Genomic DNA, 72,089 nt, shown 5'->3' with positions numbered 1-72,089 from the left:
CAGGATCTAAGGCCGGGTTATCCCCCTCTTCATGGGGTGTCCTGCTGGGAAGTAGGAATCTCACTCTCGGTTTCGGCACGTGGCTTACGACCACGACCACGACCACGAACACTAGAACCACCTCTCTTAGCTGCTCGAGTATTAACCATGACTTATCCCTACAAAGACAGAATTTTAACACGGTCAAGTACAAGTGGTAATTAGAACATGTAAGGTAAGGGTAAACTGATAATGACGTTAATCAAGTGTAATTAGTCGTTTACTTTACCCGCCCGTCCTAACCACCCCCTGCCCCTAACCTCGTCAGCCTTCCATCTAACACTTAAACAGTTAATCACATACCGGGAACTTTTAAATCTAAAGGAATGACTAATTAATTAAAAGTTACCTCTTGGCGTGCAGCTACTCGCGGTGGGCATACTGGTATCTTTTCTTACAGTTCGAGTCCAAGCATTCGGGGATGCTCGGATCCCTCGAACCAAGGCTCTGATACCAACTTGTAAGGCCCCGAACCCCGGGAACCCCACAGTTGGTAATCATACAAAACACTTAACAAAATAATTAAACGTGAAAACGGTTTCTTCCATTAAAACAAACATCTCAGAGTATAATTCAGTGGAAAACATAAATAATAAAATAAGTTCCCAAAACCTGGGAATTTTGCCCAAAATCAACATAGTTATCTTTAAATAAAAAATTTTAATAATAAATGTTTAATAGCAAAACTTCAGTTCCCGTATGCCCTTCACCGTCCAAGTTGCTTCGTGCACGTCCAAGCGATAAGACATCCTCTTCCTAACCTGAAACTCACACTAACATGCACACAAAGTCAGCTTGAGCTGAGTGAGTTCAAGTTTTAAGTAAATAACATCAGTAGTAATAGTTAAGATAGTCAAACCAAAAGTTTTAAAAAGTAAAAGGGTACATCCATCAAATCCTCATTACCGAGAACTAAACATCCTCATACATACATATACAAAATGTATATGTAAACATCTTTTCAATTACATCTCTATATATATCACAGTATATATATATAACATCCACATATAACATCAGGGTCGAGAAAACGTACAACCCAAACACGTAACATCAGTGCATGCAAACACAAAGTAGGCATACACAACATCAGTAGTCGAAACGACTACAACATCGCCAGATATAGGCCAAGCAATAATGTGTATATATATATATATATTTAACATCCCAAGGTCTACTATATACTAGCAGGCCTATATAAACTCGTTTAAAACCTTTCATCATGTAAGAAAACACTTAGGTGTGCATGCTAGCCCAAAAGTAAAAAGAGTAAAAAGGGCATCATGAACTCACCTGAAATTAATCGAACACCTTCAACGAGTTAGGAGAATCCTAAGTACACGATCACAAGCAAGGGCCTGTAAATTATACATAACACATTACTAGACTGGACCGTAAGGACACTCTTTCCTAATGGGCCGTTCAAGCCCAACACTCTGGCCCAAGGCCCAACAACTTGGCCCAAGGCCCAACACTTGGCCCGAGGCCTAACAACTTGGCCCAAGGCCCAACTCTTGGCCCAAGGCCCAACCACTTAGCCCAAGGCCCAACAACTTAGCCCAAGGCCTAACACTTGGCCCAAGGCCCAACCACTTTGCCCAAGGCCCAACAACTTGGCCCAAGGCCCAACACTTGGCCCAATGCTCAACCACTTGGTCCAAGGCCCAACAACTTGGCCCAAGGCCCAAGGACAATCAAACCTTAAAACCATTTATTAACGAATCAGCCCCGAATGGACCAAATTCCATTTTAAATCTTTTCATTCATCAAGATTATATCACCCGAGTTGATAGGGTTGACGGTTCCTTTTTACAACTCTTACTTTAACGTTTAAACGAAAATTCGCGCACCGCCGACTCGATTGACGAAACACTAACCACAACAGTCCCGAGCATCAAAAAAATAATTTTTCCACCGCCCTTAAACCTCCCTATGGCTGTACAAACTGATTCAGTCGGTCACCTGATCAATTAACGCATCAAAATCAACAATTTGCAATTCTACACCCGATAAACCCTAGTTTTCGAACTAAAATCGATTGACCGACCTAAACATCTCCATTGGCCATGAAATTATAATATGATGTACATGTCATACCTAGTGGGATTTTGATGCAAAAACCTCACTCAAAACAGCCCTGGAAACGCTCAATTGGGCAGCCACCCGGTAAGCCTACAACAAGACGTTTTTCTATCAATACACGCAATATGAGGATCAATTAACGTGAAAAAGACTTGGGGAATCGTAGTACATACCTTGAATTGAAGTTCTAAGGTTTAGAATTGGCTGCAAAAAAGAAAAATCGCGGGTCTTGGCCTTGTTTTTTCTGCCGATTGCAAACAGCACTAGGGGGCTAGGGTTTGTGTGTTATAACATAAGATATTACACTCTAGTCCCTCCAGATTGAGGTGTAAGGCAAAACGGAAGGAATAGTTAGGTTCTTTAGTGTACCGGGATGACGTAAAGGCTTCCGAGAAACGTCGGTTAAGTCCCGAGAGTTATACATACCCAAAAAGCTTTTGTTCTTGAAACCGGAATTAACGGGCGTTACATATGGGATGCAAATCAGATCTGAATTTTAGTTTAGGTTTATGTTTAAATTATTAATATTTTCTAATAATAACTTTTTACTTAATAAAAGGACTTAAAATTACATTTATACCTTTATGTGACCGGCACATGCCATAACTTAACGAGGATTTTGGATGACAGTTAGTCAAAAGGACGGAAATCAAATAAACATGTCATGTAAAGGACAGCGCCTGAAAGTAAACCTTTTAAAGGATCTGATCTGTAAATCAGCTACGTTTAAAGGATATAATTTGTATTTCTGTCTTTGTTTTATTTTAGTAACATAATAAATTAATTTAATAATTAATTAGTTTAAAGGATTTTCATGATTTATTTTAAAGAAATTATACATATTATTTTATATGTTGAAAAATAATAATTAATTTTCTCAATTAACTATTTAGAGATGTCAAGTATATTAGTTATATTATAAGAAATATTTAAACAAAAATAATTTTGTATAAATCATCTTATTTAAAAGAAAGCGTGTAAAAGATTATGATCATCGATGGATCATAAAATTTAGATATATATATATATATATATATATTCATGCTTGTTATTGCAATATAAGGTTTGATCCAGGATTTCGAAAAATCAAAGTGTTTATCTTGGATATCCATGATCATAATGATTCTTAAAACCAAAATATAAGATTTTTATGATAAAAGTACCATGATCATGAAGAACTTATGAACAAGTATGAACATTCAAGGTAAAATCAAAACAAAAGTTATAAAATGCATGAAATCATAAAACTTACTTGTTAGTGCTCTCAAGATTAAGAAAAAAAAATGTATTTGAGGTGTGAAAACGGTGAAGGATTAGTCGTGTTTTTATACTGAAATTGTAGAGTTGTTATGTTTATAGAATTTATGGAATTTAATCATGTTTAATATAATTAAAAATAAAAATTATAATGGTTTAAAAAGTTTCAAAGTGTTCTCTTTCAATAAATTTATCTAATTAAAACATTCATTGGTTTATTTTTAATAACATATGAAAAGATGGTAATAATAATAACCCAAGAATAATTCTAGCGATTAGCATGGGAAAAGTTCATGAATAAGTTATCTTGATTATAAATTTTTTAAATGAGCATGCAATACTACAAGGGTGGTGAAAAATATAATTGCATAGAAATGATCAAATAAAATACATGAAACGAAAATTGAGATTAATTAATAACATTATAAAAAAATATATAAATAAAAACAAAACCATAAATTTTAATGGGTCGGATTTCGGGTTTGAAAATTAATAAATGTTAGAAATTCCCTCCCACATTGATAAATTACAAAACAAGTAAGCTCCTTATAAGGAAATGAGTTCACATGATAATATTCTTATGTGGCAAGACACACTCAGTGGTCTTAGTGAGGGTGCGAAGCACCCGACGTGCATGCGCACGGTCTCAGGCACGGGCGATGGGCGCAATGTGGCGCTTTGATGGCGCACTTTGCACTTCGCACGCTTGAAAGCCACCTTAGTATTTTTAGAAATCAGAAGGATCAAAACTGAAAATTTTTTAGTGTTAAAACCCATCTCGCTACGCGACGGGGAATAGACAAGCCCATCGCGATACGCGATTGATCTTCACGAAACCCAAGATTTAGGCGGTGTCGCGCTACGCGATGACCAAACCCTTCGGGCCATCGCAATATGCGATGACCGGGTGAAGTAACCGGAGACAAGTGGCAGGCTGGCCAGGCATCGCCTGAGAGCACTGAGTCATCACGATACGCGATGGATTGCAGTTTTAGCCTATAAAAGGGGGTGATCGACATTTCATTTATCACAATCCCATACACACTTTCTCACACACACTTAGTCTCGTTTTGCGTGCCGAGTATCGTATTGCGTGCGTAGCTCCTAGGTTCCGACGGTTTAAGCCCAATACGTGATATAGAGTAGAAGTTTTGCTCATTCAAGCTTAGGTATGTAAACTCTAAGTACCCATGTAAGGTACGGGTTCCACTTATGTTGTTATTTTATTATTATAATTAAATGGTTTAGACTAAACTCGGGGGTATAGCCTGAAGTTTGATCATAATTATGTATACATAAGCTTTATGCATACAAATGTTATAGCTAAAATATTGTTTCTTCATGATTAAGAAACGTAAGATTTTACATACAAGAGTTGTAGTTAATTGACGTTTCTTCTTGAAGAAGAAACCTATCATAAATGTTTCTCCATGAAGAAGAAACTCAACACATGATTGATAAATAAACAGAAATACCACAGGTCTAAATATTTTATTCAAACAATGATCAATCAAGGTTTAAAGTTATCAAAAGCAGACTAAAGGTCTGTAGTTGGATCAAGAGATGATCTGGGTATTTATATAAACCTATTTTATTATAGGTTAATCATCATTCACAAAGGTTTTAATACGAGATCACCACATCATTCAGAACAGACAATCATAGGTGAATATGTTAAAAGTTTTACAGTCAGTCATTAAGATAAACGTGTTGTTTATCTTAACAAGTTAGTCAAGTGTTTATATGAGATTACGTGATCTCTAACATATAAAGATTTAAGGGATTACGTGATCCCTAAATTACAAGATAGAAAATAAAAGCAACTTAGACCAGTACACATGTGTCTAGATCCAAACATATCTGTCTAGCCTATCATACAAGGCTACGTGGCCGCAGGCTTGCAGTCGTAACCAAAGTTCTCTAATGGGCATCAGTTCTCGGAGAACCTTAATTGTGTGTGGGGGGCAAGTGGTATAAATCCCAAAAATAAGAGATGTTTCCGCTGAGTGTGTTCAAGAAAACTACCTTGCTAGATAAAGATTTATTAAATATTTTAGAGTTAACGATTCACTAGCATATCGCTGATGTATTTTTCCCCACATTACAGGAAAGCAAGTACTATACAGACTGCAAGGAATTAAAGTCACTCATGGAGTAGATGCTCGCTTATGAAGATGACTTAGTTTTTAATCATTAAAATATTATAACCAAATTCATCACGTATTGTACAATGCTCAAATATTTATTATTCTAGAAGTTTTCAAAATAAATAATATTATTAATTATAATCAAAGTCTTCCGCTAAAAGTAACCCACAACTCTAGTATATTTACAAAACATGTACCAACTATTAGTCATAATTCTAGGCCCTAAGTCGGGGTGTGACAAAGCCTAACAATAAAGATGCAATCAACGTTATGAAGGAAATATTACCTGATGCGGTGGAAGCATTCTTGAAAAAAAATCTAAAGTGCTTTTCAAGATGTTTTCTTAATAATCTCACAAAATGTGGTGTAGTTTTAAACAACATGGCAGAGACCTCTAATGGTTACATCATTCAGTCTAGGTCTAAACACATTATCAACATATTACAGGACATTAGGAAAGCAATCATGACTAGGCTCACTAAGATGCAGACACAAATGTTTAGTCAAGTTGTGACTGTGTGCCCTAGGATACAGCTGAAGCTAAATAAGAAGAAAAATATGGCTTATAAATGTGAAGTTTTTCCATCATCTCATAATGTGTTTGAAGTTAGTGATTATCATGATGTCTATGTGGATTTGATCAAGAAAACATGCACCTGTAAAAAATGGGATTTAACAGGTATTCCTTGTAAGCATGTTTGTGCAGTTGTTGTTTTTAAAAAAATTGCAGAGAAGTTTTTTAATAAGTGTTACCACAAGGAACAATACATGAAGTCCTATGAGTTCATCATTCTTCCTTTGGCTGGTGAAAGATATTGGCCATCTGTTGATTACCTTCTTGACCCACCTCCAATCGAGAAAGCTCCTGGTAGACCAAAGAAGAACAGAAAGAGGGATCCACATGAAGATCCTAAAAGACCTGGCAAACTGACTAGGCATGAGGTTCAAATGGGTTGTAGTCGATGTGGGGAAAAGGGCCATGTTGATAGTGTGACCAGAGAAGAAGGTCTATATCAGCAAATCACTAGCGGAGCTAACATTCGTTAGTCGCGGTCCGTTAAAAACAAATATCTCTTTAGTTGGAACCGCTGAACCAAGTTTAAAGTTGAGATTGTTATTTGTCAATATGACATAATTTGGATTATTTAAAATCAATATTCTTTTGTATATAATATTCAAGATTATTTTGGTCGTTTTACTGTTACTTATAAAAAAGATAGCGGTAGTTAGTGTTAATACCAACACTCTTTGCCAACTAAAAAACATAAACCCAAAATATGCTACTATTTTGGCTTTGTATCAAAACATGTTGCATTTCCCAAATCACATGGATTATTTGTGTAATTTACTCTATCTTTTTTTCGTTCAATAAAATTATTGTTTTTTAATTATGCCCCCTACTCGTCTGTTGCTTGTCTGGTTTCACGGACATAGCGAGCTGAACTACCCATGGCAGTCATGCGATCCACCACGTCCATCTCATTCAGGCTTGAAACACATCAACATAGTGTGAGTTGACCTTTAATTAATAAGAGGTTGGAATTCCTAGGAAGAAATGACAATTTATTTTAATAAATGACGGGCCAATTTGTATGTTTTTTTTTTATTTATTTTTTCTTTTTCAAGTTTTAGTCGTGAGTCGTGACCACATATACCGTTCTTCACATTTTGTGTCTTGTTTATTGTGTCCGACCCTACAGTGTTTTATTTAAAATCTATAAAAACTAATAAATAAATTACGAGCCTCAGTTCAAAGATTATGACATCACCAGCATTCGGCATTTTGGGCTCAATCTCGCGTTCATACACCCAAAACTTCAATGATCCTTGTTCAATTGTTTACATTATTATTTTTTTTAAAATAAAGGATAACATTTGTGCCACAAACATCACCTAATATAATTAATATGAAAAACAAAAAGAATAAACTAGTTTATATTGTTTTAAATTTGGATAACATAGGTGTCCCAAACATCATATAAGAATATAGAAAAAGAATAAAAATGATTTCATACATAAACATAATCATTCTTCATGACCTAGTCTTTGTACCATGTTGCACTTAAGCTTGGTGAACAACTCGATTTATTTTTTTACTTTCTTTTTAAGAAACATAAATGTTGTCATAAACTTGGGGCCTGTTTGGTTTGCATATTTATAATGAAATTGCACTATTAGAGAATATATGTATATTATTAGAAGATATGATGTATATTGTATTATGGCATGATTATCACAAAATATCATTGCCTAACTTAGATTGATTGTATCTTGTATTTATACGACGTTGAATGAATGAAAGAGTCAAGCATTGATTTACCAATTATCATATTCTATCATGGTATCATTCCTTCCAAAACCCTAGCGTCGGTCTTCTCTTTTCTCCGGCTCTTCTCTTTCGATCCTGCTACCTACAATTTTTTGCACACCACCAACACACCAGCAATGGCCAACATACACTCAGCCCTCACGGTAAACAACATCCGAAACTTTGTCCCCCTCACACTAGATCTTGAAAACAGCCAATATACTTCATGGGTCAAATTGTTTACAATTCATTGTACCATCTTTGAGGTACTCGATCATATCATCCCACCTACGCGCTCCTCCTCCTCGTCGTCCGCTGCTGATAGACACAAAGACAAAGCGCAGGTCGTTCTTGCTTCTTAGGATCGACTAGACGCGATTGTTAAACAATGGATCTACGGTTCCATATCTCAAAACCTACTCATGAATGTTATAAAACCAAAAGCTACTGCAAAAGAGACCTGGGATGCCATTGCTAATCTTTTTCAAGACAATCAAGCTTCTCGTGCCATAGCCTTGAAAACCCGCTTAAACAACCCTAAACTGGAATCCTTTCCGAATATTTCCTTTTATTGCCAAGAAATAAAGGTCATTGCCGATCAATTGGCTAACGTTGGAGCGCTAATGTCCGACCCGAAACTTGTACTACAGTTGGTCACCGGTATGTTTATTAGCCAAACTATAATACAATATTTTGATGGGTTTGGCCATGAGTGTTGTTTTGTCCAGAATAACCTCTCCCGCGAGATCGACCCCGACCCCGACCCCGACCACGAGTTCCACAACCACGACCGTGTTGTGAAGAATCATAAGTGCCTCGATTTTCATAGTTCGAACCTGCAGAACCCCGACCAGAACTTTCACGCGGTGGGTTTTGCATGGTGGAGAGTAAAGCTGTTCCCGTACCCGTAAAGGTGTTCGAGGCAGATCCGACCCTCCTGGTTTCTTCTTGGGTGAGTCTAGATCTAGCTTGAGAGAAAGTCGGTAAAGGGATAGTTTGGCTAATAAACATACCGATAGCATCATACTCGGTATTTGTTAGAGGGATAGTTTGGCTAATAAACATATCTTCTAAGTTTACAAGTCCAACCACCTTTGCTGCTCTCTCTCAGGACCTCTGGCACAAAAGACTAGGGTATCATGGCATTTCTCTTTTACAACATTTGAATAAACAAAAATTTATTTCCGTTTCTAAACCTTATGTTAATCATATTTGTCAATCTTGTGTGTTTGGTAAACATGTTAAATTGTCGTTTTATGATTCTTTGTCTATTACTCATCTGCCATTTGATATATTGCATAGTGATGTGTGGACGTCCCCTGTGCTTAGCACCGGCGGTCACCGTTATTACATTCTATATCTAGATGATTTCACAAACTATCTTTGGACCTTTCCCCTCACAAATAAATCACAAGTATTCTCTATATTTCTTAATTTTCATAAATTCATACTTACCCAATTTAATATCCACAACAAAACCTTTCAATGTGACAATGGCACCGAATATAATAATAAATTGTTTCATGAATTTTGCACCATAAACGGCATGTTTTTTCGCTTCTCTTGTCCTCACACTTCTTCCCAAAACGGTAAAGCCGAAAGAAAAATTCGTTCCGTCAACAACATTATTCGTACACTTCTTACACATGCATCCGTACCCCCAAATTTTTGGCCTCATGCTCTTCAACTTGCCACCAATCTCATCAATATCCTACCTAGCAAAACCAAACAAAACCTTACCCCCTCTTCACTCATATATCATACACAACCCATCTACTCCCATCTTCGCACCTTTGGATGTCTTTGCTACCCTCTTCTCCCATCTACCTTCATTAATAAACTCCAAAACCGCTCCTCACCCTGTGTCTTTCTTGGTTACCCATCTAATCATCGAGGATACAAATGTTATGAACTCTCTACAGGTAAAATCATCTTGTCTCGACATGTTGTCTTTGACGAAACCGTCTTTCCCTTTGCTAATCTACAAAACCTTCCCCCCTCTTATGACTTCCTACACTCCACTCTTTCGTCCAACACATCCCCGGTGTTTTGGACATCTCCACACCCCCTCCTTCTACACACTCGGATACTCAACCCGATCCTATACCTCAAGCTTCACCCTCTATCTAGACTACTCAATCGGCCCAACCCACTACTCCCTCACCCACGGCCCACTCTGACCAAACCACTAACTCACCCACGGCTCGCCCACCCCTCTCACCCATGGCCCAATATATTCCCTCAAGCCACACCGAACCCTCACCACCCCCTACTCCAACTCACTCTACTACTACCACCACCCCTACTTTCTCATTGGTCCTTAACTCATCTCCCGCATCCATACCTTCCTCCCTCCACCTCCACCAAGCCGAACCATGACCACCCGCGGCATGGAAGGCATCACCAAACCCAAGCCCATATTTAACCTACACACTCATACCACTTTTGAGCCTCTTCCCCGCAGCCCAGCCGACTCCTTAGCGAGCCATATTTGGACCCGTGCTATGACAGATGAATTCAATGCTCTTATTGAAAATGAGACATGGGAGTTGGTACCACATCAACCGAACATGAATGTTATTCGGTGTATGTGGATTTTTAAACATAAAACTAAATCTGATGGTGCTCTTGAGCGGTATAAGGCTCGTCTTGTGTGTGATGGCAGGTCTCAATAGGTTGGAGTTGATTGTGATGAGACTTTTAGTCCGGTTGTTAAGCCAGCAACCATTCGGACTGTTTTATCTATAGCACTATTTCATGGGTGGGACATTAGTCAGTTGGACGTAAAAAATGCTTTTCTTCATGGAAACTTATCTGAGACAGTCTTTATGCATCAACCCATGGGTTTCAGAAATCCCCATCTGCCTCATCATGTGTGTCGTTTAAAGGAATCTCTATATGGTTTAAAACAGCCCCCCCTCCCCCGCGAGCGTGGTATTAACGGTTTACAGATTATGTGACCACCTTAGGGTTTCGTCACAGTTCTTGTGATCATTCTTTATTTATCTATACTCATGGTCGTGACGCTGCTTACCTTCTACTTTATGTAGATGACATTATCATCACTACCTCATCAGTGTCATTAAAGGAACGTATTTTGTCGCATCTTTCTAGCGAGTTTGCGATGAAGGACCTTGGACCATTGAGTTATTTTTTGGGGTTATCGGTTTCTCGGGATCAAAATGGTATGTTTCTCTCTCAGTCTACTTATGCATTGGATATCCTTCAGTGTGCCAACATGGCACAATGTAATCCGGCACACACACCGGTTGATACTACGGGTAAACTTAGTGCCGATTCTGGCTCTCTTCTTGAGGATCCCACCATGTACCGGCGACTTGCAGGGGCTCTTCAGTACTTGACATTTACGAGACCCGATATATCTTACACGGTACAACAAATTTGCATGCATATGCACGCACTACGTACGGCTCATCTGCATGCTCTTCGTCGGATCCTACGTTACGTTAAGGGTACTATTTCCAATTCTATATATGCGTCATGGTCAAATTTCTTCTTTAGTATCATACACCGATGCTGATTGGGCAGGGTGTCCGGACACCCGCAGATCTACTTCTGGCTATTGTGTTTACCTTGGTGATAATTTGATCTCTTGGTCCTCGAAAAGACAATCCACAATCTCTCGGTCTAGTGCGGAGGCGGAATATCGTGGGGTTGCTAACGTTGTGGCTGAAATTTGTTGGATCCGTAACCTACTTCTCGAACTTCGACGCCCCCCTTCTCGGGCATCGTTGGTATATTGTGATAATGTGAGTGCAATTTATCTTTCGGGAAACCCGGTACAACACCAACGCACAAAACATATTGAAGTTGACATCCATTTTGTACGAGAAAAGGTTCAACGAAGCCAGATTAAAGTTCTACACGTGCCGTCACGGTTTCAGTTTGCTGATATCTTCACCAAAGGATTACCACGTGCTTTATTCGAAGATTTTCGGGCCAGTCTAAGCGTTCGGGATCCTCCCGCTTAGATTGCGGGGGTATATTAGAGAATACATGTATATTATTAGAAGATATGATGTATATTGTATTATGGCATGATTACCACAAAATATCATTGCCTAACTTATATTGATTGTATCTTGTATTTATACGATGTTGAATGAATGAAAGAGTCAAGCATTGATTTACCAATTATCACATTCTAATGCACTTTGAATTTAAATTATAACATGTTTAGTTAGATAATGAATAAATAAAGTTGCAATTTTTTTTTTCCAAAAACTCGTTCTAAGTTGTGAAAGAAATAACTCAAAAGGAATTTGAACCTCACACTCCCTCACCACCTATGCCACTGCTCTTTCAAAATTGTTAAAGAACAACCAAGGTAGAACAAGCGCCCCTAAGTTTATAACTTTTTAAGCTACAGAGGAGACTTAACTTATAGAAATATCAAATCTAAGTGGCCACTGGTCGTGAATGAAACATGATCCATATCATTTTCAAACTATATTTATGAAAACAAGAAATTATTGCATGTAGTTAATTGAGCATATATCACATGTTAAATGATTTATGCTTTTGTTAATCTAGAACGCCTTTGTGTGGAAGAAATCTAATGCATGATTTTATAAAACGTCTAAAATGGATGAAAATGTTATAAATAAAGTCTTACATGTTCACAAACCCACCATTGATAATTTAACAAAAAATCTAATTACAATAGAGAGACATATAAGCAGATAATAAGCTGCGCCTCAACGATATTAACATAATTAAAATTTAACATCCTTACACAAAAAAATTAATATAACCTTTAGTAGTTTTCTTATATCACTACAAATATATTTGTTCATCAGTCATTATCTCAACTTATCTTGTAAGTTCTGACAATAGAAGTTTCCCCACCATCACAAGCAAAGAAAGTATTGTGTGGAGCTCTAGGTTAGATTAGTTGACCATCCACAAATTTGGGGGTTTGTCGAATTGGTCCCTAAAGTGTTTCAAAATTTGAATGGGTCCAAAAGAGACTTTACATGGTCACCTTTAATTTAAAAACAATGTCTTTTGGTCTTTTGCTTTTTTCTTGCTTGCTTGCAAGGCTGTATGAGTGTATGTTATGGTCCATCATGATCATGCCATATTCCCCGAGTACTAAAATTTTATACAATTCTAACTCACATTTTGATTTAATATTCCTTTTAACTATGTAATTAATAGTAGTGGATCCATGAATTTATTTTTACTGGTTTGGTGTTATTTTAGTGCCAGATACTTATATAACATATAAATAAGTAAATAACAAGCATTAGATAATATATAACAAAAAATACCTCACCATCACGAATTTTTTTAAAAGTAGGGTTTGTTTCAAGCATTTGATCGCAATTGGTGTTGGGTATTAGTTTTAATCACAAGAGCGGTTTTTGGGGTTAGTATTGGCGAATAAGTAAGCAATAAGAGAATAAAAAGCTTTATGTCAGAGCAAGGGTTAATTGCCACTGCTAGTGGCGAATAAGAATTAAATTGTCATTGCTAGTGGCGAATAAGAGTTAAACTGTAATTTCTAATGATGAACAAGTGGGTTACAATTCTGATATCTCCTACATCCCTATTGTTCCCTTATTCGTCAATACTAACCACGAAAACCCTTCTTGTGATTAAAAATAATACCTAGCACCCCTGGTGATCAAATATTTGAAATAAGCACCACTTTATAAAAAATTCCATTGTCACGTGACATCAATAGCTCAATAGCATATCCGGTCCTTATGTTACCGTTTTAACTGTAATAAACATAATTGTTTTTTTTAATAGCAAACCATAAACCTAAACATAATTAAACAATTAGGCTTAGCCTTTCTGAATTAGGCTTTAAACAAAATAACAACTAGAGTTTTTATGTAATATTTTATCGACACAATTTTATAGGCTTTAAACAGAATAACAATTAGAGTTTTCATGCAACATTTTATCGACACGACTTTATAGTAGGCTCAACCAATTAGAGTTTTTGTGTAACATTTTATTGACACAACTTCATAGTAGGCTCAACCAATTAGAGTTTTTAAGCAATCCCTAAAATAGTCAATCTATAAAATGAGATAGAGTTTTTAAGCAATCCCTAAAATAGTCAATCTATAAAATGAGATTCTAACTTTGTCCCCTAAACTTTATATTTTCAAAAATGACCCTCTCTAACTCATCTTTGAAATCTAACGCGCCTTTGACGACATGTTAGCATAACACGTCGTCAAAGACGCGTTGGATTTCCTAACACATGGTTAAAGATGCCAACACGTCGTCAAAGACGCGCTAAATTTCCTAACATATGGTTAAAGATGAGTTAGACCTCCAAACACGTAGTCAAAGATATGTTAGTATCAAACGCGTAGTCGAAGATATGTTAGCTTTTTTGTTTGTTTTTTTAATATTATATTTTTATAATTAGTTTTACTTATATTTGTTTTTCTTTTATAACTTTTAATATATAAAATTTTATATAATTTCGAATATACCGACGAGAAATGTTTACTTTTATCTACGGACCGACATAAATTTTATTTAAAACCGAGCAGGGTCAAATTTTATTGAATATTTTGATATTGATTTGGCACGGCTTGAGTTTGAGTTAGTTTATGTCGATCAGTAGGTAAAAGTAAGCATGTCTCGTCGGTATATTCGAAATAATATAAAACTTTTATATATTAAAAGTTATAAAAGAAAAACAAATATAAGTGAAACTAGTTAAAAAAATATAATATTAAAAAAACAAACAAAAAAGCTAACATATCTTCGACTATGCGTTTGATGCTAACATATCTTTGACTACGTGTTTGGAGGCCTAACTCATCTTTAACCATATGTTAGGAAATCTAACGCGTCTTTGATGACGTGTTGGCGTCTTAAACCATGTGTTAGGAAATCCAACGCGTCTTTGACGACGCGTTATGCTAACATGTCGTCAAAGACGCATTAGATTTCCTAATACATGGTCAAAGATGAGTTAGAGAGGGCCATTTTTGGAAATATTAAGTTTATGGGACAAAGTTAGAATCTCATTTTGTAGATGGGCTATTTTGGGGATTTTCCCATATTTTATCTATATATTTTGTTTGGGGCATTTACATATTTCCCATTCCTAAACTTTGAAATTACATATTTTCCCAAACCATGTTTAAAGAGCATTGTACATTTTGCATTAAAAACTTGTATTTTGAAGAAATATATAATTTTTAAAGATTAGGAAAAGAAAATATGTAAAAATCCCATTTTGTTTAGTGTAGGTTGATATACGTGATCAAAACTTCATATTGAGCTCAACCAATTAGAGTATTTTATGAACATATGATCGACACAACTCTATTTTTGTTTTCCTTTATAGTTTATATGAATTTGTTTTCTATTGCTGCATAACACACACATATATATATACATATATATATATAGGAAGAGGATCAAGAAAAAACTCACCTTTAGAGAGAAAACTTAAAAACTCCTAAAGAATTATTTTTAATTAAAAATAAAAAAATATTTTCAAAATTCTGTTTTAGCCATTATTCTTATATTTTCTTATATTTCACTCCAAAAAAATATAAAAAAACCGTTGTAATGCACATACGTATTACTGTGCGATACCGTTGTATTACACATGTTTATTACTATGTATTTTTGAGTTTAATAGTGTTTTATTGCATATATTCAATATTTGTGTATTGTGTATGTGTAGAAGTGTTGTATTGTATGGAAAAAATAATAATAAAATAAAAGTCGATGTGGTGCACATGTGCGTTAATGTTGTATTACACATACGTACTAATGTGTATTCGATGTGTGTATTAGTCTTATATTGCATATATACAATAGTGTGTATCAAATATGTGCAATAGTGTTGTATTCTATGCAATACAAACACTTTTGCATATATGCAATGCACACTATTACACATGCGCATTATACCGACGAGGTTATCGACAAGTTTTTTTTTTCTTTTTTTAACTAATAACAACATATAAGAATAATGTAAAAAAAGAAACTTAAAAAAAAATTAAAAAAAAAGTTAAAAATAGTTTTTTAAAAGTTTTTAAGTTTTCTCTTTAAGAGGAGTTTTCACTAGATCCCAGCCCTATATATATATATTATGTTTGAGTTTGTATTTTGTAACCTACTATGTTTAAGGGAAAGGTTAAAATATAAAGGGAGACAAAAATGAGAAGGGTGAGAAGGATTTGTGGCCATACAAAAAACCCCTAAAAAATTCATAAAAATTAATTAAAAAAAATCATAACTCAAAATATATATAAAAAATGAAAAAATTAAAAAAACAAAAATGCTTCCCTCGTCATTCTTGTTCCAACCCCCCACCCCCGAAAAGACACAATACAGAGACAAAAGACACAATTATAACTAAAAAAAGAACACAATAAATCGCAAAATATAACATAATGTCGAACAAAAATATCAAGAAAAAAAGACACAATGTCAAGGAAAAAAGACACAATCAATGACGAAAATGAACACAAAACACAATGATAAACAAAAAGACACAATGATCTTTTTCCCTCAACATTACGCTTTTTTTAAAGAACAAGGAAGACGGTGAAAACATTTTTGTGTTTTTACTTTTTTTGTTTTTTGATTAAATTTTGAGTTATGATTATTTATTTATTTATTTTGAAGGGTTTTTTTGTGTGGCTATAAATCCTTCTCATCATTCTTATTTTTATCTCGCTTTGTAGAATAACTTGACCCCTATGTTCAAATATATATATATATATATATATATATATATATATATACATATAGGGTTTGGATCAAATACAAATGAAATTAACATGGTAATTGTGAAAATCAAGTAGAGTAAATATACATACAAGTAGGGTAATTATGTAATTACATCATAGAGTAATTTACTCTATTATGTAATTACATAATTACCATACTTGTATGTATAATTACTCTACTTGATTATCACAATTAGCACGCTAATTTCATTTATACGTTAACTTTCCCATATATATATATATATATATATATATAATGTAGGATCAAGTGAAAACTCCTTTTAAAGAGAAAACTTAAAAACACCTAAAAAACTATTTTTAACTTTTTAAAATTTTTTTTTGAAGTTTCTTCCTTTTCCATTATTCTTATATGTTGTTATTGAATCAAAAAAAAAAAAATCACCCTTGTCGGTAACCTCGTTGGTATAGCGCACATGTGTAATAGTGTGTGTTGCATATATGCAAAAGTGTTTGTATTGCACATAATACAACACTATTGCACATATTTGATACACACTATTGTATATATGCAATATAAGGCTAGTACGCACGTCGAATACCTATTAGTACGTATGTGTAATACAACATTAACGCACATGTGCACTACATCGAATTTTATTTTATTATTATTATTTTTTTCATGTAATACAACACTACTACACATATACAATACACAAATATTAAATATATGCAATTAAACACTATTAAACTTAAAAATACATAGTAATACACATGTGTAATACAACGGTATCGCACAGTAATACGTATGTGCATTACAGCGGTTTTTTTTAATTTATTTTATTTATTTTTATTTTTTTCGAGCAAAGGGTAAGAAAATATAAGAATAATGGCAAAAACAGAAATTTGAAAATATTTTTTTATTTTTAATTAAAAATAATTCTTTAGGAGTTTTTAAGTTTTCTCTCTAAAGATGAGTTTTCTCTTGATAATTTCTCTCTCTCTCTCTCTCTCTCTCTCTATATATATATATATATATATATATATATATATATATATATATATATATATATAGGGGTGGGATCTAGAGAGAACTCCTCTTAAAGAAAAAACTAGAGAACTAATAAAAACTATTTTTAACTTTTTTTAAAAAAATATTTTGGGATTTTTTTTCTTTCCTCATTCTAATAAGATGTTATTGTTCCTAAAAAAACGGCGATGTAGTGCATATGTGCACTAATGTGTATTGCATATATACAATAGTGTTTTATTGCATATAATATAACGCAATTGCATTATATAACACAATTGCAATATACAATATGTAAGTGCACGGATTTGATGTCCGCAGCTGTTCGAATAGGCTAGGGAACACTTAATGTATAAAGGCTCATTCGCTAAGCATGTTTAGAGAATGAGGCCTCATTCGTATAAGACTACGCTATTCATTAATGTAAGAACCCATTCGTTACTACAGTTTAACGAATGGAGGCTCATTCGTTAATGTATACCCATTCACTAAGGGTGTTTAGTGTATGGGGCTATGGAAAGACCTTATTCGTTAACCTTATTAACGAATGTGAGGTCTCATTCATTACCAAAGTATAACGAATGAGACCAGCCTATAAATAGGCCTTCCATAGTGAAATGCATAAGAGATCTGTGCCATAACTTATTCGTATACTGTTACCATGCCGGATTTTCCTCTGATCTATTGTATTCATCCATAATGTATTGATTAACGTATTAATGTATGAACACGATCTTAACGTATCGATTTGCGACTAGATTCCTGGCTCGTAAACGTTCGTATAACGTTTTCTCAATTGGTATCAGAGCAGGAGGTTGCTCGTGATACGTACCAGTTCGTGTTCTTCATGTTCATCGGAGTTAAAGTATGATTTTGATATGATTTGGAATGATTTCGTGTTTGAATCATGAAATTGATGATATAATCGTATTCCTGATCAAAATCCGAAGCTTCGTGATGAAATCAGATGGTTAATTAAGGTTAATTATTGAATCCGCCATTAATGTCCATGGTTACTTTTGATCTTGATTGATGTTGATTCTGAGTGTTAATGATGAAATTGATGTTTGAATCATGATCATAATGTAATTCCGAGTATTTGTGATGATTATGGATGTTAATTATGAAGTTTGGATGAATCTGTCATGAAAGGAGCTTGAAGATTTGAAGTTTCCGGCCACCATAACCATATTTTCCGACGAAACTCGTTTTTCCGGTCTACAGTAACTGCCCTAACGACTCATTCGTTACGGAATTTTAACGAATGGGGATTTCACAATGAATGAGACATCATTCGTGTACTGTTCATACGAATGAGGGGATTAACGTATGTGGACATTCGTTATATGCTTATTCGCTATGAAGATGGACTTATTCGTTATCAATACTCATTCGTTATTTTTTTTCTGACATCCGTCAGTTCCATAACGAATGTGTGTTAACGAATGTGCTCCTATTCGTTCAAGATTTAACAAATGTGGAATGGCTTGGTTATTTATAACGAATGTGATTCATTCGTTCAAGGGTAACAAATGAGGAGTGTCATTCGTTGATCTTAAAGTATTAAACCTCATTCGTCAACTGTTCAAACGAATGAAGGGTAAAAAAAATAAATAAGTATTTTTGGAAAATTTTCTTAAACGAAATTTTTCGGGGATATTTTAAATATGTGGGATACTCTTCTGGAAAAGTTTGGTGATATATTTTCCTGCCGACTTTTCACGCATATCGAGGGGCCGAGGGGGAGTAACCGATTAAGTTAACGAGACGTTTATTGAAGATTTTTGAAGAATTGTTCAAGACCTTGCCTAATTTTTCAAGAAAAAGTGGGAGATAAAACTTTCAAAGAGCTTATTCGATCGTTATCTTCCTACGTTTGCAAGTGTTTCTTGAAAAATTACTGCAATTTGGGTGGTAATACGTGATTGCAAAGCTACGTTTGACCGAGTTCAAGACTGTGTTTGTTCTTCGATTGTTGATTGATTTGTTCGAAATTGAAACCTGACTATATGGGATACGGGTGTCTGTCCGATTACTTCTTTCTGAGGAACTTTGATCCTGACAATGTTGGCTACGAGTATTCGGCGGATTGCTTCTGTTGACGGGGACATTCTTGAATGGGTTGATGTGGTTGAGGAATATACGGGTCTTGTTATTGGATTGAAGAATCTGATCGTTCGTGATTGATTAACGAAGGTTGGAACTCTGAATTATATGCCCAAAGCAGTAGTTCATCCAAGCGTATTGGTTGCCGAAGATCTTAAAAGAGTTATATTTTGGGATAGACGTTATCGAGAGAATGAAGACCGATGTGAAAGATGTGGAATGATCGGGTTGTTCATGAAGATGTGTGACGATGTTAAACGTAAAGACATTTTTGCTTTACCAGTGTGACAGATAGTCGATAATTTGTTGCTCATTGATTCGTTTGATCGAACCATATCATATGCTAGTTGGATGATTGGAATGATCACCTGGAGATGCTTATTTGAGGGGGAGATCTGATACGAGTAGCTACAAGTTGGTAGTTTGCTTACAAAGAGTTATATATTGTCTGATTGCACAAGCCCGAGAATCATTAGCCAAGGGGGAGGTTGACTGTACGGCTGATGATATGCAGTTAAAGTATTCAACTTTAACTTATTTGTTGTTAACGTATTCGTCGTTAATGTTTTCGACGTTAACATAATCGTCGCTAATGTATTCGAAGCTAAAGTACTGAAGACTAAAGTATTGGATGCTAAAGTATTGGAAAGCATTCGACAGCCACGGACAAGGGGGAGTCTGTAAGTGCACGGATTTGGTGTCCGCAGCTGTTCGAATAGGCTAGGGCTAGTTTAGTCTTTACACTTAATGTATAAAGGCTCATTCGCTAAGTATGTTTAGCGAATGAGGCCTCATTCGTATAAGACTAGGCTATTCATTTGTCACACCCCAACCTAAGGCGGAAATGCCGGGACGTGATCCGATTGCTCACAGCTCGAAGATACTATAAAATGTGACAATATCTAATTAATTATTTTAGTTCAAATGTACACACAATAATCAAATACAATAAAACAATTCAAATAAATAAATACAATCAATTAAATTTAAATTTGTCTTCATTATAACCCTAAGGTCTTTCTAAATGTCCAAACTTCAATCTTCAATTAACCTGCATATGCGTAGAAAATGGAGTTTGATCAACAACACATGTTGAGTGAGATGATCTCCAATTTTGAAACAACAAATAATATATATATATATATATATATATATATATATATATATATAGATGATTGAGAAATGATTAATGATAAATGCGCAAACCAATCTATGTGGTAATAATCAATCAAACCTTACAAACCAAAATCAAGTATATTCGTGTGCCAATGAGTCGTTGCCAAGCGAATCGGGCATTGATTACAATGACTAAATTGTCGGTTTACTTTCGCCAAGCAAATCGGGCTCCGGTTACTAAGACGGTCGTATGATCATACTAATGAGAACCCTATACAAAAGGGGATATGTTGGACCTCTCCGAAACGTTATCAAGTAAACAATTAAACATGCAGCAATTAGCAAGTAGCATTCAATTGATATTCACACAATTATTATGTTTGCGATTTTGAGTATATATATAGAATAGAAAATATGAGTAAGTACGCATATGTCCCCAAAACATTAGAAAACAGTGTATAAAAAGGGGAATGATCAAACTCACCTGGTCGATTAAGCCAAACGAGAATGAACACGACAAGAAACGATAATCACAATATTCGAAAATTACCGACAAGAATCCTAATTAAATAATATTATGAGTGCATTTTAGATGATATAATACGTATAACGAATTTAGGATTTCAATATGATTTGAGTTATATTTAAGGTTGGATACGTTATGGATTGAACGATTGATCTCTAAGGATTATTATTATTATTTAATTATAAAAATCATTGTTTATCATCAAATTGGGTTTACGAATAATTAGTCTAAATAAATATGAGTTAAGACCTACTATAATAATAAACGTTTAAATATATAATTATCGTAAAATTTATATTTTGGAATCTCAACGAAAATTCGATGGTAAATATATAATTAACACATTTTAACATGTTAAATACGTTTATAACGATTTTGTTTAAAATAATATATATATATATATATATATATATATATATATATAATTAATATGAAAAAAAATTTATAAAGATATTTTATGACGAGGATCATCGATATTGGTATTAAGTTTTAATAAAATAAGTATTGGTTTATTATTATTAAAATACACACACACACACATATATATATATACATGAAAACTTGTAACGAGATCCATTAACAAGAAACGGTTAGCTTTATGATGTCGGTGTTAAATAAAATATTGTTTATTTAATATTTAATATTATTTATAATATATTTAAATAATTAAAACATGTTAAAATCATCAAATAATAAAAATACTAAAAATATAGGGCCAGCCGGGACTCGAACCCGCGCCTATGGCCGGCCAGAAGCTTGAGCACACACACACCAGCCATGCGAGCTGGTGTGTCAGCTTGGTAGAAGATGAAAACAGATTTATATATACAGAAACTAAAAAAAATCCAATTTTTATTCATAAACCCTAGCTAAGCAATTGATCAAATCGTTCAATGTTCGTTTAATTAACATTAGGGTTAATGTTCCCTGATCATAGACGAACTTATACATACAAACAATTACCTTAAACGATGATTATACACGGGTTAAATCACGGATTAACAATGGCGGCAATGAGGACGACGAACAGGCCAAATCCAGAAGTTGATAATCCAATTAATCAAAGGGCTTCTGTTGGCGCTGTTCCTAAGGGTATGCAGACGCGAACAATTGAGTTATTAACAATCCTAGGTTATATATTAGATTTTAGGTCTAGTCGGTTAGGGTTCATGTATCATTTTACTTCGTATAAGATCTTGTTTCTTAATTAGTTAGGTTAGTTAGGCCGACAATGGCAAAGAGAATCAAAAACACGATCCAATTCCTAATTTAGGACGATAATTGAGGCGCAAGCAAGCTAAATGGGTCACTGTATACGGGTGTGGGTCATGGGGTAACGGGTTATGGATCCTGGTTAAATGGGTTATAAGTTTAATATGTAACAGTTGCACTTTAGTCCCTGAAGATTAAAGATGGGAACAATAGAAGGTAAAAGTTTATATTTGGGCCAAATATGTACATTTTTGAAAGTTAAATATATTTTAAGTAAATATATTATATAAATATAATTTTTATAGAACTTCCTCGATAAACATGATATTTTAAATGTAAAAATTTCTCGAACCATAAAACGGATCGGGTAATGGATATAAGTTGTACGTGAAAAACCGAGTTGTTACATCATTAATGTAAGAACCCATTCGTATTAACCTGATGATCTGATCTTCGATGCTTCTCGTTTATTAAATCGTTTAATTCATCATATATTGGATGATATTCATGGTGAATTGATTCTAATTGAGATTCTGATAAAACAAAGATTCAAGGTTACGAACTGGTCACAGTATTAACCTGTAATAAGGTATTAAGTGACTGAATTATGAAAGATTGAGATTGATTTGAGATTGAATTGAGGATTAATTGAGCGATTGATAGTCTGGTTTGAGTTTGAAATGATTTGGTGAATAAAGAGGGTTAACAGGATAGATTTGGTAGTGGTTTGAGATTACGGACAAATGTTGTAAAGTTCGGAATTCATGTGCGAGTTTATTGATAGCTATTTCATGGATTTCGGACTAGTTTAGACTGTGATATGAGGTTTTGAAAAGTTTGAAGTTATGAGTTCTTATTCGTTAACTGATGAGTTCTGATTCGTTAATCTTGAACTGCTCATTTGTTAACTCTCTCGTTAGAAATTAACTACTCATTCGTTAATTCACTCATTTCGTTAAAACCACATTCGTTACATTAACCATATTCGCTATATTGCTCATTCGTTCACCCCGTTCACTATTCATCCTCTATTCATGATACTCATTCGCTATATTGTTCATTCGTTAAACTTTATTCATAATTTTAACGAATATCGTTCATTCGTTAAAAGTTGCAATCCACATTCGTTACTGTTCTTCCATTCGTGTGAACAGTAACCATAAGTTTTCATTTTTTACAAGTTTAGTCCTCTAAATTTCAACAAGTGTTATCATGGATTCTCAGAACGCCTCATTCTATGCTTTAGCTTCCCAAAATACTCTAATACAGCAAATGCTTACCATGGATAATGAAATTGGGAGCCACAACAAGTGTCCAAAATTGCTGAAATTATCCGATTTTGCTCGGTGGGAACCGAGATTTCGTGCTCACTTGGGATCTGTTCATCCAAGCAGTGTACGTTATCTTGATGTTGTGTATGCTGCACCGTTGGTTGGAAGTGACAATCTCGGCTGGACTCCTAAGGAATTCAAGAATTATGAAACTCAAGAGTTGAAAGATTTTGAGAGTGAGACTAAGGCTTATTCAACTCTCACTATGGCATTACCTGAACAAATCTTTCATCAATACAGCACCATAAAGATTTATGCATCATTATTCGATACCCTGAAAAGAAGAAGCCTGGGTAATACACTAGAGAGCAAGAAAACGCTTGTGAAGTTTCAATTCAGAAACTTTATCTTGATGAAGAATGAAATAGTTGAAGAGATGATAAATTGTTTTAGTCATCTAGTGGTAGAAATGGCCAATGTTAACCTTGAGCCAACTGAGACTGACAAGATAGATACGTTGAAGAATGCATTGCCTTCGTGATATTCGACTTTTCTCTTTGTGTTGAAAGAAAACGATTTCTTTCGTAATCCTGAACTTACTGCAGTGCAGTTTATCAACAAAATTGAGGAAAGAGAATTTGAATTAAAGTGTCAAATGTCATTGAAGGACAATCAAAACCAGAATCCTTCAATTTATGGTGGAGCAATGCCAGCAAACACTTCAAGTCAAAGTTTTGTCCCAATCACTGCTTTCGTCACTCAAGCTGAGAGGAGAATCCTAATGTAAACAATTCAGCTAATGTATGCTTTATGGCATCAGGTGCAAAATCTGAGTCTACCGCCAATACTTCAAGTACATTACCAAAAGTAAACCTTCAAGAAGCTGAACATCATTTTGCTTTTCTGTGTGCTTTCATGGCATCATACGAACAATTGGTGGGTAGCAAAATTTCCACTAGTGAGTTAACCGATGAAGATTATGATCAAATTGATCCTGATGATCTTGAATTGATGGATCTAAAATGGAATATGGCTATGATTGTGAGAAAGGTCAGGAAGTTCATGCAAAGAACAGGTAAAGACCTTCCAACTCTGAATAAATAAGTTGGTTTTGGTAAATTGAAGGTTAAATGCTACAACTGCGGAGACTTTGGGCATTTTGCCAAAGAATGTGACAAGCCAAGAAAAGAATATTCCGGTCCACGCAATACTGAGAGATCACAAGGAAAGAATTCATCGGGTAATGAACAAAGCAAAAGAAGTTCTTCTGAAGGAGAGAAGAATAAGTCAAACAACAATCAAGCTCTTGTTGCTAACGAAGGGGTTGATTGGTCGCAAAGGTTGTTGGGAAATCAGGCCAACCTTGCGGTATTTGAACCAGTTGATCAATTTGAAGATGCAAGTAGTGATCAAGTATCTGAAAAGAGCGATACATCAGATTCTGAAACTGATTCTTATCAGAATTCGTCTGATAACTCATCTGTGCAAGACAAATCTGACACTTCAAATCCTGATCACATTGAATCTTATGCTTGCATGGCTAAGATCGATGAGGTATGTCTTGAATCTCAAGTTAATGTAATTGAATCTTCAAATGTTGTGTTAGAGTGTACTGAATGTGCTGAAAAAAAATCCAAACTTGAAACAACCTTAACTCAGAACACCTCTCTCAGAAAAGAGCTTTTTTATGATCAATGAGTGCTATCGACAGAAATCTAAATTGCTGGAATAATCGACATTAAAAATCCAAAATCTGCCTGAAAGCAATCATGATCTAAAAGCTGAGGTTCAATGTAAGATTATTGTGGTTGAACAACATTTTCAGGAAATTCTCAGACTCCGAACCTGCATTTCTAAACTGGAAAATGAAATTCTGGAATTGAAAAATAAACTTGGAAAATTTTGAGATTCCTCATTTTTGTTAAATGAAATAATTGAAGTAAACAATTCCCATAAGAAAAATGGGAAAGCAGGTTTAGGGTTTGTTGAGATTCCTCCTCCATTTAAAGGAGATTACTGTAGCATTCCAAATGTTAAACAATGTCCTAAAATACTTACAGTTGAATCTGAAATTGTTGATCAAAACAAATCAACTCAAGAACCGATTCACATCAAAAGTAACTCCGTTTTTACCAAAAGTGAATTAGATGGTTCTGTTGAGGAGTTAATTGAACAAGATGAGATTGTTAAAAACAAGAATATTCCTGCTGACAATCACATCTTATGTGAACCTGAAGAATTTGAACAGGCTGTTTATGGTTCAAAATCTTTGGGTGAAACTTCTAAAACTCCTAAGGTATCATCTAATGAGTCTCAATCATACAAACCTTCGGTGTCTGAGGAGGAGTTGATGAGATTCATAAATCCTCAACCAAAATCTTCAAGTGGGAAGATATTTAAATTAAAAGGTCTTTCAAAGGTTTTTTTCGGATAAGGAAGTTCCTCTGAATCTTCTTAATCCAGAATTAATTGGTAGTGTTTTTCAGGATGACACTTCAGAAGTCACTAAACTTGAACAACAATTTAACAAATCTAAATTCAAAAATGTTCAAGAAAAGGCAAAGAAGACCACATTTAAACCTATAAGATTTGTCAAATCATCTGGGATGGAGAATTCATCTAATTCTACTAACCTAGAATTTTTCCAAAATAAAAAGGGATATAAATCTGCTGGTACAAAGAAAGTGTCTTTTGAAGAATCCAAAACTAAGGTTCAACCCATGTAGGAAAGTCAACCAAGTGGTTCATTACATAAGTCTTTAGATTCACGCTTATGTTTTAAATGTGGTGAACCTGGACATGTTTCTAAAAAATGTAGAGCAAAGGTTGATGAGATCAAAGTGTCATCAAATTGTAATACTGAACTGAATGTAAAACCAAAAGAAAACCAAGTTGATGAGAGTCATATAATGTATTGGGATGTCAATCCAAGAAAAGTTGTTAGGATTGAATCAGTTAATGTAACAAACAAGTGTGTTGACCGTGCTCAACCAATTTGTTCAAACACTGATTCGGGAATTATACGTGATGGGTACTTAAAGAAGAAAAACAAGAAAGTGGTCACCTATTCTCAAGTACCGAATACTAGTGTCAAGTTATCCTTTTCTCTGAAAGTATCAAAGGGAGAGCCCAAGACTGAGGCTTGGGCTGCCTTTTTGAACTAATCATTTACTTGTTTGTGCATAGTTCATCCAGGTCCGGATCTACTCACAAATGGATTTTGGATGGTGGATGTTCTAGGCATATTACTGGCAACCTAGATCTTCTGAATAATGTTAAACATATTCAAGGGGGTTATGTTGCGTTTGCTGGTAACAACGAGGGAATGATTACGAAAGAAGGAGAAGTTTCAAACGGGAAAGTGACGTTTGAAAATGTAATTTATTGTGAGAAGGTGGATCATAATTTGCTGAGTGTTTCTCAGATATGTGATAAAAAGTTTTCCACCATTTTCACAAACAAGGAATGTGTTATCCTTCAACTGGGATACAAGATTCCTGAAGATATGGTTGTCATGAGATCACTGCGATCAAATGATATTTATATACTGGATATGAGTTACGATGTAAATGTTTCACCCTCAGTTACATGTTTCGTGTCTAAAGCTACCGAAAAGGAATCTATCCTTTGGCATCAACGCATGGGACACATTCACATGCGCAAGATGAATTTTCTTATTTCGAATGAGTTGGTGGATGGTGTATCCCTTAAGAATTTCAAGATAAATGATCATTGCGTAGCGTGCAAGAAGAGGAAACAAAAGAAGAAATTACATCTAAGCAAGTCATTCAACACGATTGTTACACCACTGGAACGACTTCATATGGATCTCTTCGGTCCAGTGAATCGTGCTAGTATTGCTGGAGACTTGTACTGCTTGGTGGTGAATGATGATTTCTCACGTTACTCATGGGTGTTATTTATGGGATCGAAAGATCAGACTCCTATTTTAATTCGAAATCTGATTACGAAGATCGAATCACTTTACAAACTGAAAGTGAGACGAATTCGTAGTAACAATGGAACTGAATTTAAGAATAATGTATTGGATTTCTTCTGCATTCAGAAAGGAATTCATCGGGAATTCAGTGCGCCTTATGTTCCTCAATAGAATGGTGTATCTGAAAGAAAGAATCGTACGTTGATTGAAGCTGCCAGAACAATGCTTGCTGATTCAAAGCTACCTGTTCAATTCTGGAACAAAGCAGTGAACACAACATGTTATACTCTTAATCGCATACTAACACTAAAGAAGTTCAAGAAGACAAGTTACGAGCTTCTGAACAATCCTAAACCGAACTTAAAATATTTGGAACCATTCGGGTGTTCGTGTACTGTTTTGAAGAGAGATGCTGGAAAGTTTGATGAAAAGGCGTTTGAGGGTTATTTCTTGGGATATAATTCCCCTAAGAAACGAATCTTCAATATCTCTTCGAGTTGTGTGGAAGAATGGTATCACGTTGATTGCCAAAGTTATACTACTTCGCCAACTGGTACAGGTCCCGACTGGATGTTCGATTACGATGGCTTATTTAATTCATTTACGTCAGTGGTTGAAGAAGTACAAGAAGATCTCATTAGATATTTTTTGGAAGAACAATGTCTTCCGATTCCAAGGTCTTCTTCAGTTGATGTGAATGACTCTCCATATGTATCGGAAACGTCGAACGAAGTTTCTCAATCTTCTGATGATGTTGATTTTGTGGATTCATCGTCAGTTCTTTTGGATGAAGCTCCAGAAACTAACGAGCCAATTCTAATTGTTGATGAATCACCGACTGTCTCTTTAGACATAGCGGAGGAAAATATCACCAATTTGAGTGATAACGTATCTATCCCTGCCAATCCTTCCTTAAGGATTCATTCTACTCATCCGCAGGAACAGATATTTGGTGATGTGAACGATGGGGTTCGTACAAGACACCAATTAGCTAATATATGTGACGATCAAGTTGATAGTAACGTATCTCCTACTGAGGATTTGATAGTTTTTGCTTAAGCGGATTTTCATTCTTCGGGTATCCTCAGTATTGTACAATACACCTGCTTCCTATCACAAATAGAACTGACAAGTGTTGCAATGGCACTCAAGGAACCGTCTTGGGTTGAAGCTATGCAGGAGGAGCTACAACAGTTTGTATGACTGGGTGTATGGGACTTAATTGATAAACTCGACCGTGTGAAAAAGGCTATTCCGACCAAATGGGTTTTTAAGTGCAAAAAGGACGACCGCGGGGTAATCGTGAGAAATAAAGCAGGATTGGTTGTTCTTTGTTACAATCAACAAGAAGGCATAGATTACACTGAAGTATATGCTCCGGTTGCACGGCTGGAAGCTATACGTATCTTTCTTGCCTATGCAGCCTATAAAAACTTTAAGGTTTATCAATTGGACGTGAAATCAGCGTTCTTGAACTGAGCTATTCATGAGGAAGTGTATGTGAAGCAGCCTCCCGGTTTCGAGGATCCAGACTTTCCAGAACGTGTTTACTGATTAAACAAAGCTCTTTATGGTTTATACCAGGCCCCGAGAGCTTGGTACAAAACGTTGGCTGACCATCTACTAGAAAGTGGATTCACGGGAGGGACTGCGGATTGTACGTTATTTTATAAGAATGTGGGTGATGATTTGCTCCTCGTCCAAATCTATGTGGACGACATAATTTTTGGTTCGACGAACGACAGCGTGTGTAAAGATTTTGAAAAGACGATGAAAACCAAATTTGAGATGAGCTCGATGGGAGAGATGAACTTTTTCTTAGTATTGCAAGTTCACCATTCCTTCGACACCTCTTCCCGTGGGTCACAATTTATCACCGGATGAATTGGAGGATACCGTAGATCCAACCCTGTATCGAGCTTTGATTGGATTTCTCATGTATTTGACTGCATCGCGACCTGATATTATGTTTGCTGTTGGTTTGTGTGCTAGGTACCAATTGAGTCCCCGAGTGACTCAACTGGCGGCAGTAAAGCGCATCTTACATTATCTAAAGGGAAATCCAGACATCGGGTTATGGTACTCCAAAGAAGATAAGTTCAATCTCACCGCTTTTACTGATTCGGACTACGGAGGATGCAAAATCAACTTCAAGTCTACAACAGTGGGATGTAAATTCTTAGGAAACCGGCTTGTTTCCTGGCAGTGTAAGAAGCAGACAACGGTCTCAACTTCAACAGCTGAAACGGAGTATGTGTCGGCCTCGAGTTGCTGCTCACAGGTTCTCTGGATCCAGCAACACTTGCGGGATTACGGTTTGAAGTTTCTTACTACTCCCATTTATATTGATAATTCTGCTGCAATTTCAATCACCAAAAATCCGATTCACCATTAGAAAACCAAACACAATGAAATCCGTTATCACTTCATACGTGATTGTTTTGAAAAAAAATTAATATCAATTGATAAAATTAACACGGATTTTCAAAAGGCTGACCTTTATACCAAAGCGTTTGACAAAGCACGTTTTCAATATCTGCTGGGTATAAATGGTTTAAAAACTTTAAAAGATATTCAAAAGCTTGGTTAAAACATTTTTTTTGTTTTGTTTTTATTTCAATTTTTTTCGTTTTTAGGGGGAGAAAATATAAAAGTCCAAAAACATTCAAATATTGAAAAATTTCAAAAACATTGAAAAATGCTCCTCAAAGTGAGTTTTGAAGCAAAAAGAGAAAATGATAGTACATTGACGGGATTGATCTAGTACATGAATAAACTAGAGTAAAAATTACCGTAAGGCCAGCAATATGATATGCAAAGATAGGCTTGACAGATAATGAATGCCGAACCTAGTGAAATTACATCTTGAAAGATTGATACTATATCTAATTTAAGAAAAGTCAAAAGTCAAAATGATTACTGTATGTGCATGCTTTCATTTTTGAAGAAAATTCTGCTTTGTTTTTATTTTATTTTGCAAAGAAATTCAACTTTATTTTTTCTTTATTTTTATTCAAATATCGGATCCTCTCCTGCGCGATAAGATTATTCGACATGAGGGTTAATATTTGAGTATTCTGCTTTATTTTCTTGGTGTTTCGTACAAGCCTTGGACCTTCTCCACGTATACTATAAGCACAAATGTGTGAAAGTCATGTATCGAACTGGGGGTTAAGGCCTGTACAACTTCAACTTATTTTTATCTTTTTATTTTGTTGAAATGGAACCTTATCTGCGTGTAATAATACCGATCTTAAGGGAAAATTTTGACGTCCTGCTTTATTTTCCTTTTATTATTTTTTCATGAGTCACAGTTAATCAAAATTTAGAAAATCAAAGAAAAACGTACATGTGAAATTCACTGTATAAGAGATAAAAATGTTATATCTGATTGATGGGGTCCACATAAGGTTTCGTGCCTAATTGAACCAAATTAAAGCATATAGTAAAGTTTCCGACAAGTCTGTGAAAAGTTTAAGAGGACAATTATATTTGCAATCATCGTTGGGTTACGTGTATAATAATCATCGAAATTGAAGTGTTACTTAGTGATATTTTTTTCAATATGATTCCCTGCTCAACTCACAAAAATATGTATTGCTTTAATAGTTTTGTTGTTTACTGTTTTTAGTTAGTTGTTAATTGAAAATTTTCGAAAATCCAAAAAGATTTTTTTTTCTTCCAATTCTGCTTTAGTTTCGATTTACCAAGCTAGTGAATAATTAAAAAAAAAAATGGATCCCCAAAATTTTTAAGTTAATCGTGCTTAATGTATTTACAACTGATATCAGTTGTGATCTAACATAAAAATCCGTTTTAAGTTAAACATTAACGATTCTTGGTTGATCAGGTATTTTTAATGTATGCAATTAAACCCTAAATTAGATTTAATTGAATATTTAAATCATTGATTAAAACCCTAATTGGTTTTAATAATTAATTTAAATCCTTAATGAGATTATGTCTCATTCGCTAAGGAAAACTGGTGATTAGTTAATGAATAAGTTTCTTATTCGTTATATCATCATTCGCTTCCGTTGTGCATAACAAATGGTAATGAAGTGATGTAATGTGTCATTCGTTAAGTTGTTAACGAATAACCTCCTTTATTCGTTAAGAAGTTAACGAGTAAGAGGAATTAATGTAAGATTCATTAAAGTTTTAACGAATGAGAGTCCTATTCATTTAAAGTCTTGACGAATCAGGATCATAATTTAACGAATAAGGCCATTCGTTAGTTCAGAATTTGAGCGAATGACCTCGGGTTGCGTGAAATTATTGGGTTTATAATCCCAATGTCAGACGAATGACCTTCTATTCGCCATTTCCTATTTCATCATCAACCTAAACAACCTCTTGCCAATTTTTCCCAGAATCTATTGATTGCTTATTAGACCTATTGATTAACATCATTGAATTCTACAGGTACAGGCGATCTTATACACATGATTTGTAGGAATTTTCATCGGTGGTTTAAGGGTTTACGGGATTGGTTGATATATGCATGTCAACCGAACAGTTAGCAGTGATTAAATCTGTTTATCGAGTCGATTCTCGAGCAAATATTAGATATTTGTGAATGAAATCGATTAATCGATACTTGTTGTTAGGATTAATTGTTAAATGTCATAAGATTTTAACGATTCAGACGATGATGTTCGTCGTGTTTAACTTCTTAAAGTATGTCAACAATTGGACTCTGGATTGTCAAAGTAATAGTTAGGATAGATTCGTTACGAATGATAGTTATATTTGTTAAAATTGTTAACGAATGCTCACATGATTTGTTAACGAATGAGTGCTTCAATGATAACGAATGATAATAACGAATCAAGTTGATTCGTTAAAGATTTATTATCTGATTCGTATAACATATAGTAACGAATAAGGTTGATTCGTTACGGGTAACGAATGTAACCTTTTAATGTATGACGAATGTCTTATTCGTTTTTAAATCAATTAACGAATAAGATAGCTATTCGTTATTTAGAATTTAATATTTAAATATTATTCTAATGTGTGATGTTTTTTCTAACAGAAATGGCTGACGAAAACGTTCAGTATCCTGCTCAAGCTGAACCTGAACAAGCATCTGTAATGCTATCGTGGAACAAAAGTCACAACATCTGTGCCTATCTTGAGCCAAACTTTGAAGATTCTCCTATATTTGGTGGTATGATCAGTTTTCTGACATGCTCGAGAATTTACAAGGCTATCTCGACTCGTACAGTGGTCTATCAGAAAATAATTAGAGAGTTCTAGAATACTGCTAGATTCAACGAGTCAGAAAATCAAATTGAGGCAGTGATTCAGAATAAACGAGTTGTGATTGATGTTGGAGTAATCCGAGATTCGTTGGAATTTTGTGATACGATCGACGACCGGTGCGAGTTTGATAGAGGGTTGATACGTGGATTATTTGACAGGGTAAAGTACAATGGTGATCTGGGAAAGTCAATGTATAACAAAGCAAACTTGTGTGAACAATACAAGTATTTGCTTCATGTATTGATTCATTGTCTAGGCGGACGTAAAGGCGGATTTGATGAATGCCGAGTGATGCTGCAGTCTACTTTTGTTGCTCTTGTATTGAATAAACCATTCAATTTCTCGGAATTGGTTTATTATCATCTGACAGAGAACATTACAAGCCGACATAAGTTTTTAATGTATCCCAGATTTTTGTAAATGATGATAAATGATTTGATGCCAGATTTGGATAAAGATCAAGATGACGTTATGAAGCTTGAGCACATGAACGAAGAAACGATGAGACATTTGAGATCGTACAGAGGTCAGAGTCTTGCAGATCGACCAAAGTTCAAACGTTTAATTGGTCATCTGGTGAATATTGATTATGTTGCACCACCTAATGATTGTTGGATTCATGATGACTCTGACTCAGAACGTGAAGGTGGTGATGGTGGAAATAGTAACGATGGTGGTGATGGTGGTCCAGGACCACAAGCGGCGTTAAGTTATGATCAGAAACGTAAACGTAAAGGGAAATAACCGATGGTGGAGAAAAGTGATAAAGTAAAGAAGCAACGGGTTAGACGTGGTTTAGGGATTGAGATTCCTAGTCAACCGTTTGTTCGTTCGACTCCTCCTGCATATGTTTCAGATCTTATTCACACATCTCCTATGCCTCAATAGATTCCAAGGTCACCGACTCCGGTTCATATGCCAATGTCTCCGGTACCTCCGTCTATGACCTTGATTACTACTGCATGACCAGATCCTGTTTTTGGTGACATTCTTCATACTGTTTTGGCTCGTATGCCTACACCGGAGCCTACTACTGCAGTGACTCCTGTTACACCTACACAGTTTCCGAGACCTGAGAATTCATTTATGACATTTACTCGCCCTCAGGGTCCGTTGCAACCAGTTCATCTTAATTTCTTTGGTTTGAATCTTCAAACTCAATGGTTTTATATGATGAATCTGTTGCACCTTCAGCAGACTCAAATGCAAGCTGATAGAGTTGCCCATGAGCTAGCGCAAAGGAATTTGTTGCGACATATTCAGTTCACTCAACGTGAAAACAGGGAACTTAGAGCCCTTGTTGCTGCTCAGGGGGAGAGATTACACAATCAGGATGAAATCATTCTTTAGTTAACTTGTAAAGATGATGAGTTGAAGAAATTAAAGAATGATGAAGATGATCAGGATGGAATAGGTGGTGGTGTAGATCAGCAACCGGGCGGCAGTTCTGCACCGTCGGCAGGTAATAAGACTGATTCGAGTACTGGTGGTGGGTCTGGCAATAGTCAGTTGTAGATTGTGCCATACAAGGATTACACAAGAGCAAAACCGATTGATGTCATTCCAGCAAATATGATTTTATTTGTGGGGATGAACGGAGTAGTGTATAGTATGGTGAACGTGGACGAGATCGAATAAGGTGAATTTGTTGATTATTCTTTAACAAAAGAACAATTTGCCTTGCTTCTGGATCTAAATGAAGATGAGGTGGATGTGTTGGGTAAGAGTGTGGACGTGGATATTGAAATAGAGGAAAGTACTAATACAGGCAATCCACATGGGAATGTGACTGATTTTGATGAGGTAGAAGTCGAAGACGTCACTGCAGATGAGTACCCTGAGCTCTATACCGACAACAACAACAACAACAACAACGACTCAGGTATTCTGTTTTTCACTACTAAGCATTTTGATGCAGTTTAATGTTGATTACAAGAAGAGAGAGAAAAATGGAAAGCTGCTGAAACAAGTCACTTCTCGGAAACTGAGAAAAAGCGTAAACGTGCTTTGTATGGTATGTTTGAACATAATGTAACAAAGATGAACAAGATGATCGAGACCTTTCGTTATCATGAACAAGAGGAAGTCAAAGTGGAAAAGGCTCGAGCATCAGCATACCAGATGAAAAAGTACAAGCCGGCAAAAGACGTCAAGGGTGATTTGATTGCATGGCAATTTGATTCGGAGCTTAAAGTATACATCGTGAAATGGGAGCATTGTATTTATTACTTCAAACGCCCACACGATATCTTATCTATGCCTAGATGGGATGTGAGAACACTAGCAAACAGATCGTTCGTGAATCGTGGGAACGCTCAGTGGGCTGGGTGGTTCTATAAGCAGTTATTACCTGAAACCCGTTTCGGTTTCAAGCTCTTCAAGCCACAGGTGCCGACTCACAAGTATATTGATGATATTGATACACGCACAGGCTGGAGGAAGACGATATTGCAAGTAAAGCCGCCAAAGACGATGAAGAGGGTTCCAATGAAGATCTTTCCTCAGAGTCTATTCACCTCGTTTAATTATTGGTACTACGACAATCATAAAGGTGAAGCGGTTATTGTATTCGGTCATGGTTCAAAAACGAAGACAATACGTGTGATTGATCCGATGTGGCTGGTTAACTTATCTGAGGCCGACAACGATGCTTTATTTACAAGTCAGGTCAGGTTTGCTAACGTGTGCGACTACAAGCTTGCTATGCAGTTTCAGAAGGTTGTTAGAGTCTGTTACGCATACAAGATTCACAATTGTGTTGATTGGAATACCAAGATGTTCCAGAGATGAAAGATAAAGAGCTCGAGACGAGGGGGAGTTTGTTGATCCATGCTTTGTCCGTCTCGGTCTTTATTGATTGATAATGTAATAGTTTAATAGTATAGGGTTATTAATGTAAATATGCCTAAATGTAAGGCACATTCGTTACTCCGTAACGAACGTGTCACATTCGTCTTAATGTAAGTCACATTCGTTAACCAAGAACGAATGGAACATAATGAATGTGGGCTATTCGCTATCATTAAAGTATTAACGAATAAGGTTGTTTATTTGTTAAGTAAGTGTAACGAATCACTCATTCGTTAAGTCTAACTTAACGAATGAGGTCATCTCCTATATATATACCCTTGTTAGTTATTCTAATGTAACAATTCTGATTATTTTCCATCATACCTCTCGTTACTCTGTCCAATTGCTATCTCAATACACACACTACATCTACTAACGTAACCATAGCCTAATCGTATTCGTAATTGACGAGATCATCGTTGTAATCACAAGATCTAGATCCCGATTATGCTCTATCACAATACACACTATTGAATATATGCAAATACAAACACTAATAATTGTACTCAAAACAAACTATCACATATACGTAATACAACACTAATGCACATATGCACTATATTTTTTTTTTGGTATTTTTGTATAAAATATAACACTATTGCACTAATACAATACAAAAATTGCAAATATGCTATTCAACATTATTGAACATATCAAAATACACACTAGTGCACATATGCAATAAAAAAAAATCGATGTATTGCATATGTGCACTACAACGAGTTTTTTTTTATTTTTTTAATATTTTTCGAGTAAATGGTAACAAAATATAAGAATAATGGCAAAAACGGTAATTTAAAAATATATTTTAATTAAATTAAAAATATTTCTTTATTAGTTTTCTTTAGTTCTCTCTTTAAGAAGGAATTCTCTCTTGATCCTCTCCCGATATATATATATATATATATATATATATATATATATATATATATATATATATATATATATATATATATATATATATATTTAATAAAGAAGTAAAAATGACTGTGGGCGGGAATTGGATAATCATGATTATCACACTCCATTTGAAACCAATAATATGTTTTTGTTTTGATATTTTTCAATAAAATCGCCAAGTTATTCCGTAAATAATTTCACTCTATTCCGATTCAGTACCGGTACCGGTTCGGTACCAGTGCCCATTTGATCATTCATAATCTCAAGCTCTACAAACCTCGTCTAGTTTCTTAAGGCACATCATAGTTATGTTTTTTTTTTACTATGATAAGATGTTAAGTCTTTTTGTTGAACCCACTATCATTCATACGCTTCTTGGCCTGTCAATATTTTGTTCTTTGCTAGTTTATCAACTCAATGGCGATATATTTACTTGAAGAAACACCAAACTAACCCTGGTAGGCTAGCTTGATATCTCAATCGAGACTGGATAACCACCAATCTAGCCCCTGATGGGCTTAGATTGATGTTCTCCGTTCTTCAAGATGAACAAACCCACACCTCGATCTTCTTCTTCGGTTTGCTCGAGATCTGTCATGAAAAAGTGGGGGTGCAGAGGTGACTGCCAAGAATTCCTCTTATTCACAGACACAAAAATATTGTGAGGCCAAAGGTCTTTTGAAATAAGAGATGAAGACATATAGAACCTGACGTAGGCTGTCGCGGTCTACTAAAAAACAATTAATTAAAGACTTAAATACCTATAAACTAGTACGGGTAAGTAAGGTCGTCTCCATATGAACTCAAGGGAAGTGCTAATTTAATATTACTAATATTAATTATTAAACTAAGGCGGACAGACGATGTCAAGTGGTTTTTAGAAAAAGATTTAATTAAAACTAAATGATTACTTAAAAATACTTTGTAAACAATATTAATAAAAAGCATTCATTCTAGGTTCGGGTAATGTGTTCTTTTAACTTAATCCCAGATTCACTTGTCTTGATTGCGCAGTAATTATGTAAGACCCCAAATTACCTGGGAATCCTACAGTTGGTAATCACATCCACAATTTCACAAAAATTTAAAACCAAATGATTCGTTTTATTTAAAACAAGTTCAGAGTAAATAACAGCGGAAAAAGTTTATGTATTAAAAATCTCAAACACGGGTACAAGTGTCCAAAATCAAATGTAAATAAAATATCTGTTTTATTTATAATCCTTGACCAGAAATGCCTTCAACCTTCCGAGTAGTCTCCAGCACATCCAAGCGATAACCTCCAATCCTTAACCTGAAAGTTAATCTAACATACACACAAAGTCAGCTTGAGCGGAGTGAGTTCAAGTTTTAATAATTGACACTTAAATAAATCATTCCAAGAGTTTTAAAATAAAATGGGATACAACCGTTAGGCCATCATCAACAATAAGTAGTCATACTTATATATATATATAAACATCCATATAATTATATCCATATAGATATCATCCAAGTATTAACATCAGGGTCGAGCACATGTACAACCCAAACACGTAATATCCAAGTACTAACATCATGGTCGAGCACACGTACAACCCAAACACGTATAATCTCATCTGATGGTGATCATGCCACACGAGCCTCCCCCCCTTACGGGCTTTTCAGGGCCCGTCATAGGTTTAAGAACCTGAGTCGTATAGTTTGGCCCGGCCAAGATCACCATCCATCCGCATGCAAACACAAAGTAGGCATACGCAAACATCCTTAGTCGATAACGACTAATTAACATCGCCAATTATTAGCCATAAAATAACTCATGTATAAACACGTGTATATATATGTATATATATTTATATATATATATATCATCCCAAATATATCATCATGAAAGTAAGCCTACGGTCATAATGTAACACCTGCATACACATTCATAAATATCATCTCATGACATACTTCAATACGAGTAAGTCTATATCCTTAAGTCTAGACCATAAGTAATGTCTATAACCTTATAAAATATATAACCATAAACGAGCCTCAAATATTCTAAGGCATGGAATATAATTCACCCATATTTTCATGAACCCATAAACACAAGTAAGGCCATATAAAACCATCCAATTAGTTTAAACGAGTATAGTCGGATAAAATTGTAATATGGTGTGTATGCTAGCCCAAAACGTGAAAAGAGTAAAAAGGGCACATGAACTCACCTGACACGAGGCACACAATCACAACGGGCTAGAGGACCCTTAAGTACTCCCACAACTCAAAAGCCTGTCGGATTACGAACAATCATTACTAACGACACTGAAAGGACTCGTTTACCGTAAGAGATGTTCTAACGAAGTTCGAGTTACCTAAAGCCTCGAACTCATTAAACTCAATCATAACAGCCCCCCGGGGCCCTACAATTACCGACACGACCCATAGATACTTTCGGGAATAAAGAATCCACAAATTACCCCCGGAAGCACTAGGTGATACAAACATGCTCGTTTAAGAGTTGTTTAGGCAATTAACATCCAACTCAGCCCCGTGTGGACCCAATATTTTAAATTCACAGCCAACAAGTCCACACGACGCTACACGAGTCAAATGGGTCGGTAACTCGCAAGTACAACGCACCAACTATTCAATAAACGTGAATGCGCGTTGTGCCGACCCGTTTGAGTAACCGACAACCAATTCAGCCCCAACACTTATAAAAATCATTTTCCAACAGCCCGTACATTAAACCGAAGCTATCCGAACTGAATTGGTCATCACTTACCTCATCCCTCGCATTAAACGCAACAAATCACCATTCTAGACAACCGAAAACTAGTTTTCAATCTACAACTAGTTGACCAATCAAACGAACACCAAAGGACATGATTTTAAGGTATGTTATATGGGACATACCTAGGAAGATTGTGGAGCAAAACCACACTTCAAACAGCCCCGAAAAGAACACAATCGAACATCGACCTGTTAAGCCTAAAACGAACTTATCGATCAATAACAAGTAAAACATGCAGATTTTAGCATGCGTAGATGCATTTAATTACATAGGATAACCTTTGAAATAAATTATTAAATTTTTACCAGACTTTAATAAATGTCTTAGGTTTATAAAAATAGTTTATTATATTTTTCTATTGGACAAAAAAATGATAAATATTCCTCCAACACAGAAAGGTATGTGCAGCTATTTCAGTGCGCAAAAAAATGGTTTTATTTTTATAAAAATCATTACCCAACCAAATTAAACAATTCCAATTGGGTATGATTCCTAACTCAAAATATTAAGTTCCAGAAGTAGAACCAACCAATTTAGGCTTTTCGAAAAAGAGTTATGATGTTGGGAACACAAACCGGAATCCGTTATCCTGAATCAGCTTTGACACTCGATCTTATAAAATCATAAAAACCATTCAAATCTCGTCCAAAAATTACGTATTATACCTTTCTGGAAACTAGACTCAAAGTAGAATATCATAGAAATAAGAATCGATAAAAAAAATAAATTTTCATCGAGTTACAGACCGAATAATAAACGAGTCCGAATCTGTCAGAAATTGTTATAATCAAAACACACACCCTAACATTCAATAAAAGGTTTAATGGTGAAAACGACATTCAATCAAACAATACTAACCTTGAATTAGAGAATGGTGCCTTGGAATGGCCGGAATGATGGAGAATCGGTGGTGGAATGGCTGATGTTGGTCGCCGATCGCAAGATAGAGAGAGAGAGAGAGGAACGGCTAGGTTTATTTTTGTTTGAGAGTTTTATAAAACCAACCCTCATACAAGAAAATAATAAATCTTAGGACTAAACTATCTAATATAACTTTCAAGACTGACCAGGAGGTCCCTTAAGATTCCAGGCCGGGCTCCGGTTAATATACAAACTCTACAAGGCATAAATCTTTTTTAACGGAAATTAACGGGCGTTACAAATTACAAGACCTAGTAGTTTAATTGTGATAACAAACGATACCGTAACCGAATTGTTGCATAGTTGAACTCGATCTACACAATTACCAATTTATGTTTTATGAAAAATAATTAGGGAAAAATAGTTGATGATTACCAAGTCAACGACACAAGAGCTAACCCTAAGTGTTGATGAATAAACCAAACAAGTGATGCACTAATCAATAATCACAAATATAAATTGTTTAAACAACCAAGCAATCAATTAAACAAGATATAAGCAACAACTCATATCAAGTTCATAACATTAAGCATAACAAATCTGGTCTTAAGAGGAATTACACAAAACCCTAGCTTAGAACGAACACATGAACTTAGCCGAGCATCGACATAACGTTTAAAACACTTATCTTGATGAACATATGATCAATAATGGAACCAGAAGCTTTGAGATGGCTGAAAGTCATCTTAGAACACCTCCTCTGCCTCTGGAAGTCGTGATATCTCCAATAGGGTCGAAAAATCGTTTATATAGTGAAAAACCCTAACTTTGGCCGACTAAAGCATCTTCGCGACGTGCGAAGATGATTTGGCTTTCTCTTTCGCGTCTCGCGAAGAGAAAAATAGTCGGGCCTGATTTATGCAACTTCACGTATCGCGAAGTTGTTCCTCCTGCATCTTCGTGCCGCGCAAAGATGCAAGTTTACCAGAAAAATTATTTTATTCTCTTTAATGCCTCATGATGCGTGCACTTCCAATCTCTCACTTCTAGATCTTCATTCCAAGCTTGTAAATATCCTCGATAAGCTCCATAACTTCGAAATCCCTGAAAACACATAACAACTCTTGAAGTACCAATGTTCATTCATTTATTTAACTAAACTTAACTAATTAATATATAAAATTAACAAACTTTTACCCAATCATCACATCCCCACACATATCCATTTTAGTCCTGAAAAGATTTTGCAATGGAATCAGAGATCATTCTTACAAAATACTTCTTAGATTATCTTAATTAAGCACAAAGAACACAAAAATCGCGATTGCAGATATTGTTGTCCACTTAACCCATGACTCAATACTTACCGGGAAAAATAAGGTGCGACAATTTTATTAGTTCATATGATTAAAAATGGAACCCACACCCAAAGCCCTGAAGCCTCCTTACCATGCTTCATTTTAGTTTTACCGAACCAGACCACCCCAACTTGACTTAAACCTTAAAATTAGATGATCAAAATTTTGCACATGTGTACAATTTTTAAGCCCATATGTAACAGCTAAGACAATGTTGGATATTTTATCGAAACCAAAACCTAAACTTAAGCATCAAAGTCTACCAGAATGACCAAAACCTAAATTAAGTAACTAACTACCAAATAGTCCCCACTACATGACATACCCCCGTTATCAAGCAATACCCCAAAGTCCATCACCATAGGTGAGTAGGCACAAATTCATCTATAGGGCTTACATATGACGTGTCCCGTGTGGTCGTCCATTTCTTAATGGTAATGAGACGCGAGCACGGGGACCCCATATGACTAACAGCGTGCATGATTAAGTCACTAGTCAATTTGTACTTTTAAAGCACTTTTTGTGATCATGTTTAATGACTTATGAATTGGCAGATAAACTGCGGGTTTGCTCTTTTTAAGCTTATTTAATATACATAAATCCACTTAGGATTTACGCATACCCAGATGGTAAACGGCATACAGACCCATGGTCTCCGAACCCCGGAGCATCCCATCAATACAGGATTTAAGGCCATAAAACCATACGCCTATGAAGTGTTAACCACTTAAACTAGCAGTATTTTTATTTATGTTTATATCACAAGCCATATAGCATACCATAACGTTAAGCCTATCCAAGCATTGTATAATAAGTATTCATATTTTAAAATTTATTTTTTGGTGATCAAATCTAATAAAAGGCTTGAGTATGGCCTAATCTTTCATTCCAGTCCTTACACAGGCTTAGCTAAACAAACAAAACCCTGAAGGTGTTTCCCACTAAAAATCAAGCATTTTAAAGTTCAATTAAGTCAACAACCAAATTATCCTTTCATTCTCAAGGCTGAGCCTACCGACACATCCCAAATTAAGTGTGTTCCCGCTTTTATTATCTCATATTATATAATAATTTTGAAAAATAATCCCCAATTTTTCTATCATTTTCCATTCTTTGCAAAAATCTTAATTCAAGGAACATTAAAACTTTTAAAATTTTCAATTTCTCCCCCATCCCCACACTTGAGGCAAACGTTGTCTTCAATGTTTAAAATGTAACTAATAAAAATAGGGACGGGGTTAAAATTCACTTTGACAATTTTAAAAACCGAGCCTAATGTGATGGTGGTTATTTATTATACATTTATATAATTACACTTTTAACACAAAAACTAATAAAACAAATAAGCTTATGAAAACGAAATCACCTGATAGAAAATATAACTCTCATGTGCAATTCTCGTGCCCTCGGTGATGCTCTCGGTGAACTTACCTCTTTAACTCTTTAAAATAAAATCTGCAAACTATCAAACATGTAGAAGCACGCTTCTCACAAATGTTAAAAATATAGGTCTTTTAAACCATTTGCAAAACCATTAATTTTAAGTTACCAACCAAGATTAAAAATATAGGTCTTTTAAACCATTTGCAAAACCTAATTTGTTAAACGAGTAAAAATGTTAAAAGACCTAACTCACTTTCGTAGGAATCACGATTGCATTTAGCGTATGCAACAAGCCCTATAAACCCCTCGGTAGCCCGGTGGACGAGTATGGTCTCGTGAGGGTTATAGCGAACTACACCCACAAAGTTCAACTACAACAAAATATACACAAGCAACCACCCATAAGAATAAATCCCTTTAAGTGTCCAAACCAAACCGTCCATAATACCCATAAGCAAAATAATAATTATCGTAGTACAACCCAATAAGCAAATAAAAACATAATAAAATAAACAAGAAAATAGGACCCAAAATATCAGTCAGGACAGCTACTCCATCAACACCTACTGCTCATCAGAATCCTCCTGGTCATCATCATCTCCAGCACCACCAGCTCTAGAACCTCCAACACCTGCATCATAAAAACCACTCATGCCATACTGTCCATAACCACTATACCCAGCAGCTGACACATTTCCATACCTACCAGATCCTCCACCATAACCATATCCAGTACCACCCATATCACCAAAGCCACCAGTAGCTGGCGGTGGCTGCTGCAAAGAACCTGGTAGTGGGATGTTCCAATGGTTGAACATAGTCCTGAAATATCCACGTAAGTCATCCTGGTACTCATGAAACTCATTCCGATACCCATGCAACTCCTCTCTCATCTGTAACTGCTGCTCAAACATATAGTCTAACGTCATGGGCTATTGGTGCTGCACCGGTGGTGGGCTAGGCTGTCACCTCTGACATGGCTGAGCAGGTGGTCTCTCCATACGCTGGCTAGAACTATCTGCTGCTCTCACATCCGCCATCTGCGGTGGATCTCCATAAGTAACTATGCCTGCCTTTTGGGCATTATCAAGTGTAACCACATCAGTATCTGGCCCCTCCTCAAAATACTCATCGGATAACGTCCAAAAACCCCCCCAATGAAGTAGCAATCCTCGTGATCATAGGACCCAATGCCAACCGAGTCGCGGTCGAACCCACTCTACGACCTCCTCTAGCCAACGAACTCAACAACAACGTGGCCCTATTAATATTCTTATCACCCACCGTGGCCATCAAACACATCAAATCTATATTATTACACTTATCGCATCCCGACTATCGGCCCACGAAAGTGGAAGCTATCACCTTATGCATATACATGTGAAGTGGATCCCGAATGGCTGATGAGACAACATTACTCGAATGCGCGCCAACTGCAATAGTACTCCATAACTCAGCCAACTCAATAGTCGAAATCCAAAACGGGCAAGACACAGTAGAACCCGGTAAACCCCCGAATACTCTCCTGAAACTCGGGACCATCAACCTCATGCTCCCCATACAATCCCGCTATCATAGCAAAAAGGGGCACCGTGAACTGGAACAATTCTCTCCCCAACGAAAAGCTTACTGCATGTGGCTTATCAAAATCACCTGGATTATGTTGAAAAGTAGAGTAAAACTCATAGACCAACTCCACATACTGCTTGTCATCAAATCTCAATATATCGGCCCAACATCCCGGTAGGTACTCATTAACTTTCCTATCTTGCCCAATTGATTCCAACACCTCCCAATCAAACGTACGGTACCTCAATAACTGCATATCTCGAATCTGCTCAAATACCTCATATTCTAGAGTGCCGGGGAGAAATCGTAATATGATGTGATCCTCCTCGTCTCCCTCTGTGATATCCTCAACTGCTGCCCCGAAAACCTCAATCTCGTTAACTGCATATCGAATCGGTGCTCGCATGTACCGCTAAGATGCATAATCAAAAGTCTGCTGTTGCTTTGACCTCTTCCTCGACATCTGCAAATAAATATGCCAAGATAAGAACATGTCGAAACAACTACGGGCGACAACCGTATAGCATTTTGGTCGCGATTGTCCCCAATAGATAAAACTTATAACTAAAAATAATCTACAATTATAAGAAAAAATATTTTAAAATTTTTCAATTTTTTATTATAAAGAACCAAACTTAAAAGACTCAAAATAAACACAACTCCTAAAACCGTACGTGCAAAGACAAAACGTGTCACTTTCAAAGAACAATCATACCCTACACTTTAATAATCATCAACCCAACAAACCAACAAACACCTTTAACTCATTCGTTTTCACAAACCGACATATACTTGTTAACTTTCTTAAAAAAATATTTTTCAGTAACACCTTGCCGGAAAAATTCTGATTACCCAAAAACAAACAATATCACCCATATATATCAAAAACCGGGCCCAAACACGAACTATTCCAAAAACTTTTGTTAACTTTTTCAAACACTTCGACCCGACATCTCGCCGGAAAATATTCTAGTGACCAAATTTCAAAAACACATCCCCTAACAATCTCAAAAACATAAATAAGATTACAAAATTCCGGCCAAACCTCACATAATCCGATAAACTCAACCCGGTAAAACCGACATCAAATACCCACTAAATCAACAAAATCCGTCAATCCCGACCAAATATATACCCACTAACATGCATTCCATACCCTAAACAATATGTGATACCCGATTCAAAACATAGATAAACCAATTTCAATTGAAACGAGCGACAAACCTTTCAATCGGGTTAAGTGTAGATGATGAAAATATACGATAATAGTGACAGTGGTGATGGTGGCGACCGGCGACGGTGGGGACAGGGGTGGTGGCGGCCGAAATTGTACGTGTGGATAGGGTTAGAGATAGGAGATGTGTGGTGAAAGTGATAGGAAATCCGATTTTATATTATTTTTTTCGTCAGATTTGAACATGTTCGCGTAACGCGAAGATGCCTGTCTTGCATCTTTACGCCACGCGAAGACGCAGTTGACCTTTTGAATTTTGACCGTTGACTATTGACTGACCATTTGACTTCCGGCATCTTCGCGACGAGCGAAGATGCATGCCTAGCAACTTCGCCCCGCAGGAAGTTGCATTTTTACAAAAAATTTTTACGGTTTTTCACGTTTTAAATGTCAATCTTTTAAGTGTCTTTTGAGCTGCTTTCCCCCGCCATCAACTTTGGTCACCAAATACCAATCACCTACGTACCTGGGGCTCCCTCTAGCGACGCATGTGCTTACCAATTCCTCTCCAATGCTGATCATCGTGTCGCTTCCCCATACTTGATCCGTGCTCTACACTACACGATTTGAGGAAAACACTTAGCTAACTAGACTCCATACATAAATAATACAACTTACAAATGCCGGGTTGCCTCCCGGTTAGCGCTGAATTGAATGTCTACAGCTCGACATTCCTTGGTTCCTCAATCAACTGAATAAGTCAGCTCGTCCGCCAAAAAGCAAACCTCCGACTCATTTATCTCCTTGTTCAAATCCGCATCCTCCAAATAGGGCTTCAAAAGATGGCCATTCACCACTTGCCTCAGATGATCATCAAAATCTTCGACCTCAACCTCTCCAAACTTTCCAACCCTCTTGACTTGATATGGTCCCGTCCACTTGCTCTTCAATTTTCCTGGGAAAGGTTTCAATCTCGAATTGTACAACCATACTCATTGCCCCTCCACGAACGTCCTTCTTCTAAGCTTAGCATCGTGAACTCTTTTTATCTTATCTTTATATGCGGATGCACATTCATAAGCTTCATCTCTCAACTCTTCTAACTCACATATGTTCAACTTCCTTTGTTTACATGCACACTCATAATCTAGGTTAATATTCTTAACTGCCCATAGAGCACAATGGGCTAGCTCAACAGGTAAATGACACCCTTTTTCGTAAACCAACCGATAAGGAGTGGTTCCAATTGGTGTTTTATAAGCAGTACAGTAAGCCCATAAAGCATCATTTAGTTTATTTGACCAATCCTTCCGATCGGGCCTTACCATCTTTTGTAAAATATCTTTGATTTGCTTATTGGAAACCTCCACTTGCCCACTCGTTTGAGGGTGATATGGAGTGGCAATACAGTGGTTTACGCCATACCGTTTAAGAGTTTGCCAAAATTGAAAATTTTAAGATATGAACCCCCATCACTAATGATAATGCGGGGGACACCAAAACGTGAAAAATTATTAGACTGGACAAACTTACAAACAACGGTATGGTTATTCGTTTTGGTGGCGATTGCTTCTACCCATTTAGACACATAATTACCAAATGAATTAGGGAACGGGCCCATGAAATCAATCCCCCAAACATCAAAGATGTCGACAATGAGGATTGGTTGCATGGGCATCTCGTCCCTCTTTGAAATACCCCCATCATCTGCCATCTAACACAATTCTTCACAAAAGCTGCCGCATCTTTAAAGATGGTAGGCCAATAAAATCCACATGCAAGCACGCGATGTCCTGTCTTCTGGCCGCTGAAATGGCCTCCACAAGCTGATGAATGTGCATGACGCAAAACACTCCTAATCTCTTCTTCTGGTATGCAATGTCTCATCATTTCGTCCGCACCAACTTTGAACAAGTCCGGATCTTCCCATACGTTGTACTTCACATGTGAGAGGAAATGCTGCTTCTTCTTCTTCGGCCAAAACTCTGGAATGGTCTCTGCAACAAGAAAATTAATAATATCAGCATACTATGGCACCATTGAAACAGAAAACAATTTCTCATCCGGGAAAAACTCATTGATGGCCCTCTCGTCTTTCTCCTCCTCTTCTTGTCCTTCAAGTCTCGATAAATGATCCGCTACCACGTTCTCGCTTCCTTTCTTGTCACGGATATCTAAATCAAACTCCTGGAGCAGTAAAATCCACCTGATCAAGCGCGGCTTCGCGTCCTTCTTCTCCATCTAGTACTTGACTACGTTGTGATCTAAAAATACAATAACCTTGCTCCCCCAAATGTAAGATCGAAACTTATCAAGTGCATATACTATCGCAAGCAACTCCTTTTCCGTAGTGGTGTAATTAATTTGAGCATCGGAAAGGGTTTTGCTCGCGTAGTATATGGAAACGGGATTCTTATCCACCCGTTTACCCAACACAGCCCCGACCGCATAATCACTTACGGCACACATAATTTCAAATGGAAGTGACCAATCAGGTGACAACAAGATTGGGGCTTTAACCAATTTGTTTTTTAATACATTAAAAGCATTAAGACACTCTTCGTTAAAAACAAATGGCACATCTTTTAACAACAAATTACACAATGGTTTAGATATAACACTAAAATTCTTAATGAACCATCGGTAAAAATCGGCATGACCCAAAAATGCCCTTATCCCTTTTCTAGAAAACAACAAACTTCTGACCTGCAAGTTTCTAGAAAACAACAAAACTTCTGACCTGCAAGTTTCTCGATGATTTGGTCAATGAACAGCTAGGGAAAATGGTCCTTAGATGTTGCCGCATTCAACTTCCTATAATCAACACAAATCCGCCACCCGGTTACCGATCGGGTGGCGATTTCCTCACCTCTCTCGTTACGAGTTATCTGAATACCCGCCTTCTTCGGAACCGTTTGTGTTGGACTTACCCACGTGCTATCTGAGATCGGAAAAATGATGTCCGCATCCAACCACTTCAAGACCTCCTTCTTTACTACCTCCCTCATGTTTGGATTCAACCTTCTTTGTGCATCATGAGCGGGTTTTGCCTCGGGATCGGTGATGATCTTATGCATGAAAATGGATGGGCTGATCCCTCTCAAGTCTGCTATCGTCCAACCAATCGCCGCCTTATGCTCTCTCAAGACTTCCACCAATGCCTTCTCTTGCTCGTCTTCCAAATTTGCAGCAATGATGGCCGATAAAGTCTCTCCTTCCCCCAAGAACACGTATTTCAGGTGTTTCGGGAGCTCCTTTAATTCAACAGCCGGCGGATTCTCCAATGATGGTTTCAAATTCGAATCAATAGTATCGGGCAACCGCTCTACTTGCTGAGACCATGGCGGTTTCCCAATATTTGCAGCATACAATTCCACTGTTTTCTTCTTCTTCTTGCAACTGTAAGACATGCTCAAATGTTTTCCTGCAACAAATAGCACACTCCTCCGTAGCATCATCCTCACTTTCGTGAGGGTTTAACCCGTCAATGACTTCAGCTGCGAAGCATTCATCACACACTAGAGGGTTAGACACGTTTGAAAACACATTAAGCCGAAGATTCTTATTACCAAAATTCATGTCCACTACCCCGGTTCTACAGTTAATTAAAGCATTCGCGGTGGCCAAAAAGGGCCGACCTAGAATCACTTCTGGTTGTCGTTTCGGGTCAACTGTCACGTAGTCTAGAACCAGAAAGTCAATCGGTTAATAGAAATATTCTATCATCACAATCACATCGGTCACGATTCACCTAGGAAGCTTGAGTGTCAAATCGGCCAACACCACGGTGGTGTCGGCTTTTCTAAGTGGACCAAAGTTATATTGGTCGTGCAAGCCTCCCGGGAGAATACTCACCCCAGCCCCAAGATCTAGCAATGCCCTAGTCATTTTAAAATCGCCCACTTGAATGGGTATAATCGACGTTCCCGAATCTTGTAGCTTGGGTAGGAGGATACCTGTCAAAACCAAACTCACATTTGCTGTTAAGTCAACTTGTTTGGGTAACTTGTGAGTTCGTTTTTGAGTGCACAACTCTTTCAAATATTTAGCATATGCAGGGACTTGTTTAATTGCATCTATGAAGGGTAAATTAATTTTTACTTGTTTAAATATTTCCCATATTTCCTTTTGTTGTGGGCCCCTCTTTCTAAGTGCTGATGAGGTCTCGGGGTTCACCAATGCCTGAGGAAACAGAACGATTTTATTCGTTGGGCCCGTCTCCTTGGCGGTTGGTGTTCCTATTTTAATTTCAGTTTCAATTTTATCTTTATGTATCTGTTTCGGTTTATTTTTTGGTTCAATTTCAACCTCATCGTCACTCTTCCCATCTTCCCCCAAGTCCTCCACCACACCTTCAACCAAAGGTGGTGGAGCTACCCCATTATTATATACCTTTTTGCTCCTAAGGATACTTACCTGGTTGAACTGGGCACTCTTACCATTCGAAGAACTGCTACTCTGATGGTTCGGATTTTTCAATGTGTCACTCGGTAACTTCTTTGGGTCTTTCTTCAAGGTGGCCATCTCTTCAGCCAATTGACTCATTTGATTATCTCGTGCGGCATTTGCTTTTTCTTTAATCTCCATTCTTCGGCTCAAATCTTTCAAAAGTGTCAGAATTTCCAAATCTTGCGAAGAAATTTGACCTTGAGCTGCCCCTAGACTTTGCTGACCTTGTTGATAATTCTTCTGATAAGTGTTGTTGTAACCCCCGACTCCTTTTGATTATACCCGCTTTGACCGTTACCCCTCTCATTCCTACACTGCCTCTGATTTGACTGATAGCCTGCTTTTTGGGAATTACCTTGAAAATTCGGGTTTTGTTGTGTGTTCGGGTTTCCATAACTGAAATTGGGGTGGTTTCGGAGGCCCGGGTGATAGGTATTTGAATTCATGTTACCATTGTTGTTGTACCTCTTCTCACCCTAAACAAAGTTCACCTCCTCTTCTTTCTCTTCTTCTTCGTCTTCCATCACAACTCCACAAGTTGCCACTACATGGCCTATTCCTCCACAACCCTCACAAACTGGATACGCCTTTCTCGACTTGCCTTTCTCCTTTGTACCCACACCCATCAACTAATCCAACTTTCTGTCCAACCTAGCCATACGATCATCCGACGCACCACTATCCACGACTTTCACAACCGCTCTTTTAGTCATGCGGTTCGACTGAGCTTGTCTTTTTGAATTCATTGCATGTCGCTCTAAGTGTTGCCAATCTTCATTTTCATCATTCGTCAAAAACAACCCATTTATGGTTAACTGAAGATCACGCACATCGTCACTTGATAACCCGTCATGAAACGCGTTGATCAACTCCGACAATGCAATCCCATGATGCGAACAAGTTCTCAACAACCTCTTGAATCTCATAAACGCTTCATGAAAAGTCTCACCCGACCCTTGCTGAAAATTTTCGATGGAGGTTCGGGCCTCGGACGTTCTTTGTGGTGTGTAATACTCTGCTGAGCCAGATCTTGCCACATGTAAATACTCGCTGACGGTAACGATAAAAACCACTGCTTCGCTAGATCTTAAGACTGAACTGAAACACCACTAGCTTGACCTCATCGACAGTGAAACCTTGACTTGAGATAGTGGCACAAATAGCATTAAACTCGTTCAAGTGTAAGTACGGCTCTTCACATGCTTTCCCATGAAAAGTAGGCATCTTGGTCAAGTTGCTTTGTCTCACCGAAAATGTTTTCCTTCTCTGACCGGTTAGCTACCCTCTCAAATTCAACTCGCTCATCGAACATCCTCTGCCGATTAGCTACCCTCTCAAATTCAAACTCGAGCCGATTGTTTGGCGGTTCAGACCATATAGAACGATCATCTCTCATGTAGTGTTGTCTCTGAGGTCACCTGTTCTGGTTTTGGTTAATATGTTGGTTGAGTGGTGGGTTTGGATGGTTTAATGGTGGTAAGTCATGGAATGGAGGATTTTGTGGAATGTGTTGTGGACCGGGTTGTTCTTGATTAGGTGGTGGGTTAAGGTTGTCGGGCTGAAACACCGGTGTGATTGGGTATGGGTTATTCACCTGGTGATTCATGTCTTCTTCTTTTGGCCTAGAGGATTCACCTTTCCTTTGATTTTCTCGGTTTCTTCTCGCGGCTTTCTCAATCTCTGGATCAAACTGTAACACCCCTTGTCTCGGGAAAATCTCGTATGCATCAACCTGAAAGATTAACTGCACACACCAAACAAGCACACCCCGCGTAAAATCAACGAAGAAAAGAAAATAAACTAAAAATTAAACTAAATTACGCTAATTTAAACAAAACAAAACAAAACTAGCACTAAGCGCGTTGAGTCCCCGGCAACGGCGCCATTTTGATATATGCTGTCGCGGTCTACTCAAAAACAATTAATTAAAGACTTAAATACCTATAAACTAGTACGGGTAAGTAAGGTCATCTCCACATGAACTCAAGGGAAGTGCTAATTTAATAGTACTAATATTAATTATTAAACTAAGGCGGACAGACGATGTCAAGCGGTTTTAGATAAAGATTTAATTAAAACTAAATGATTACTTAAAAAGACTTTGTAAACAATACTAATAAAAAGCATTCATTCCGGGTAATGTGTTCTTTCAACTTAATCCCAGATTCACTTGTCTTGATTGCGCAGTAATTACTAGACCTAGTAGTTTAATTGTGATGACAAACGATACCCTAACCGAATTGTTGACACAGTTGAACTCGATCTACACAATAACCAATTTATGTTTAATAAAAACTAATTAGGGGACAATAGTTGATGATTACCAATTCAATGACACAAGAGCTAACCCTAAGTGTTGATGAATAAACCAAACAAGTGATGCACTAATCAATAATCGCAAATATAAATTGTTTAAACAACCAGGAAATCAATTAAACAAGATAAAAGCAACAACTCATATCAAGTTCAATACATTAAGCATAACAAATCTGGTCTTAAGAGGAATTACACAAAACCCTAGCCTAGAACGAACACAGGAACTTAGCCAAGCATCGAGATAATGTTTAAAACACTTATCTTGATGAACGTACAATCAATGATGGAAACAGAAGCTTCGGGATGGCTGAAAGTCGTCTTAGAACACCTCCTCTGCCTCTGGAAGTCGTGATATCTCCAATAGGGTCGAAAAATTGTTTATATAGTGAAAAATCCTAACTTTGGCCGACTTAAGCATCTTCGCGACGCGCGAAGATGATTTGGCTTGCTTCTTCGCGTCGCGTGAAGGGCAAAATAGTCGGCCCTGATTTCTGCAACTTCACGTATCGCGAAGTTGTTCCTCCTACATCTTCGCGCTGCGCGAAGATGCAATTTCACCAGACTAATTATTTTATTCTCTTTAATGCCTCGTGATACGTACACTTCCAATCTCTCACTTATAGATCTTCATTCCAAGCTTGTAAATATCCTCGATAAGCTCCATAACTTCCAAGTCCTTGAAAACACATAACAACTCTTGAAGTACCAATGTTCATTAATTTATTTAACTAAACTTAACTAATTAATATATAAAATTAACTAACTTTTACCCAACCATCAAAACCCCATGGCCACCGTCATGAAACCCTAACCTTATTCGACCAAGCTCGGTTAGGGGTTATCTCCACAAACCCCCCAGCCCGTTGGGCCTTAGTTAGTAAACAATCATAATGCAATAAATAAAACATATAATGTAATAAGTTAAGGCAGTACATGGGGTCAAGGAACCTACCTCTACAAGTCCCCCTACTCCAGTGCTGCTCCTAGGCATGTAAGCGTTTAGGTGGGGTTCTGGACTTATTAGGAGTACTCCGAAGTGAAGATTAATGTTTTTTTCGACCTAGTGCTTCTCACATGTACCTTTTTGCATGTATGTATACTTTGATGCGGGTTTATGAGAGAGGGAACAAACTTATATTCGTCTATGGGTTTTTTTAGAGGTTTTAAATCATGATAGCGAGTTAACACAAGCATTTCGCGTCTTAATGAGGCTTGGCGCGTATAGCGGCTTACGAGCTGTAGTGTAGTGCAACTTGTGCACGTGCCGACTTACAGCTGCGACGGAATAAACCGTTAATTACTTTTCTTAACCTTTGTGCTTGGCACGTAACCGCATGGGTTAATTATTAGGTTTCCCAACCTTTAAGTTCGGCGCATAGCTGTATGTGTCACACCCCGACTAAAGGCGGAACATGCCGGGGCGTAAGGTATTGATTGGACAGTAGCTCAGAAGATACTAATTAAAGTGACAATAATTATTTAATTTCATTAATATTAAACAAGTACACAAATTCAATAAGTAGAACTAATACATTATAACTTGTAATTTGAATAAATATCCTAAGGTCAGCTAACTATCTTCGATCTTGATTACATCAAATACTTGAACCTGTAGCATGTATAAAAATAAAGTTTGTCAACATGAATATTGGTGAGAATACATAAGTTCGAGTTTAGATATGTATAAATATAAAATCACAATTCATATGTCCATGGTGAGAATTACAAAACTTATGAAAATGCAAACAACTAAATAGATGTGTACCCGTTCCTATTGATATAAAATCAATGTACTTGGGTATATGTATGATCATACTAGATGAGAATAGATGAGGATGAGATACCAACCACCAAACACAAACACTTAAGCACATAGAGCAGAATCATAAAGCATGCAATAATCACACATAAACATAATTGAATTGTGTTTTGAATAGATGAGGAAATAAAACATGAGTAAAGTTAATAAGGTATACATGCTACTCCCAAAATATAAAAGATGGAAAAAGGGGGTATGTAAACTCACCTTAACGAATGGATTACGGAAACTAGATGGCGATATAAATTAAGATAAGAGCGGTCGAGTTCCTCGGGGTACGTCAACAAAAGTTCTCTAGTTGTTAAAGATAATATTTATTAATTATAACGAAATATTAAAAAGACTTACAACGAAATTGGGATTTGATTGGGTTTTAAGTACCAACAATATCATTGGTTTAGTTGTTGTAAACTTGTAAAAAAAATACACTAAGGGTATAAACCATAAAATAATATGACACGACATAATGGTTACAAACCGGTCTAAAAGAATTTCAGAGTCTTTAGGGTTTAGATCATCATATTTATGATTTATTTATTTAATATTATTATTACATTTATTATTAATGTTATTATTTTGCATTTATGATTGCCAAATATGTAATAGTTATATGATATTTATCTATATATATATGTAATTATAAATAAATAAGCATTATAAATAATTAATCAATATTAATTATATAACATCTATCTATATATTAATGAAGAAAAACTATTCGAACCCTTAAGCTATTTCTGTTTATTACGCGAATGGTAGAAATATTATTATCATTTTTATTATATGTAAGACATGTATATTGCATATATACACATATATATTTATTTATCGATTAATAATAAATGAAGGTTCAAAACAAGGAAAACATAAGTTCGGGTTCGGTTTTGTTAAAATCATATTTATTAAGCCTAATAAGTATGTAATAATAATAATATGGAATTAAAAAGGATATTTAAAAAATAATAATTCAAAACCGCGTCCAGGGCCGCGCCAGGCCGGTTCTGTGGTGTTTAAACAACACGCATTGGCCATCAGGCCAGTGCCTTAGTTTAGTTAACTGATTGAATTAGCAATATATATAACAATGTGGTTTATTCATCCCCAATTCCAAAACAATCCCTAGCATTTTAATCCCTTTAATTGATCAATGTACATCAAAATTGATTTGGGATTAGCAATTATTGATTAGAGACGACTTGAATGCATAATGTAATTACCGTTTAAGGGGTCGTCAATGTGGAGAACGAAGAACAACTAGAGACGACCCAAATCAGAATCAACGGGTCTTGACAGGTTCGTAACTAGAAATTGAGTTAGAGTTTAGTGTTGTGGGGTTAAGAAGAGGGTGTGTGCGAGTTTAAATGTATTTTAGACGTGTATTTATAGCGATTCTAAGTCCATCCAGCCACGGTTTATAATCATTCATTTTAGCTGTCAATTGGTTGCTGTTTACTATGATTAGGGTGTCGGTAGGTTGCGTTTTTTGTTAAGAATCAATTTGGTATAATCAATTTCGCTTATCTTGGCTGTAATGTCTGGTTAAAGATGGTATGGGTTGGGTGACGGGGATGATTGTGTCGGTGGCGGGTTTAAGGGGGAAAGGAAATTGGTTTTGATCAAAATTTGCAAAAAAGGTCCTTGGTCTTGAGAGGTGGGCACACAAGTGGCTAAAATTTAGTTATAGGGGTTAAAATTACACCTAACTGATAGTTAATAAGAACAATGATTAACGAACAAAATAGAATTGATGGCGTGCAACGAAAATCATAATAAAATAGTTAATATATGAGATGAAAAATCAAAAGGGTCGGGTTTCGAACTCATACAGTAACGAATGTTACTGTATGAGTTTATTATTAGGTTTCCCAACCTTTGTGTTCTCTTTGACGTGTGATATTAAACTATATCTTTTGGTTTGTTTTAACACTTTGAGTTGCTTCTCCACAATGTTTATTTTGGTTGCCGTATGCGTTAGTATGTTGAGCATTTGAGTAGAAACATCGAAACAATAAGAAAGATACTTGTATCACGATAACATAACTTGTAGCCACCCATGTGCTATTGTCAGCGTTCAGTTTAGGTGCTTACATGGGTACTACGGCTCTGGTGCGAGGGTATTCCTTTGTTGAAGATGCCAAAGAATTGATTATGTGACTCTGGCGTGCAAATTATTTTTAGGCTCTAACGCACGACTTTGTTCTTGTTTCCATCCCAATTAATGAAACCTCCCGTAATTATCTGTAATTATTTACTCAAAAAACCGTTTATTTAAGAGTTACATCCGTTCCATTTTCCTTCATTATTTTTGGACCACAATAAATATTGACCAAAAGTTGGAGGGGTTGTTTTGTAACGGTAATTAATTCCTACCTTTTTGAAACTTTGTGACCTTTCACACGTGCTGTTGAATATTTGAGTTGAGATGCTTCGCATGCTACCAAACACTATAATTCAACATACCTGCTCATCGCCTTTCAACCTATAAACCTAAGTTACATTATGGCCTTACTGGAGATGACTTGTCAAAATGGAATGAGCCCTCCGCCAGTGTTTGCCGGTTTGAGAAGGTCTGGCAAGGAAGGTGTAGCACCGCGATGTGACGCACGCATGTGTTCCGTGGTGATCGTTGTTGCGCATATAGCGTGCGTGGTCGGAGTTTGTCCGCCTAAATCCGCATGTGGCCTGTGGTGATTGAACCAACCTGCCGGAGCTGTACTCGCAGCTCACAAAAGCCAGTATTGAACCGTGAAAGTTTTTGCTTGCGGCTCGCGGAAGCCAGGATTTACCTGCATGAGCTTGCTTGCGGCCAACGGAAATAAAAACGACCCGTGGAAACTTTACTCGCGGCCAGCGAGATCGATGTTGTATTTGACCTACTTTGGTCGGTGTTGGCTCTCCGTAATGCGCATGTGGCCCACGGTTTCCAGTATTGGGACACCTGAACGTGCATGTGTTCCGTGCCAGCCAAACTTGAACCGCTGGTGCGCTCATGAACAATACTTGGCACGCCAGAGCGCGTGGATCTGCCGGAGCTTTGCTCGTGGCTCGCAAAGGACGAAAACGTCCCGCCACAGCTTTACTCCCGGTCCGCGGACGATGGAAGTGACATATCGGAGCTTTGCTCGTGGCCCGAAGAAGCCAGAACTTGACCCTCTGGAGCATACACGTGGCTTCCGGTAGCCGGAACTGAACTCGTTGGAGCTTACACATGGTTCATGGGAGCCAGAACTGTCACGCTAGAGCTTACTCGTAGCTCGCGGTAACCAGACTTGACCCTTCCGTAGGAGCTTACACGTGGCTCACGGTAATTGTACTTGACCCGTCGGAGCTTACACGTGGCTCGCAATAACTATACTTGACCTCGGAGCTTACACGTGGCTCACAGCAACCAGAATTGATTCGTCGGAGCTTTCACGTGGATCGTGATAACAGGAATTGACCCATTGGAGTTTACACATGGCTCGCCGGGAACCGAAACTTGACCCGTTGGAGCTTGCAAGTGGCTCGTGTTAACTGGACTTGACCGTCAGAGCTTACACGTGGCTCACGACAACTGTACTTGACCTGTTGGAGCTTACACGTGGCTTGCGGTAACGGGAATTGACCTGTCGAGTTTACACGTGGCTTGAGGGAGCCAGGAATTGATCCGTTGAAGCTTGCAAGCGGCTCATGGTAACCGAACTTGACCCCTCAAAGCTTATTCATAGCTCGCGTGACCCGCTGGAGCTTACTCATAGCTCACGGTAACCAGAACTTGACTCGCTGGAGCTTACTCGTAGCTTGCGGGAGTCATATTTTGACCCGCTGGAGCTTACTTGTAGCTTGCGGTAACCAAAACTTGACCTGCTAGAGCTTACTCGTAGCTCGCGGGAACCCGAACTTTACTAGCTGGAGTTTACTCATAGTCGTAGCTTGCGGGAGTCGGACTAGACCCGTCGGAGCTTACACGTGGCTTGCAGTAACCATAATTGACCCATCAGAACTTACACCCGGAACTTGACCCGCTGGAGCTTACTCATAGCTCGTGGTAACCGGAATTGACCCGTCGAAGCTTACACGTAGCTCGCGGGAGCTTTCTCGGCGAACGCGTAACTTTTCTGCCAGTGGAGGAACCGTTCATGCGGGTGAAAAGCTTGTTCGCAGCCGGCGGATGGAAGCATGGTGGTAAGGCGTATGTTGCTGGTGATATCCGTTATGATGTAGAGCTTCGACGTGCATGCGCGGGAGTTATTATTTCATGGTGCTTTCTGTGCAATCCTCTTACATCTAACTTTTGCTTCGTGAGCACAGAGTCATAGATCTAGAACTCATTTGGACGATGGTCTTTCAGATCTGGACTGTTTTGTGCCTGGCCACAACCACAGATATGAATAATATGGCTTTTTCCCTCCCGTCTCCAATATTGTTTGGGTTTTGCCTTTTTGTATGTACGAAAATCATGCACTACCATCCACGCTAAATGACAAAATGTGTAGGTATTTCTTTTTCATGATGCAGGTCCAAACCAGAAGATATATGTTTTTTTATGAAACCATAAATCTTCTTCTTTTGTAAGATTCAAAGAGAAGATAAAAGATTGTGTCCCACGGTTGGCGCCAATGAAGAAACACCAACTAACCTAGGGTAGGCTTAGCTTGATATCTCAACCGAGACTGGATAATCACCAATCTAACCCACGGTGGGCTTAAATTGATGGTCTTTAGCCTTCAAGATGAACGAACCCACACCTCAATTTTCTTTTCTGGTTTTCTCTAGATCTACCAAGGAAGAGTGGGAGAGCGGAGGTGACTGCCAAGAGTTTCCTCTTATTCACAAACACAAAAAATTGTGTTGCTTGGAAGAGTACCAGGTGATCTTTTGGATAATTGTCGGGCAATTTGTCCGATTTGAGTTTCTTGGCTCTGCAATGATGCTTGTTGGCTTTTGAGGTCAGCTTCATGCTTCAGTAGTACTCCATTGATTTCAATGGCCCTTAAGTCGGCTTTCTTCTCTGCCTCAGTGGTTTTGGTAATAATCTGAGTTAGCATTTCTTCAATTCTTGAGTTGTTTGAGAATTGATTGCTGTTGGAACTTTGTTCTTAAAATTGAGGTTTAGATTGGTAAGGTTGGTTCATAGGCCTTTTGTCGAATCCGGATGTGGCTTGATTGTTAACTCCGTCTTTCCAGCTGAAGTTCGAATGTTTTCTCCAATCTGGATTGTAATTGTTGCTGAAAGCGTTGTTTTGGCGGGCTATGAAGTCAACTTCTTCCATGGCCATAAGGACTTGTTTGCATTCATGGTTTTTGTGCGATCCTTCACATGTGTCACAACCGAATTTTGCTTTCGACAGCTCGGTTTGGAGCCGTTCAAATTTCTTAGAGAGAGCTTCAATTTGTGCGGTGACTAGAGTGTTGGAATCGACATGGTGTATGCCTTTATGGGATGGAGTAGATCTTGGTGGGTTGTAAGCGAAACTCTTCTTTGCTGCATTCTCCAGGATTTCGAATGCTTCATTCGGAGATTTGGATCCCAGATCACCGCAGGCAATCTGGTCGATTGCTTGTTTGTTCTAGCTGGATTGTGCGTCGAAGAAAGTTTGAACTTGTAATCATACACTCAATCCATGGTGTGGTCATCTTCGTAGAAGACTCTTGTATCTTTCCCATGCTGTATGTAGCGATTCATCGTCATCAGTTTGAAATCCGGTGATGCTGGCTTGGTATTTTGCAGTTTTGTCAGGCGGAAAATTTTTGAGAAGAAACTGTTCAACCATCTGGTCCCACGTGGTGATGGATCCACAAGGAAGTGACTATAGCCAATCTAAGGCTTGTCCTCTCAAGGAGAAATGCAAGAGTTTGAGTTTAATTTGATCTTCTGAACAGTTTTAAATTTTGAAGGTCCCGCGGATTCGTAGGAATCGAGAAATATGAGAAAGAGGGTCTTCATCGTAAGCCCATGGAATTGAATTGAATTTTCCAACATATGAATGGCACTAGATTTGATTTCGAAATTTTCGGTGATTTCTGGTGGAGCCACACCATTGTCGTAGCCTTCGAGAGTCGGCCTGGCATATTGGCTCATGGACTCATCATTCGGTGCCGCCATCATCGGTTCTGTTGGATCTTCCTTTAACGTGGCGTCGTCCACAAACTTGTCTTTGATTGTCTCAGCTACTTCTCTCACCTGGTTGCGCGTTCTCTGATGGAAAATATGTTCGAGGTTGGAAATTGGCAAACCAAGCTCAGGCTCGGGTGTAGAGGACATTTACGGGGAATTAGAAACTAAATCTAACTATATAAATATATATATAAGCTAAAAGCGACTAAAATTATCTAAAGGCCAAACTAAATAATTAAATATAAAGATGAATAAAACTTTTTTATAGTTATAAACAATGATTAAAATGAAACTTGGCGTTGTGACCATGTTTGATCTGATAGAACAATTAATGCACCTGGATACGCCGACATGCCCCATGAAGCACGGGGGCGTGCCTGACTCTCTAGATAGCCTATAAATAGGAGTGCAATGTGCATTGTTTCAAGTGTGCTTGGAGAGGTTTAGGACGGGCTCTCACTATAAAATACTCACTTTTCACTATAGTTGAAGTTCCATAAGAGAGTTAGAAGGCTTGGAGGCTATCATCATCATCCATCACCATTGAAGAAAGGAGTGTCATCCATATTGGTTAGATTGTTCTAGTATAATCATGTGTTTGTTATCTTCATTCTCTTTAATGTTCATTATCATGCTCATTATGAGCTAAACCTCCATTTACCATCTAAAATCTATGAAGAAGCTTTGTTCTAATTGATGGTTATATTGAATATGTGATTTAGTTTTTGGGAAGTACATGGTTATCTTGCAATTATCCTTTGATGAGATATGTTTTGTTTGTTGGGTTTCTATGGAAATTTTAAACTTAGTTAACCATTTAACTAGTCATTAATTAAGGCGGAAGCGTGATAATCACAAACTTAAACATATGTATCCATATATATATATATATATATATATATATATATATATATATATATATATATTACAAGTTTATATGATATGTTAATCTATGAATAACCCTTTATTCTTGTTTCAAGATTACCATTAATCTTAAGATTAGAAACCCGAGACAAAAGATCAAATAATACGGAAAAAACTAAACTATCAAAGATTGTAAAACTTACATTCTTAAACCTTTAAGAGATGTAGTTGATGGTTGAAGAAGATGATGATGTTGATGCTAGACTTTCAAAGGGAAGATCCTCAAACGGAAGATACCCCGAGCCTCCACACACACCGAGCTATGTTAGGGAGCTTGAACACGAGAAAAACGAGACCCGAACCTTTTCTTTTCTTGTCTTCGGCCGAACCAAAAGCAAGAGAGAAAAGGAATTGTATATATCTCTTCTTACTTGAAAAGTTGTTGATGCTATTTAAAATGAGATCATATCTCAATCAAATCCTTGGTTAGGTCTTGGTCAAGTAAGTCTTACTCAACCTACATCAACTCTTTACCAACTTTGACCAAGTGTATGGAGTGTATGTGACTCATGTTTTAAATGATATATATATTTTATACCTTATAAAATATATAAACACCCCTTCTTTTATAAACCATTTTATAAAAGAACACATGTTTAAATAATCATTCCAATAATAATTATTTGAATAAATAAATTAACCAATTAATTTATTTAACACTTTCAAGTAATTATTCAGAAACCCGATTTCTGAATGTGTCGTGTTCTGTATTTGTTTTATAGATCATATCTCAACAAATACATAATTGGTGTGTGTCTAACTCGTTATTGGGTATGACTCGACTTGGATCAAACACGACTAGCCACATTAACCTAATTATGTGTCTCGGGCATACGGTATTCCAACATTGTTATCATAATTCCTTATTGAAGATTGATTATTAACACTCATTCATGATTCATCCATGTTCTTGGAAACTAGAAATAGTAAAAAGAATATCATCCAAAACATATATCCTTGTATTGTACTTAGAAATGATGAGATACAAGCTATGATCGATTTCTCTAGTTTTGGTAATTCTGAAATAAAATTATTAACACGATTGATTAGGTTATCATGCTGGTTAAAAAAGTCATATGTTAAATGAATGTGTAATTATAATCTACTTAAATCAACCAAGGGGAGGTTGCGTGAATAAACTATAACCACCCGAATAGAATTGGTATTTGAGAAATTGAAGTCAATCCTAATCTTAATACTTCACTAAAACTACTTGCATAGTTAAATTGACATTTTCGTGGTATACATAAAGATATGCATTCTACTTTTTTCTTTGTCATAGGGTAGGTAATTCACTTAGAAATGAGAGTTTATTCTATAATATATTATTAAAGCAAGTTCATCACATATTTATCATGATAATCATCAAGAAAAAATAGAGTGGATTCTTGATTTAAGATGACAACCTTTAATTATTGATTTTCTCGTTTAAAAACTTATCTTCTTGTCACCTACTTATATATTTTAATTTAAAAAGAAATAGTATAAAAACCACCTTTAAATAATTATTATCTCTGATTAACTTAAAACAAAGAGTTATTATTAGAAGCTATTTTTGTCCACGAATCGATACTTTGTTCTTACCAATACTGTTCTGCATATGCGATAGGTACACTTGCTTATTTGTGTGTGATTTAGTCTTAGTAGAAATCGTTTTTATAAATTTAAAATGCGGTCTTGTGTGAATCAACAACAACTCTTAACATCATTAATCACATCACGCACACGCACACACCAGCAAACTTGAAAGTATTTTTACAACCGTGAAGAGTGAAGACTATTTAGATGTTTATTTTTATCCTCTTTTTCATTGTTAATTTTATGTTTCAAACATTTTATTTCTATTAAGTTTTGGAATTATGAAGGTTTTGAATTTTGTTATAGTTAAATATGGTTGTATGTTGAACTTGACTTGATTATGGTTTTATGAAGGTTTGAATTATGGTTTTATTTATGATCTTGTTAAAGGTGATTTTTTTAAACTTGTTAAACCCGAAACCCGACCCGTTCAACCCGCACAACCCGACTGGGTTAATTTGTTTTGAGCTCAAACCCGAACAACCCGACCCGAACAACCCAAAACCCAAATAAAAGGGAGTGATGAGCAACTAGAAAGTTACACGTTGATTTTTTTTGTATGCATTTACATACGTAAATTATTAATTTATTATTAATTACTATATAGAAGACCTCTGGTTTTCCTAAGTTTCGGTTAATATACTGTTTATTATACCAAAAAAGTGAGACAAGAACTACAAAATTCACATATATAGATGGTATTTTATCATGTATATATGAACCAGGTGAGTTATGTGCACCCCAGCTCTTCCACTTTCTTAACTTTTGTTTCTATGAAGTCCAATGAATAGCATTATAAACTTTAGCAATGTAACAACTAGATTGAACGCATTAAGTTACCCTTCATTATATTTGTTGTTTATAACCTTTTAGACTGTTGATGAATGTATGCCTATTTTAACATATTTTTGTTGTCTATTTTAACTTTTTCTTTTAACAAAAAATTTCTTTTAATATCTTCTTGTTTGTGAGACAATAGACATGAACCTAAAACCTCCAACAAAAGATGTTTAAACTTCAAGACTTTTTGTTTGCCAATAAAACACCAATCCTATTGGAGCATTCCCAACCCATTCTCTATCCAGTGGCCGACCCCGAAATATTTCTTACATGGGTCAGAAAATTTTTAGGTTGATATTCAGTTGACTATCATCATATAAATTTTCTTTTTCTGATTCCGGTTCGGATAAAAAAGATAATCTAACAAAATAGCATATAACCAAAAAAAAAAGTATGTAAAACTTCATTAGAAATGCATAACTAAAATACTATATATCTAAAGTTGTTCATTGCAGGTTTTCATTTATAGAATTCTAACCAGAACAACATTTAGTCTGACATTCATAGGTAGATCTTTCTCAATTAAACAAATACAACTAGCATTTGAATTCTCACCACCCATCTTATTACGAAAATCGGACTTCAAGTACTTTATCGTCAAAAAACATTTTTAACGTTTGCGGTTGCAATGGGCAGTGGCGGATATAGTTAATAGTTAGGGGTAGCATCCGCTACTAGCCTACCACTCAACTTTTCGTCGGCAGTGTAAATTTTTTTTCCTTTTGGGTCGATTTTCGTATTTCGCTGCCTCTGAAAAAAATATTACGCTACCCCTAATTGTTTAAGGCCAACCAATTTAAATGTTCAAATAAAATAAAGCCCAAACAAATTTATCCCAATGCAAATAAAAACAACTAATCTTTTTTCTTTTGTTTGAACGAAAAATATTAAACAGAAATAGACTCAAACAGAAACATGTTCAACAGAATCATCATTTTTTAGAATTTCAAATCAAATAAAACCCAAGCAAATTTATTGCCCAAAGCAAATAGAAACCAATAACCTTTTTTTTCTTTTGTTTGAACGATACACATCAAACAGAAACAAGCTCAACAAAATCATCATTTTGAGGTCGAAATTTTTAAAAGGATTTTGGATATGCAAATTCAAGAACTTGGAAATAGAATTAAAGCATGTTTGGGATTGAGTTGGAAAAATGCTTGTTGATGTTTTAAAAAAGGCCATAAGTTAAAATGTGTTTGCTAATCATGAAAATCCTTTTTATTTTGGCTTTTTGAAAAGATTAAAATATAGTTTTCTAAATGCCCTAAATCCTGGCTTTTAAAAGTGGTTTTTTTTTGAAAAAGTCAATAAGCATTTTTCAAACTCAATCCCAAACATGCTCTGAATGAGGTCTCAACTAGTTTGTTAGAAAATATGCCTAGTTTAAATCTTAAGATTCGTTTTTCAAGTTTGACATATCTAAGATAGTGGCAATTTCAGAAATGTAAAGGGTGTATTTCGGTTGATCGTACGACCTTTTTTCACACTTTAAAGGAAGATAATAAGTTTGCAAAATTGGACGAATGTGTGACATTGCTCTTGTAATGGTGAAAACTGGAAAGCACACCACTTTTCTTTTGGTTTGTTGGATATTAAAGCTAGCGTTGGTTTTACCGGTTGCAATCGCAACTATTGAAATACGTTTTTCTAAAATGAAGTTTATCAAAACGGGTTTGCGTAAGTGAATGGTTGATGAGTATTTGAACAATACATTAATTTGTGCAGTCGAAAAAGAAACGTTCAATAACGTAAAAGAACATTTAATCGCTTGATTTCAAGGTTTTAAAAACTGAATAGGAGAAATTTGCACCCCAAGTATCGTGTTTCTATTTTTTTTGTTTTCATTGTATGAAATAAAGAAAAAAAATAAAAAAACTGAACGTTACCCTTGAGATTTATGTCTGGATCCGCCACTGGCAATGGGTAAAATACGAGAGCTAACTTTAAAAAATGATACGCCAATTCAAATGAAGTTGGTGAGTAAAAAATCTACTATACTATTAAAACAATAAATCTTTCCATTAATAAGATGTATTCTCATAATTTCTTACTAATACAATAATTCAAAATTACATTAAACTTAATTACATACAACATATTTTAATCTACTATACTATTATTAATACATGAGTTTAATTACATACAACATATTCTAATCTACTATATTATTATTAATACATGTGTTCCTTAATGAGTATGAGTTTTTCTTTTCAAAGTTTCATGGTAGTTATTTTTTTATTTTGATTTCATTTTGGTTTTTGGTTTTTGTTTGTTTTAGTTTTTGTAAATTTGTTTCGTTTCAGCTTTGTTTTGGTTTGATTTTTTTAGTTTCGTTTTGGTTCGATTTTTTTAGCGTTTTTCCGATTTTTCAGTTTCGTTTTAGATAGGTTTAACTGTATTCAATCTTTTGTTTCGGTTTTTACAGTTTTTTTTTTCGGTTTTAGTTTTTCAGTTTCAATTTGGTTTTTGTTAATTAGTTTTGTTGGTATTTGATTTTATTTAGGTTTTCGGTGTCGGTTTTGTTTTAATTTTTTCCAAATTAGTTTCGCTTCGTTTTGTATTTAGTTTGTTTGGTGTTTGGTTTAGTGTCTATCGAAAAATGAAAGAATATGGAGGATTCACATGATTTTCAACTTTCAAGTGGGTTGAAGTTATTGAAACTTTATATTTTTTGGATCTTCACAACCAGTAATAATGAATCGCATTTGATAGAAAGGATTTCAAAAGCTATGAACGTTGTACGTGTTACCCTTCATTTTTCTTTTTAATCTTCAAGTGTGTTATTTCAATTTTCATTTATGAAACCTGGTCATTTTAGAAATGTTTCGATTTGTTTTGGCTCAGGTCAAAACGGGTCATTTTATAAGGGTATCAGTTTAGATCTGGTCGACGAGTCAATATAAAAAGGTATCGATTTTGTTTGGGTTTTAACGGGTCCTTTAAAAATCGTATCGATTTGGTTCGGTCATACCGGGTCAATTTTAGAAGATATTGATTTGGTTCGGGTTAAAATGTGCCATTCTCATAACGTATCGATTTGTTCTGGTCAAAACATGTCATTTTATAAAGGTTTCGATTTGGTTATGGTTCTTAAATGCGCTTTGGATGTGCTTTAGTTGATTTGGGTGCAAGACTTTTTACATGAAATGTAAAAACAGTTTTCGTAGTTAGTTAGTCACTATGTTTATTAGATTGGTGTAAGAATGTTTATGCCATCAATTGTGTTCCCGGTCCAGGATGAAAAGAAGTCCGAATCATTCTTGGATTCTTATCGGGAATTTTTCCTTGATGCTTATTTTTTATTTGTTTACTTTCCAAACTAATGTAGTGAAGTTTGTTTGTTTTATATTAATATTATTTTTTAAAGTTTATGAAGTTTATTTTAAATTTTTTTCGTAAACATTCTACTATTGTAACGCCCGCTAATTTTCGGTTCAAACATTTAAAGCTTGTAAAGTATGTATAATTCTCGGGAGTCATCCATCATTCCTCGACGACCTTCTCATCCATCCGGTACGTCAAGTTATTTAAACTTTCCTTTCAAGTTGCCATATCCCTCAAATTAGAAGGGCTAGAGTGTAACATGTTTTATTATATCATAAAAAAAAAACTAAACCCTAGCCCCCCCTAGCAGCCAATCGACACTTGTAGCAGCCTCAAGACCCTCATTTTTCTTTTTTTTTTGCAGCCAAGTTAAGGTCTAAAACTTTAATTGAATGTTAGTTCTATGTTTTCCCAAGTCTTTTACACCATAATTGGTCATTATATCTCGCGTATTGATTGATAAACGGCTTGTTCTAGGCTAACCGGGTGGCTGTCCAATTGAGCAATTCCGGGACTGTTTTGGTGGAGGTTTTTGCACCAACATCTTCCTAGGTATGTCTAGTATAACATACTATAAGATTATGCACATTGGTGTTAGTTTGATTGGTCAACTAGTTGTAGTTTGAAAGATAGTTTTCGGTTGGCTAGTGATGTTCGGTTTATTTGTACATATTTTCGTGTGTTAAAGTACTCGTTTTAATCGTTTAGTTTAGGAGCTTTGGTACTTCATACATGTTTATGGTGTTTCAGGTCACAGGTACTTAACGCGCTTAATTTGGACCTGTACGAGCATGGAATGAAAACCCGGGATGTCCAGCACGCTTACGGAGGCAGTTCGACGAAATTGCTGAGAAAAGAGACCCATCGCGTAGCGCGATGGGTGATGAAGGTGGGGCATCGTCCTACGCGATGCCCTGTAAATGACAGCGTTGACTTTGGTCCATCGTGTAGCGCATGGACCAGGAGAGAGGACCATCGCGCTACGCGATGGTCCCTAAAATCGTGAAAGTTAGGGTTTGTTTTATATTACGTTCTTGACGACCCTAGACGCCACTCTCCACCTTCCAGGCGATTTTCAGTGCAAAAGAGCAAGCCCCCATCACCTCTAAGTGTCCTACATGGCCTACCAGATCATAACCGAGGCCCGAGAGATGCCGATACGCGGCTAGTTTCTTCGAGTCATACCCGGGATGTAGAGTATTGTATCTTTCAGTTTTTCTCATGTATTTAGAACAAATTGATTGTAATGATCTTTGATTAATCTATGAGTATTGATGTCTAGTATTATTGTGCACTCAGTCGATTTAGGTTTATTTCGATCAGAACGATTATTGTGCCAGTTGCTATGATATTTGCTTATAGGATTGTTTTGACTATCATCAAAATGGCGCCGTTGCCGGGGAGTTAGTGCGCTTAGTGTTTTTGTGTTAATTGATTTCTTTGTTTAATTTAATTGTTATTTTTATTTTTAGCGTAGTTTACTTTATTTTCCCATTTTACGCGGGTGTGTGTTCATTGTGCAGGTAACAGGTTTATGCAAACCCGCTATTCAGGAAGAAAGTCTCCGCTGATTTACGAGCCAGGAATTGAACGCATAGCTCGGCAGAACCGAGCTCAGATCAGACATCCAGACATGGATGGTTAGAACATGAACCAAAACCAAAACCCACCACTCGAAATTAATGTTTTCCAACCTGAGCCTAACCCACCACATAACCAGAACCCACCAAATAATGACCTACCACCACCAATAAACACCGATCCACAGCCACAAAATTCAGCCCGACAATCCCGAAACCGAAACCGAAACCTTGACAGACCCGGACTATCAGTCACGAACAATACCCCTCGTCACCGACAGCAGATTATCAGACATTTTGACCATGTCAGTATCCATACTGAAGACGAAGAAGAGGGAGATGAGGAGGAACAAGACCGGGGAATGACAGGTTTGAGCTGAGAAACGCAGATGAGGAGGTTGAGGAACCGGTTAGGGTGAGAGGTAACAGGTGGAGGAACAGAAATCCGGATCGGGGTGGTATTGGAAGATTTCGGGAGGAACGCAGACAGCCGATTCAGGCCCCCATGGGAGGTTTTGAGGAACCGAGGGCCAGACAAAGGAGTTACTGGCCTCCGGTTCAGGGTGTTAACAGTCGGTTCAGACCGGTTATTTCACATGGTGCCTCACCGATTGTCCCACAGGTTCACATACAGGGACAACCGACATTCAAATCCCGTCCGTCCTACATCAACATAGTTCCCCATTTTCATGGACTGGGATCTGAAGACCCGTATTCACACTTGTCAGATTTTTCAACTATTTGCGGGTCTATTGGTGATGGTACTTATGATCAAGATGAGGCCCGGTTGCGGTTGTTCCAGTTTTCATTAAAAGACAAAGCAAAATACTGGTTCAACTCGCTATCGATGCACAGTATTGAGAGCTGGGCCGAGATGCAGTAGGTTTTCCTTAACGAGTACTATTCACAGTTGAAGACTATCGAGGCCCGAATGGAGATTTAGACATTTTTTCACAGTTACCGGGTGAGTTGTTTCACGAGGCCTTTACTCGTCACAAGGAAATGCTTAGGAAGTGACCGCATCATCAGATTGAGTTGTGGAGTTGGTTAAGTGTTTCGTTGACGGGCTGATGCATGAAGACAGAAAGCATTTGAAAGCTTCGTGTAATGGTCAGTTGTTGAATCAACTCGAGGAAGATGATTGGGAATTTTTGGAGTTTATGAGTGAAGATTCCAAGGCAGAGGCAGCTGCAGATTGAAGAAGAAAAGTTGGGGTCACCAGATCAGTCAAATAGCCTCGAGCGAGTCAGAAAGAATTGTGGAATTGGAAAGGGAACTCGCGGTTTATAGACGAGAGAAAAAGTAAGAGGTTGGTAAAGCCGGGGTGAAGTTCCCGGTTTGTGCAGAGTGTGGTGAGTTGGGGCATAAGACAGAAAATATCCCTGAGTTTGATGAGGACGAGTATCCCGACGAGGAGGAAGTCAGTTACGTGTACGGGGAGTCCAAGGGCCAAGGGTTCAATTCTAACACTTATCACTCGGGCCTAAGGAATCACCCGAATTTCAAATACGGGAATGCGTCTAACCAGTCGAACCCGAACTTTCAGGGGTCCAGTCAGAACCGACAGCAGAGCAGCTACCGTCAAGGTGGTTCGAACAGTCAGTATAACAGTCGGGGATATAACAGAGATGGTTACCGAGGGTAACAGTTCGTCGAGTTATCAGAATCAGAACCAGCAGAAGGGTAGTTCGGAAAATTCAGACGGGTCGGTTCATTCAAAACTCGATGCATTGTTGAAGCTTGTGACAGACAATCAGAAGGAAACTCAGAGACAGTTCGAGTTGAGAGACAAGTTAGCAGAAGCAATGTCAAAGCAGATTGGTCAGCTCGCAGCAGACGTGGCAAGATTTCAGAAGAACGCGGTCAACTACCAAGCGATACCACAGTAAACCCGCAACATGCTAGCTCAAGCTCGAAGAAAGGTAATAGTGTGCATATTAATGCGGTAAGTCTTGTACCTCATTTTGAAATTACCCGTGTTGAAGTTGAGTCACCACCGCAATTTGTTGAGGCGGTGGTGAATGATGTTAGTGATGAGAATGAATGTGTTGGTCAAAATGAAACAATTTTCTAAAATGAATTGAAATTGAACTCCAATGAATCAACTTTTTGTGAAAATTTCACTTATAAAAAATGTTTAAATGCCAAATTGACCAACACGGATGATGAGGAGGTGGAGGATAATACCACCTCAAGTAAACTCCAAGACCCGGGAGTGCCACTTTTATCAATTCAAATTGGAGATTTCAAAACTGATTGGGCACTTCTAGATCTTGGAGCATGTGTTAGTGTCATGCCCGGTAGTTTATATGATCAATATGAGTTTGGCCCGGTTAGAGAGTGTAAACACCACCGTGGTGTTGGCGAATCAAACTCATACACACCCCCGGGTCATGGTCACTAATGTAATGGTTCAAGTGGAAGATTTTAGCTACCCAGTTGACTTCCTGGTACTTGATTATGCTAAGGGTAATATTAAACAATCTGAAGTCATACTGGGCAGGGCCGTTCCTTGTCACAGCACATGCGGTAATTGATTGTGCTGAAGGATTTTTGGGCATTAAGTGTGGGAACCGTGTTAAGCGGTTATTATTGTTTGAAAATGCTACTAACCCTCTTGTTGACAAGTGCGTACCATCGTGCACAAATCATACAAGAGAGGGACATTTTGTAACTGATAGGAACGACCTGAAGGGTAGCAGTGAGAGGAAAGGAATGAGAGGAAAGAAATCGGTGAGTTCTATGGTGACCTCACCGGTTTATGAAGCTACTTGAAGCATTTGAGGCATTGTCGAGCTGTAGACACGCAATTCAGCGCTGACCGGGAGGCAACCCGGGGTTTGTAAGTGTGTTCCATTTTATTTCTTTTCGTTGTGTCGTTGTTTGACTTTGGTCTTGAGTTCTGTGCAACATATCTCAAGTGTGGGGAGGCTTTTGATGCAGTGTGCGTCTTGGAGGTTCGGTAAGTAATTGGTTAATTTCACAGCTTTCCAGGTAAGTATTGCAAATTCCGACTTCGGAAGCATGTTCAGGGTGTTGTCGGGATGTCGAAAAGTGACTGGGTCAGAAAATGCCCGACCCCAATTCGGCAAAAACTTTCTGTTCACTGGGGACCATCGCGCTACGCTATGGCCCTGGACAGCTCACCATCGTGCTACGCGATGGTGGCTGGGACTTCCCAGACATCTGACGTCATCGCGTAGCGCGATGACGCCATGACCAACCCCATCGCGCTACGCGATGGGGTCCAAACCCTAATTTGAATTAATTGGGTCGCGTAGTGCGACATGTGCTTA

At 36.8% G+C, this 72,089-nt stretch overlaps 2 protein-coding genes across 2 annotated transcripts; one reads left to right on the top strand and one right to left on the bottom strand.

Annotated features, from left to right (window-relative positions):
- Positions 1-5,906: 5,906 nt before the first annotated feature.
- On the top strand, positions 5,907-6,572 carry LOC143597391 (uncharacterized). The gene is made up of 2 exons (XM_077075902.1): positions 5,907-6,204; positions 6,256-6,572. The coding sequence occupies exons 1-2, from the start codon at positions 5,907-5,909 to the stop codon at positions 6,570-6,572; spliced, it is 615 nt and encodes a 204-aa protein (XP_076932017.1).
- A 38,529-nt stretch (positions 6,573-45,101) lies between these two features.
- LOC143597390 (uncharacterized) lies at positions 45,102-48,104 on the bottom strand. The gene is made up of 3 exons (XM_077075901.1): positions 47,901-48,104; positions 47,562-47,858; positions 45,102-45,152 (listed from the first exon to the last, which is right to left on the bottom strand). Exons 1-3 carry the CDS (start codon positions 48,102-48,104, stop codon positions 45,102-45,104), a joined length of 552 nt encoding a protein of 183 aa, XP_076932016.1.
- Positions 48,105-72,089: the final 23,985 nt, after the last annotated feature.

The sequence above is a fragment of the Bidens hawaiensis genome, unplaced genomic scaffold, assembly GCF_021521415.1.
Source record: "Bidens hawaiensis isolate Kalapana, Puna unplaced genomic scaffold, B.hawaiensis_p1.1 tig00048205_1, whole genome shotgun sequence".
In the NCBI taxonomy this organism is placed as follows: Eukaryota; Viridiplantae; Streptophyta; class Magnoliopsida; order Asterales; family Asteraceae; genus Bidens; species Bidens hawaiensis.
The sequence above is the reverse complement of the archived record's forward strand: the minus strand, read 5'-3'. Positions and strand labels throughout refer to the sequence as shown.

Bases quoted from the DNA above. Each gene is read 5' to 3' on its own strand.
- LOC143597391 (XM_077075902.1), top strand. From the start codon at position 5,907: ATGGCAGAGACCTCTAATGGTTACATCATTCAGTCTAGGTCTAAACAC. The intron at 6,205-6,255 runs GTATTCCTTGTA...AAAAAATTGCAG, and splicing joins TAAAAAATGGGATTTAACAG to AGAAGTTTTTTAATAAGTGT.
- LOC143597390 (XM_077075901.1), bottom strand. From the start codon at position 48,104: ATGGAGAAGAAGGACGCGAAGCCGCGCTTGATCAGGTGGATTTTACTG. The intron at 47,859-47,900 runs GTGCCATAGTAT...CTTGTTGCAGAG, and splicing joins AATTGTTTTCTGTTTCAATG to ACCATTCCAGAGTTTTGGCC. The intron at 45,153-47,561 runs GTATTTCAAAGA...ATTTATTTGCAG, and splicing joins TTAGATGGCAGATGATGGGG to ATGTCGAGGAAGAGGTCAAA.